This window comes from Clytia hemisphaerica, unplaced genomic scaffold (genome assembly GCF_902728285.1).
Source record: "Clytia hemisphaerica strain Z4C2 unplaced genomic scaffold, Clytia hemisphaerica genome assembly, whole genome shotgun sequence".
Classification (NCBI taxonomy): domain Eukaryota; kingdom Metazoa; phylum Cnidaria; class Hydrozoa; order Leptothecata; family Clytiidae; genus Clytia; species Clytia hemisphaerica.
The window spans coordinates 136,448-208,536 of record NW_027103359.1 but is presented as its reverse complement, the minus strand read 5'-3'; the positions used below and the strand labels follow the sequence as shown (position 1 = coordinate 208,536).

At 35.7% G+C, this 72,089-nt stretch overlaps 4 protein-coding genes across 5 annotated transcripts; 2 read left to right on the top strand and 2 right to left on the bottom strand.

Annotated features, from left to right (window-relative positions):
- The first annotated feature begins 13,178 nt into the window (after positions 1-13,178).
- On the top strand, positions 13,179-24,794 carry LOC136821910 (coiled-coil domain-containing protein 148-like). 2 transcript variants are annotated; one of them, XM_067078140.1, is made up of 10 exons: positions 13,179-13,291; positions 13,521-14,379; positions 14,651-14,795; positions 15,232-15,438; positions 15,786-15,926; positions 17,787-17,905; positions 18,161-18,278; positions 18,498-18,548; positions 18,691-18,780; positions 24,504-24,794. In XM_067078140.1, exons 1-10 carry the CDS (start codon positions 13,231-13,233, stop codon positions 24,651-24,653), a joined length of 1,941 nt encoding a protein of 646 aa, XP_066934241.1. In that variant the 5' UTR covers positions 13,179-13,230; the 3' UTR covers positions 24,654-24,794. The 2 variants fall into 2 exon arrangements, with proteins under 2 accessions (XP_066934241.1, XP_066934243.1); XM_067078142.1 differs by lacking the exon at positions 24,504-24,794 and adding an exon at positions 19,281-19,358.
- An 8,975-nt stretch (positions 24,795-33,769) lies between these two features.
- LOC136821894 (uncharacterized) lies at positions 33,770-38,498 on the bottom strand. The gene is made up of 6 exons (XM_067078139.1): positions 38,364-38,498; positions 37,780-37,890; positions 37,197-37,385; positions 36,475-36,744; positions 35,115-35,390; positions 33,770-34,088 (listed from the first exon to the last, which is right to left on the bottom strand). The coding sequence occupies exons 1-6, from the start codon at positions 38,419-38,421 to the stop codon at positions 33,841-33,843; spliced, it is 1,152 nt and encodes a 383-aa protein (XP_066934240.1). The 5' UTR covers positions 38,422-38,498; the 3' UTR covers positions 33,770-33,840.
- A 5,601-nt stretch (positions 38,499-44,099) lies between these two features.
- LOC136821572 (uncharacterized) lies at positions 44,100-44,582 on the top strand. Its single transcript, XM_067077801.1, has one exon. It carries the CDS (start codon positions 44,100-44,102, stop codon positions 44,580-44,582), a length of 483 nt encoding a protein of 160 aa, XP_066933902.1.
- A 1,075-nt stretch (positions 44,583-45,657) lies between these two features.
- LOC136821883 (peroxisomal carnitine O-octanoyltransferase-like) lies at positions 45,658-66,660 on the bottom strand. Its single transcript, XM_067078130.1, has 18 exons — positions 66,646-66,660; positions 62,439-62,539; positions 61,864-61,988; positions 61,077-61,255; positions 60,763-60,902; positions 60,433-60,553; positions 59,716-59,809; positions 57,740-57,853; positions 57,315-57,419; positions 57,002-57,085; positions 54,512-54,619; positions 54,002-54,132; positions 53,585-53,708; positions 52,792-52,870; positions 52,464-52,511; positions 52,005-52,050; positions 51,068-51,187; positions 45,658-46,674 (listed from the first exon to the last, which is right to left on the bottom strand). Exons 2-18 carry the CDS (start codon positions 62,524-62,526, stop codon positions 46,554-46,556), a joined length of 1,827 nt encoding a protein of 608 aa, XP_066934231.1. The 5' UTR covers positions 62,527-62,539; positions 66,646-66,660; the 3' UTR covers positions 45,658-46,553.
- Positions 66,661-72,089: the final 5,429 nt, after the last annotated feature.

Below are 72,089 nucleotides of genomic sequence, written 5' to 3'. Positions count from 1 at the left end.
GAATCAAGTAAACATTATTTCAAAAAACTCACCAGTCTCAATGCAATTCTTCTGAGAAAAACAATATATGTGAAAATGAGTTTTCCTCAAAAGAAGTCCTTTTACTGACTCAATTGTGTAACAGTAACTAACCAGTCATTATCAAATTTCCAATTGATCTTTTTATTTATTGCGTTTTTTACTTCGCGATTTGATACCCTAGGTACCAGGTCAAGTTTTCTTCAGAGAAAATATTGTTTTCAAAAGGGACTGAAAAATTTCTCTGACTGATCTGGCCCGTACGTACAGTTGCAAGGAAAATCTAGTTGAGTCAGCAAGCTTTTGCAAAGTTCCCTACTGACATAATCGTTCCATCTTTCATTTTCTCACGATTTGTCTGAAAAAGCAAATCAGACATGATTCGCAACCTCTTTTAGGCCAAACGCTGAAATATATCTACTTTGCGAGCGTTTTAATACTTTAAATCTTGTCTTCACAGGTCGATATTTGTTCCAGCTGTATTCATCCAAGTTCCCAACTTCGTTCCCTGTGTATTATCATCTGTTTTATGCTTACTGATAGCGCTAGATAACACCCTGGCATTATCATCAGAGCACCTGTCGTCAATCAGTAACGTAAATAAAGCCTGGGATACACGGGGACGAAGTTGCCAAGATCCTGCATATATGCCATGATAACTTTTGTTCTCGCTTAGTGCACGTTAATTAGAATCGGCATTTGTCGTCACACTTACTACTATGTGAGTTTTAACATGAGACTTAGGAGGAGCGTAGGATCTGGGGATCCAAATATTTGTGAATATGGTCCGACTAAGTTTATAATATATCCTCGAATGAAGGCCATTACAACCCTCCCAAATCGAAGTATTCCATCAGATAAAGTAAAGCCTTGAGAAAATGTTATTCTGGCCCGAACTTTAAATTCTGCAGATTGCTTAAATACCCAGAAATACTAACTAACATATTCTGACCATGGATGATGATTGTAGTCCTTCTTTTTTAGTTCTGGCGCTGTCCCGCGCCAGAGTGAAGGCTAAGGGTCCAACATAGACGATGTTATCATCCGTCACAGTGATAAAGCTAGTAAAGCAAGTTCATCTGGTACCAGATGTGGAAATATGCTACGACACGCTTTTGCTGTGTGAAGGTCAGGCATATTTTATATATATATTGGTCAGCGGTGACAAAAGTGGCGTGCGTCAGATCCCCATACCATCCTGAGACCATATCATATCACCCCGTTGTCGTCCTATCACGCACATACCACCCCCAGCCATCAGAAGTACTCGGAAGTACTGTGAGTATCACCATGGATGTATTATAAAGACTCTGGATAAGCATCTAATGAAACGGTGGAGAGCGAAGTTATTGTATTTCCATTGTTTCAGAAAACAATCGATGTACAGGCTTTGTCCGCAAAGAACAACTGTCATGGCGGCTCGAAGGACTTTGATTTTGAAAAATGATTAATACTCTTATTTCTAAAATGTTCTCTAACTTTATCTATTCGTACTTTTGCTGGCGAAAAGTTTGAGAATAAATACCAAGCGGATACATTTATGAAATCTGGTGTGAGAAAAACATCACCAGAAAAGTAAAATCAAACAAAATGCTTATAATGACACGAAATTTTCAATTGGGAATATCTTTCTTATATTTGTCCGAGAAAGAACTGAGATTGACATATATTAGACGTGAGTCTCATAGCTCCACTGTGGTACGAAAATCATTTGGTGGCACATGGTGGCACAGTGGTTATTTTAAGGTTGAACTGAAGTATAAAAATTTCTGGTGTCAATATTAAATTTCTTAAATACATAGCATGTTTTGCGTCTTTCTCGCAATATGAAACGTCATAACGGCATATCACTTGCAATTAACTAGCTGAGTTTGAATCTCGGAGAAAAGCTTAAAGTCTCTTTTGGGAATTAGATAAGTGCTCCATGATGAGGAAATGCAATAAAAATACTACGAAAAATCATTACCGAGTTTATGTATGTGTGTTTTTCAGCGACGGAGACGGTAAGGTTCTAATTTGACTAGATCATGACCAACTGAGGACGACGGTTAATCAGCACTTTTACTGTCCTCGATTTTGCGAGGCAGAATTGCGGGTTATTCCAAATCGCTTCAGTCACTTTACCGTCCTCAAAAGCGCAAATACATAAACTCGCTATTTAATGGTGGAAGGAGGGTGAACAATAATGTCATTACTGCATACAAGGCTTATACATGAGAAATTGGCAAAAATCAGCTAGTTGTTTTTCATCCAGTGTCTATGATAATTCCTTGGTATCACAGCTCGAACAAATATCGATATCAAATATCGTTAATATTTTCTTTTAAAAAACTTGGCGGCCTCTGATACTCAGGGCAACTCGGAACGGAAGAGCACAGAGATTTTTGCGCTAAGCGAGACCCAAGGGAATGGGCTCAAAGCTAAATTTCCCCCTTTTGTATGTCACTATTCTTTCCTGCAAACAGCCCTATAACAAAAGCTCTCTTTCTTGCATTGTCACACCTCTCAACTCGTTAAATAAGCCACTACCTCTATTTCTCTTACCAATCTCCACACTCTGTTTTGTTACATAACTCTTCTGCCACAACTCATCACCCCTGTTTCTTTTTCCAATCTCCACACTCTGATTTGCCACACATCTTTTCTGCCACAATCCACCACCTCTGTTTCTTTTACCAATCTCCACACTCTGATCTGCTACACAACTCTTCTGCCATAATTTACTATATCTGTCTCTTTTACCAATTTCCACACTCTGATTTTTCCTATATACAAAATTCCTATCTACAACTCTACTAATCTACAAGGTCTATCTTTTATGGTCACCTCCTAAAATTAGCTCTACAATCCTTCCAAAAGCTGTCCTAATCACAAACATCTGTGAACACATATCATGGCAAAATTCGCGTTGCCATGCGTGGCAATGGCAAAGCCGTTATACAATCAGTACCCGGGGGCGGGGGGGGTGTACTAGGGTTGGCGAATGAGGGGTATGTGCGGACAGGACCTCCGAAAACCTACCCTTAGTAGAGAGACTGATTTTTGCTGAAAAGGTTAACCTTAGTTAGAGAGACTTTTTGAATTTTTTTTTCGATTTTTGAAAAAAGTCATACCCTTACTTAAAAAGAGACTTTATTACAATTTTTTCTCTGGAAATCGAAAAATTTCCTAAAAATCCTGAATTTTCCGACCCTTAGAGAGACTAATTTAAAACTGTCTGATTTTTCCGACCCTTAAAGAGACTTTGAAAGGTGAAAAAACTGACCCTTACCCCGGGGGGGGGGGGGTACTAGGGCAAGATGGGTTACGGGGATGCTCCGCTGTCAGGGTACCTTTTTTAACCTCCACGAGTCCCAGGTAGGGTCGCAAAAACACCAAAATCAGTCCTATTTTTGGAAAATTAGGGAAAAAAGTAGAAAATTTTGGAATTTCAGTCAGTTCAAATTCAGACGTCAGTTGTGCTTCTTACGCGGGCGATCAGCCCCATTCAGGGTCACTTTTTTCGCAAATTTTTTGAATTTTGAGTTTTTCGAACCTCAGCGGAGCACCCCCGTCGGTCGACAAGAAGGGTAGTATCCCCCCCCCCGCGGGCCCTTACCGTCCGCACATACCCATCATCCATTTTTGCCTAAGTACCCCTGGAATCAGTATATAAAGGTGCTGCTCTGCATGGCATACAATAAAACTCTAAGCAAAAAAAAATAAAAAATAATAACGAACCGTAAAAAAATAAAAAGGGCGCGAAATATTGGAAAAAAAGCTGATTCAGTAAAAAAAAATTAAAATGGTAGAGTGAAGTAGTGCATATCAAAACAAAACAAACCAAGATGGCGGATGAAGATGCAAGAGAAGTGAACAAAAACAAAACAAAAAAAGTCTGATACAGAAAGTAAAAACATTGATAGAACGAAAGTGAAAGTGCTCGACATCTGTTACCATCGCTGTTCTTAACTTTGGAATCCTCATAATAATCCTACAACAGCTCAAGGATTTGTATTTTCTTGGTGGTGCGTGTGTGGTGTGATTCTTTTTTGTTTTTCACACTAGCTAGCTAGCTACAAATCTCATTCATCATTCAGGTTATACTAGCCGTATTGTATAAGTGTTGCGAAGCGATCCAGACTCCGCCTCAATTCGCAAGTTGCTAGCAAAATAGACCTTTTCGCCTTTCCATCCGCCATATTGAATTGTATGCAAAAATTATGGTGGCCGAATTGCCTTGGTGAAATTCCCTTAGTGCTTAGAAAGTATGCAAAACATATGCAAAAAGAAAGTATTAATATAAAACTTACATGCATAATTGGCATTATATTAAAGTGTAATCTTGTAGAAGAAAGATTAAATTTGCTTCTTTTGAAAACTAGAAATAATCAAATTCGCCCATCTGCATCTCTTAGTTTAGAACAAGCACTTCAAAAAACCATAACATACCGTAAACCCAGATGACTTCGGCCACCCTCTGTTAACTTCGGCCAACTTTGAAGGGCTGTAACTTTTTATAGAATGAATGAATCACATTCATTTTTTCTACACGTTTGGCCACAATAAAGGTCTTTCGGATGGTACAATAGAAAAAACAAGAATATTTATTCCTATCGAAAATGGGCAAAAAACGGAAATCTTTGACCGTCTTTTTTAAAACCATGATTATGAAAAATTGCGGAAAGATATCTGTAAAAATTTTACACAGCAGTGCTGCATATAGACCAATTGTAAAGTGTACGAAATCTTTTTGAAAAATTATGAATCTTTGACGAGCTATAACCCCTTAAAGTTGACCCTATTTTTTTGCTTATTTTGGATAATAAGCCTATGTTGACAACTTGAAATATTCATGTCAATCGATTAAGTTGTTAAACTGTTGCACGATCTAATTAGAATGACGTCACATTTTGCAGATTTCCTGCGAGAGTTACTTTATGAAGTTCATTGACATGCAAATGAGTTCAAGGATATTTTTAAGGGCCTCTTTATATCACGATCGATAAAAGTGTGCGGGATAAAAGTTTAAAAGCTGTATATTAAGGCAACGTAAAAAGGGGAAGGAAAGATACGAGAATTTCCAGAAGAAATATCATTTTATCAGATACGTATATCCCTGTATCATGCAAATGGCATTTTAGCTCTCCCCGCCCCTCTGGTTTCAACGAATGAAATACCATATTACATCCCTGTCCCGCGCGATTGTGTATGTGAGCTTTCCTATTTCCCTGTCTCGCAACGAAGGGAATATACACATTACACCCCTGTCTCACAACGAAGGGAATACACATTACACCCCTGTCTCACAACGAAGGGAATACACATTACACCCCTTTTGAAAACTAATTTGAAGATCAACTTCCCAAGAAAAAGATCTACGGGGGAGACGGAACCCACCTAGATCCGCGCACCGCCGGATAGGCTACTTCCCGGAAATTTTGCCGGACCTCAAACACTGACCCATTTACATGTGTAGAATTTTTTTTTACTTTACCGTAAACCCAGATGACTTCGGCCACCCTCTGTTAACTTCGGCCAACTTTGAAGGGCTGTAACTTTTTATAGAATGAATGAATCACATTCATTTTTTCTACACGTTTGGCCACAATAAAGGTCTTTCGGATGGTACAATAGAAAAAACAAGAGTATTTATTCCTAGCGAAAATGGGGCAAAAAACGGAAATCTTTGACCGTCTTTTTTAAAACCGTGATTATAAAAGATTGCCGAAAGATATCTGTAAAAATTTTACACAGCAGTGCTGCATATAGACCAATTGTAAAGTGTACGAAATCTTTTTGAAAAATGATGAATCTTTGACGAGCTATAACCCCTTAAAGTTGACCCTATTTTTTTGCTTATTTTGGATAATAAGTCTATGTTGACAACTTGAAATATACATGTCAATCGATTAAGTTGTTAAACTGTTGCACGATCTAATTAGAATGACGTCACATTTTGCAGATTTCCTGCGAGAGTTACTTTATGAAGTTCATTGACATGCAAGTGAGTTCAAGGATATTTTTAAGGGCCTCTTTATATCACGATCGATAAAAGTGAGCGGGATAAAAGTTTAAAAGCTTGCTCTTTCATGTTCTTTCACAAGCATTAATTCAAGATGTATATTAAGGCAACGTAAAAAGGGGAAGGAAAGATACGAGAATTTCCCGAAGAAATATCATTTTATCAGATACGTATATCCCTGTATCATGCAAATGGCATTTTAGCTCTCCCCGCCTCTCTGCTCTGGTTTCAACGAATGAAATACCATATTACATCCCTGTCCCGCGCGATTGTGTATGTGAGCTTTCCTATTTCCCTGTCTCGCAACGAAGGGAATATACACATTACACCCCTATCTCACAACGAAGGGAATACACATTACACCCCCTTCTCACAACGAAGGGAATACACATTACACCCCCTTCTCACAACGAAGGGAATACACATTACACCCCCTTCTCACAACGAAGGGAATACACATTATACTCCCTTCTCGCAACGAAGGGAATACACATTACATCCCTGTCTCACAACGAAGGAAATACGCACCAATTTCTTTAGTTTTAACGGATTTTCAATTTAGCAAGAACTAAGTTTCGCGAAAAGGGCGAAAATTCATGAAAATCAACCGATGAACCGATAATCGAGATCGTTCTCAGGTAGACATGACCCTTAATTGTCAACTTGACTAAAACACGGCAGGAAAATCATTTAATCACCATCGAAGCGCTAAGAATTATGCACCCGACTGTATCCACGGAGATTATTTATGCAAATATTTTTATTATACCCCTATATCAGTGACCCGGTCAGCTCCACTCGATGGATAACCCGGTGAAAGAAATTACATAGAACCCAAATCAAAGATCTTATTTATGGTCTTACCCCGGTCAACAATTTTTTTGAGAATTCTTGGAATATTACTTGAAAGTCAATTTTTTCCTACCCGACGAAGTTAAAAGTTATCACTTAGTGAGTTTTGGAGATCCTATAGTCAGACCCGGTGGGTTTCAAAACTTCACTGGGCCACTGAGAAAGGGGTGTTCTATTATATATGAAATATAAAAAATGTACGTCTATGGTGTGTCAGTAAATGTCCGGGACAGAATATATCATCCATTTATGTCCACATATACCAGCGGCTTTACAATAACCACAGAGTATCATCAATTTACACTTGCGTTTGATTCCCGGTTTATCCCGTCACAATTTTTCCCCGACTTAATTAAACCCCAAATGTTCTTCCCCTTTAAGATATTTTGCAACAGAAATTTACGATTGCAATTTCCCGTGTTAGGTCCCAACGGGTTCTGTGATACAAGTGTGTAGGGCAGATTATTATGTTCTTCTGTTGCTCGCTTTTCCTTTTGACATGTAATCGTTACAGCTTCGGTAAAACAACAAACGCAAAGCAAATGCTTGCAGAGTTTGTTTGTTCTTATAAACTTCGTTTCTTGATCCATCCTGATTCCAATCCAAAGAGGACAGGGCCTAAAAATGAAATCGGAAAAACAATTAATTAATAAGCACGTTGTTACTTAACACGATCCCACCAAACCGGTTTACTGCCTAGTAATCGTAAAAATATACATGAACAATTAACGAGCCGTAATTACTAACAGACAGATATATTTTCATATATTTGATTTTGAGGCTGGCCGAAGTTATCTTTTGCTACTTTTTGGGCTTCTTTGGGTTATTACTTTCGAAGGAATTACTTTCAGGTTGTGAAATTTTAACACATTAATTTGAGGGACTTCAAGATGATGTATAAGAAGTTTCATGCTCGTCCGATCAATATTTATTGCAAACAAAAATAAAAATGGTCAAAAGTGGCCAAAGTCATCTGGACTTACGGTAGCGTATAAACAAGGCCTTAAAACTCGAAGCGCTGTCTCGGGAATTGAATGACAAATTTTGGTTGGTTGATTTTGGCTGCTGCACCTTTTATTTTGTTTCAAACTTTCAAGTTTTAATTAATTGTCGTGCGAACTTGATTCAGGTAACTCTCGTCCTTGTTGTTGCAAATACATCCTGTAGATGACGGATGTTGTTTTTTCTGAAAGCTAGATTTCCTAGTGTGACTAACTGGATTTACAATGGAGGTTTTAGCTTAGGAGCCCCCTAAGGAAAATTTTCAATACTTATTTGATGGATTTGATTTTTTTATATTTTTATTTTTTTAATTTCATTTTAATATTTGATAACATAGGTTCCAAAAGGGCAGACATAGCTGATGTGGACCTACAACATTAAATTTAATAAATTAGAATAAAAATGAAAATATTTAAAAAACGAGTAGAATCCGAAAGATCCAACTTTGCACAGAAGCACACGAAAAAGCCGGATTTTTCGAAAAAAATAAAAAAACGCTTCAACTGCCACTCCAAAAAATACTTGTCCAAAACTATGAGTATGTTAGAAAGCATTTCTGTAAAAATCAGCTCGATAGGGTTTCCTTCGTCTGAAATATTGATAAAAAAGTTGATGCAATCAGTTTCAAAATTAGACGTCCAGTCTGCGACCGACAAAATCGAAAGTAAGAAAAAGAAGACTCTACATTGCGATCAAAACATTCCAGATGCTGAGAAAAAAAGAAGACTTTACATTGCAATCACAACATTCAAGGGGCATGCCCGCGGTCTTTAACTTGACAACTCCAATGCGAAGTTTCTAGCTCTGGATTGAAATAACAAAGGAAACCGGTATATCGAATCTCCGGGTAGACATGAAAAATTCCCGCGTTTTTATCAAATAGACCTTTTCGCCTTTGCGTCCGCCATATTGAATTGTATGCAAAAATACAGGAACGAAAATGCCGTGGTTGGATTTAGTTGGAATGTATGCAAAACATATGCAAGTTTACACAAAGATTAAAAAGACAACAAAGCATCTTATAAATAAATATTATAATCATTAGAACAATAAAAGATGGAATTTCTTAATCCAAAAGGAAATATTTACAGAACAACAAAAGCCTTTTAGGAATTTGTTCTTAAAGACATTGCATATTCTGTTTTCATGCCATTAAGAAATTCCACGAAGACGGAGTACACACATCAAACTTTCAAAACACGCAAACTGAAAGCAGTAATTATGACGTCACACTTTATCAATGTTTTGATTTGATCATTTGGCGGCTCTATTCCCAGGAGAATAATTTGCCGTCAGCCGAATAAGGATTGTTTTTTACCTTCGCGGGTGATTTTTCAGTTTGAGATTCTGTCTAATGTTATGGTCTTTTGAAGTGCTTGTTCTAAGAGATGAGTGAATATAATTGTTTTTAGTTTTCAAGAGAAGCAAATTTAATCTTTCTTCTACAAGATTACACTTTAATATAATGCCAATTATGCATGTAAGTTTTTATTTAATACTTTCTTTTTGCATATGTTTTGCATACTTTCTAAGGGAATTTCACCACGGCAATTCGGCAACCATAATTTTTGCATACAATTCAATATGGCGGACGCAAAGGCGAAAAGGTCTATTAAGACTCTCCAAAACAAAACAAAAACAAACTTTAGAAAAAAATGGCGACTTGAAGAAAAATTCTAAAAAAACATGCCGAAGGGAAATGTAAGTGAGCTATTTTAAAACAAAAGAACGAGTGCAAAGAGATTAAATACGGGAAAGCTTATGAGTTTTTTTATCATCCTGATCAATTCATATGACCTAACCTGCAAGTAGAGCACTGATTTTCTCTTTTTAGCGATCGGTCGCAGACTAATACGTCGGTCGGGAACTGGGCACTAGTACCGCTTGCTTTGAAAGTTTTTTATTCTAAGAAGATCGCCTCAAATAAAAAATCAAAACAAACACAAAGAGCATGTTAAGGATTTTCAAAAAAGTAAAAAGTAAGTGAGAAATTTGAATTAAAAAAAATTTTGGTCGCCAACTGGGCAGGGTACTCTATATGTTAAAAATCTTTAAAATCTAAAAAAGGTTCTGACATACTGGAGGTTTAATGAGCAAGGCAAGACTGAGAACAACCCACGGCATGGCCCGAACATGCTCGGGCCTCTTATAATATAATAAAGCTTTACAGGTTTGCAGGCCACCGTGAAGACACATGGATGGGCCTCTATAAACCGCTCATACTTTTTACAATGATCTTTTTGAAATAGAGTTTTTTTTGCGGGCTCCCCCGGACTTTCCATTTTGTGTTGTCTTCCTTGATTTTAGCTTTATCTTTAGGTTTAATGAGCAAGGCAAGACTGAGAACAACCCACGGCATGGCCCGAACATGCTCGGGCCTCTTATAATATAATAAAGCTTTACAGGTTTGCAGGCCACCGTGAAGACACATGGATGGGCCTCTATAAACCGCTCATACTTTTTACAATGATCTTTTTGAAATAGAGTTTTTTTTGCGGGCTCCCCCGGACTTTCCATTTTGTGTTGTCTTCCTTGATTTTAGCATTCATTTTTTCGGCTTCCTTACACCATTCTTTAATTATCTGTCTTTCATTTTTGGTCAAATCCTCTGTCACTCGGTAAGGAAAGCCTTTTTCTTTTGTTATTGCTTGTAACACTGTGTACTTGTCCTCTTCGTTCGTAAATGTGACTTTAATTGGTCGGTATCTCGCTTTATCTTCTCTTTCTTTCGTAAATTTCCCGATCCGCTGCGTCTCGGTAATCTTTATATTCCTCAGATGGAGCCGCTGACCAATAATTTTGTCATGGATAAATTCTTCGTCCTCGGTTTTTGTTTCTTCTTCAGTTTCATCTGTCGATTCATCAATCCCATGAAAAATTAGGTTGCGTGCTGTAGATCGAATCAGCTGCTCCTCCTGCTTTTCTTTTCGAATCGCATCTCCAATGTTTTTCTCGATGTGTTTGGATGTGATTTTAGCGTAGCTCATTGGTGGTCTTTTCTCTTCTTTCTTTTCGATGATGCTTTCAATCTTCTTTTCAAGCGTGGTTATTCTGGTGTCGATAGTTTCTTTCATTTCGTTGACCATAACATTGACATCTTGTGCTTTCAAATGGTTTATTTCTTCGTCCTGCCTTTTCATTATATTCTCACAGGCTTTGATTTCGTTTTTGAATCCTTCAATTTTTGATGTTTCATTTGAATTATACCTTTCCATTACCTGTGGTGCGATTTTGGTACTGTTTTGACACTGGAAACTTCTTGATTTGTATGACAAGCATATCTGGATCTGGTAAAGTGGCAGTTCTGTACAAAGATAATGGACTAAACGGTGGCACTTCCTGCATTGTAGGGTATCTTTTAGTGCGTTTTCTTCATTTATGATGCACTTTGACGGGCTACAAAAGTCGTTTATTGATGGTGATTTTTGATTATTTTCTTGAATTTTTTTCCGCCATCTTTGTGCATTTTTCAGACAACAACCGTTGATTAATACTTTTTAAAAATGGCCAGTTTCGGACCATGTTCAGGCCAGATTTTCGAAAACTTGCTACGATCGCGCGTGTAATTTCAGTCAGGACCCAATATTTATATTTTAAATTCCTTATTTTAGCAAACAAATTTAAAAATCTTCATCTTTATTCAAATATATATTGTTCAAATATAAAAGTTAATCATCTATTTTCCAATTAAGTTAGGAAAATTATTAAAAAGAATGATTTGAATCTTACATAATATGGTCTTCTTTTTATTCTTTATCCCCTTTCCCTTTTCGCGTGGTCTTCTCCTATTCGAAGCAAAATTTTTCTGGATCGTTTTTTGCACTGTTATACAACTTTGTGAATCAAACTGGTATTTGGAACTTTGAATTTGTCTAATGAAAATATTTAACAATGGATGATGATAAACCAGGAAAGGTAAATAAAATTAAATTCTACTATTCCTATGATGTAAATACATGGCCCGAACATGGTCTGAACAAAATGTTCGGACCAATTCAATAATACTTTTTTGTGGGCCGAGCATGGTCCGAACAGGCCCGAACATGTTCGGGCCATGCCGTGGGTCGTGACTGAGACTGAGATATAGAAATAAGTCAGAAGTGATAGTGTGATAAAACGAAGATTATGAGACTAAGGCGGCAATCACAAATATCTTCATTTCGCGTCCTCGTTGGGTCTAAAAAGTGAGTCGTTCGGTCAGTCGGTCGGTCGGTCGGTCGGTCGGTCGGTCGGTCGGTCGGTCGGTCGGTGGTCGGTCGGTCGGTCGGTCGGTCGGTCGGTCGGTCGGTCGGTCGGTCGGTCGGTCGGTCGGTCGGTCGGTCGGTCGGTCGGTCGGTCGGTCGGTCGGTCGGTCGGTCGGTCGGTCGGTCGGTCGGGTCGGTCGGTCGGTCGGTCGGTCGAATTGAATATGCAATTTGACAATGATGAGAGTCAAAGTCAATTTTTCTAAGTGGTCCCATTTTCCAACGTATTTGCAGATGTATTATATTTTATACTTATTTCACTAGATCTTACAATAAGAAAAAGCTGACTTCATAAATCACTTATAAATAAAAAAAGATGGCCGCTACTTCAGTTCCAACGTCTAATCCATCTCTTTTGTTGCCATTTGAACTCATCGACAAATGTATAGGATCTAAAATTCACATCATCATGAAAACAGACCGTGAAATTGTTGGCACTTTCCTTGGATTTGATGATTTTGTTAATGTTGTTTTGGAAAATGTCACAGAATTCGAGAACACTCCTGAGGGACGTCGTGTTACCAAACTGGACCAGATTTTGTTGAATGGAAATAATATTACAATGTTGGTTCCAGGAGGAGACGGACCAGAAGTTTGATTGGGATTTTGTATCAATAGTTGTAACATTTTCTTGGGTTATGCCATACATATGTTTTGTCTACAAGAAGACAGATTGGCGTATGACATGCTGATCAAAACTTACATATCACATTTAAGTGATCTCCATTGCTCATTTGAGAGATACACTTGGCTTTCTTACAGACAATTAAAATGACATCCCCAACATTCAGTTGTGTTTTTACATTAAAATTTTCTATTAAGCAAGATTTTTTATTGATATTTATGGAACAATATTGTTGCTAACATACAAGGAAAAAGAACAATTCTTGAATTATTAATCAATTTCATCTTTTCAATTTGTTTGATGTGAAAAACTGTTTCTAAATCTTTAAAAGCCTTGAGCAATTTTTAAAGTTTTGAATATCGATCGTTTGTGTGCTTGATAAGAGAATTCGAACATTGATTATTTTGCTTATGATGCTTTTAAAATGCACATTTTTATTTTTAGATAAAAAAACAGGTTAATACTAAACTAAAGAAGACAAAGCCATGAGTGGTAGAGATTTCAAGAACTTTCTTTCTGTCCACCAAAAGCAAATCGGACAGCAAGGTAAGTAAAGAAGTAGATTAAAGATATTCTGTTTTCAACAAAAATATAGATTAAAGTTCTTTCAGCTTCTTTAAAGAATTCTACATAAAATCAATAAATAGTTTAGCTTTTTCTAACTCAAATTTGTTCCTGGCATTAACTTATGGAAAAGTGTTTTGGTTATATTGGGGAGATTAGACATATAAGTTCATGGGTCGTGGTTATAGTCTTGCTCATTTTGTTATTTTAGATCCAAAACTTGTGCAAAGGTTCCTTGCAGGACACAAACCCAATTACAAACCTGTCGACTATGAGAAAGTTCAGCTACTCACACAAATTCGAAAATCCAGTGCAAATCGTGGCTTAAAGAGAGTTGAAAAGTTGGAACAAAATGTCAAGAAGAGTCGCGAGGAACAAATGATCCAAGAACACAGGCGTTTATGGGAAATCGAAATGCGTAAATTGAAAGAATCGGAAGAGAAAGTGTTGAGAGAGATAGAACTCCTTCATCCTTTAGCTCCTAATTTAAATGAAAAAACATCAGCTAAAGAAGAGCTATATGAGGAGATAACGGATTATGAGGATCACTTAAGATATGAACTCAAACGGTTCGTTAAAGGAACAGTTGACACTGTTCTGATGCTCCGCGAAGACCTGCTTTCTTGGTTGAAAACGAACCGACACAAACTAGCCATAGGACACCATGATAGTCAGCAAGAAGACGGAATTATAAAGACTATAGAATCAGTGAAACAGCAACAAAGCCACTTGATGGAAGACCTAGCAGACCAGAGACGGGAAATTGAAGAAGAGATATTCTCAATGGTATACGAACAAGATCTTCAACCAACAGACCATGGCTACGAAACAGACCGACCTAGTAGTTCATGTTCAGCTATGTCAGCTCACACAATAGCATCTACGAGTTGTTATTCGACTTTTGGTAAATTACCAAGAATCGAACTTGGTCCGCCATTGCATCTCAATGAGTTGTATTGCCCTGATGAACAACTTAGAGAAGATTGTCTCTTAGAATTTGACGTGCTTGATGAACGATATTCGATAGAGTTGGAGACTTTAGAAGAACAATACCATGATGTCATCTCAAAGTGAGTCGGCTTGCTTTTGAATCTTTCTCTACCATAATTTATATTCCTTGGTATTTTCCTTCTCATCCTGTCTCGTCTATGAAAAGCTAACTTGTGTATCACGTGAAAGGTTTTTTTGGGGATTTTAAAGTCACTGAACTAATTTTAACTTTTGAAGATTGCCTTCACTAACTTTTACCATGATTTAGATATAAGTGGGTTTGTTAGACTCTAAGAACGTCAGCTTATGCCCTCTAGTTGTTTCGTAAAGTTCGATTATGTATTTTTCTAGCATGCCAAACAATGGGTGGTCAGATGATGATTGTCTGCGTTTTCGACACACTATCAACCAATACAATTCCATTTCGAACAACAGACGGCAAATGTACCTGCATCGGTTAGCTATTGAATTCCCTGAGAAGACTTCCAGAGACATTGTGAGTGCTTTTTTTGTTTCAAACCAAAGGTATTTCTATGCTCATAATATGCGTACAATGTATTTAAAAATTGTTAATGAACTTTTAATTAAATTCAACGAAGTCTCATAATAATGCATATCAGACACTCCATAATTCGTAATACCAATGTGTTTGACTTTATACAGTGTTAAATGTTCTTCCGCCTTAGATGGGTTTCCGTCTCAGCGAAATATATAAAGAGGCTTTTCCAAGGCTGTTTCCTTTTGCTGCAGTTTGCTGCATAATTCACCAAAGTTTCAAAAATATGCCTTAATTTGCTGTGTAATAACCATTATCCATCCCAGACGAAAAACGCTTGCCGTGACCACTATTAACAAAGAAGGAATAAACTAATTCAAGTCTCGTTATTCTTATTTCCTTCTCCTTGATTTTGACATTATTAAACCTTTTTCAGAAAAATTTCGAGCAATTTGCTTTCCGGCACAAAAGTTTGCAGAGGCGTATGAAAGCACTCTTGTTGGCATGGCGACGTGATCGAGAGGACCTTATTCTTCGTGTGACGGCTATTTTCCATGAAGCAGCGCTCCAGTATAAAAAGAAACAAAAAGATGTGATTGAGCATACAAAACAAAAGTTCGTTTGTAACTATCTCAGAGAAAAGGTTAGTATGCACCCTTTATACTGCGCTGATTTTGGTAATCATGGTTTCCGTGTAAAGCTCAGTGGATAGATGTTTTGTAAAACTCCATCGTACGCTTGCAGGATCGATGTTGTACTTAAATTTTTATGTAAACGGGAAAATGATAAGCTATCGGTCTAAATTGATTGCTACTGGCACCATGCTAGGTGTTTTCTTCGCTTGTTTAGAATTGCTTTTCCTTTCAAATGTGTAATAAGGGTACATCTTACAGTACTACCGTGGGGCCCCTGTTTGGAGATGGGTAGAAGGTTGGTTTCGTATTTAACTGTATAGCTACTTTTTTTCACTTTTTTGTTTTTTTTTTTCAGTTGAACGATTACCGTGAAGAAAGGTTGGAACTCATGAAACTTGAAGCTGATGAGCAACGAATACGGGAAGAAGCTGAAACACGAAAACGAAAAGCCAAAGAAAAGAAAGAAAAATCCAAACGTGATAAAGAAAAACAAAAGGTTTGATTATCTTCACAAAAGAGTACTTAGACATTATGCAGTAATTTTGTAATGATGACATAGTTGACCCTGAATCGAAGAAACTTTGAAGGAAAGAAAATTTGGCGGATTCGGCCAGAATTGATTTCCGCCATCCGTCGATTCCCGCCAAAATTTCTTTCCTTAAGGTAGATAACAAAGATCCCGTTCTATTACTTATTTTAAGTTATTCCATTACTAGTACGAGTTACTTGACTTCGGATGAGCTGGATTTTTTACAAGCTGGGATGCGATTTTCTTTGTGTGTATTTTACGGAACAAGCACACCCGATATGTTATACCTCCAAAAAATTCTCTAACCCCAAGTTCCGAAGTCCCGAGTTGAACTGTAGCAACGCTCTCCAAAGTATCTACAACCCCAGGTCCCGAGGTTCCGAAGTCCCGAGTTGAACTGTGCCAACACTCTCCAAAGTATCTACAACCCCAGGTCCCGAGGTCCCGAAGTCCCGAGTTGAACTGTGCCAACACTCTCTAAAGTATCTACAACCCCAGGTCCCGAGGTCCCGAAGTCCCGAGTTGAACTGTGCCAACACTCTCCAAAGTATCTACTCCCCCAAGTCCCGAGGTCCCGAGTTGAGTTATGTATGTTCTCTTCACCCATAAAAACCCACACCCCCAGGTCCCGAGGACTTTGAAGGAGTGACAATTACGAGGGTTTTTAACACATCACACACAGTAGTCTGAATCGCAGACCTCTACAAAACCACAGGTAGTATAGGTCTGCTTAATGATCTACCAACCGCTTTCCGGTTCGCAAAGGAAATCTTGGCGAGTAATTTGATTGACATTGATGTGCGCGCAAAAACGATCGTTTCGAACGTTTTCAATGGAATGTTTACATTTGAAATTCGAATCCCAGACCAGAAAAACAAAACAGAAAAAAGATAAAAAACAATCTGATGCGCGCATTATGTACAGTCTGTAGATTTATTTTTGACTTTTGCTTTTATGAGATATCTGGTATGTAGATTTATCAAAACTTTTCCATCAGCTCTTCGGTCGAAGCTCAAAAAATACAAATATGAACACAAAAGTGAAAGAAAACAACCAGAAACACTTCAATCTCTTCAAAGAATTGAAGCTAAGTGCCTGAAAATATACAAAGGCCACACAGTATTAAAAAGTGAAATGCCAAAGCTGAAGAAAAGTTCTTTGTTTGTTTTAACATTTAAAGGCCCTTTGAAGGAACAACAACACTCCCTTTTGTAGAATCATAAAGAAGTAATGTCAGAAATATTCAATATGACCCCCAAAATGTACTGTATATACATAACTAGAATACCTTGAAATAATCTGCAACATATCTGTAGAACTGACAAAACAATTATCTGGAGCCAAAGTGATCAACGAATCCATTGTGGTAAAAAATTATACACTCATGCAAGTCCAAATTAAAGCATCAAAATGTAGTTTTGTGAAGCAAAATTTTGTTGGTGCACACAGAAGATACATCAGGGCACTTAAATTCAATAAATCTAATTTCTCATCTTTTACAAAATCTCCACATTAAACAAGAAAGGAGGAAGAAAAACAAGCAAACTTCCTTCCGCCTACTTTTTTTTCAAAATCCAAATATATTTTCCAATCTATGATTTGGTGCCTCACAGAAAATTTAAACATTACGTAATGTTATATTTGTAGACACTCGCCAGCTAAAAATGTCTTTAGCCGTATATCGGCTAAAGGCAGCAAATCTCTGGACAAAGGAAATATAGCTTATTAAGCATCCTCTATAAGGAGCACGAATCCGTTAGTGGATGCCAGCAGCCTACACACACACAGCAAATCCTACAATTTTCACTTCATGATTTCTTTTTTCAGATTCAAGAGTACAAGGAGAGACAAAACATACACACGGCTCAACTTGAGGAACTGGACCAATTACGTCTGATCGAATTGCAAGAAAGAAGAGCAATGCAAAGATGCCATGACATGGAAAGGTAAAAAACGCTTCGATGTTTCTTCTTGGATTTCGTTGATAGCGCTCTGATGTGTAGGATCAATTTGATAGAGAGCAAGCTTTAATTGAGACTTGAGAGAACTAGAAGAATTTGACCTCTTTAACCTTTAATGTAAAGTTAAGTTACTCCCATAAACTAACCTCGCTTATCTTGCTATAAAGTTATGTGACCCAAACACGTTTAGGCTTTTATCTTCAATTGACCAAATTTTAATATCGATGTTTGTTTATTCAGAGTGAAATATCGAGACGAAGTGCGCACGGAGAAATTGGAAGACCTTCGACAACAGAAATTCAACGAAGAAATGGAACAAGTTGAAAAAGAAAAACGGATGAAAAAGATCACAGAACAGGTCTGTGTTTTTAGGGAGGTATCCTCTGATTTAATCACTTTCTCAAAATGAATAACTTTTGGAAATTTCAAAAAAAGGATTTTGGGGCATGGATTTATTTAAAAAGCGAGGGGCATTTATTAGAAAAGTATTTTTTCGTTCAACCTTCATACCAAGAAGTGTTGTGTATTATAATTCTGCAGAAGTAGATTTTATTCAAGTGTTTAACTTCAAATTTAGATTAACTCAAATGTCAAGGAAGATGCAAATCGTATATATGAACCAACACAGGTATGGGCCATCAAAATTCTCGTTCTAATTCCCATTCTAAATCTTTTCTTACGTTCTACTTTTCTTCTTTAATTACAATTTTATCGTGTGCTATCAATCAATTTTTACAATGCTATCATTCATGTTCATTTTTTCTTTTTAGACGACATTAGCTCACACGCGTGTTGAAGATCATGTGGAACGTGACGCAAAAGCTCCCTTGTTCAATGTATATACGTACAACGTAAACCAGGTCAGTAATAAGTTGATTATCTCGAGTATAGTTGTGTATTCCGTGTTTCAATAGCGCTCCGCCCGGTACACGTCAGTTATTTTAACTCAAGTTTGTATGAGTTCCAAACCCATAGTTCATTTCAAAATGATTTAAAAACCGTGAAAGTTATTACCTTTCTTTTGATATTGTAAGTAATTAATGTGTGCGAGGAATTAACGCAAAGGGGCCGTCTACATAGTACGTACGCACTAAAATATCAAAAATCGAGTACCCCCTCCCCCCAGCACGCAAGCGTACGCAAATGGCTATACCCCCTGATAAGTACGTACTTTTTCATTCACCCCCCCCCCCTCTCGGTTGAAGAAAATTTCGAACTCAAATCGTTTGGTTCGGGTCTTTATTTCATACATGAAACTCAATGTTTATTAAGAAACTTTTTCTTTTCCTTGATGCGTATAAGAAGCGTAAAAATCATACGTACATTTTCCTTTGACCCCTCCCCTCCCCTCCCCCCTTAGTGCGTACGTACTACGTGGACGACCCCAAAGGAGGATGGGATTGCAAGTCGCACAAACAGATAAATTGGGCAGGTTTGTTCCTATTTTTAGATACACCGTGGTACGATATAGTACTAGCTAATAGCCAAGGCTATGATGCGCCCGTTGCAATGTTTTTCTGGGAAACTGACGTCGGTTAGTGATAACCAAGGAAACAAAAAGCAGGAGGCCCAAATAATTACAGTTTCTGTAAACCATTTCAATGACATGTTAAATGAGTCAGAAAGTTGCAATAAAATTTGCTTTTTTAAGTTTTATTTATAAGAACTGCAAGGAAAATGTGTAAAAACAAAACAATATATAGTTTTCTTAAAAATCACACAAGAAGTCTTCTTTGCCACTCCTTTTTGGTCCTTGTACAGGAAAAAATAAATTTAGCAGCTTCCAAGTGTAGAACACCTAAAATCAATATACAACAACAGAACAACAAAAATCAATATTTTTTTTTAAACATAATTCACTCCAAGTCATCTAGAAGAAATTTAGTTCAGTAAAACATAAATAAAATATTAAAAAAAGATAAAATTGATTGTGAATTAATTATCTATCGATTGTGTTAATGTATCAGTTAGTTATTAAGTCAGTAAAAATCAATAGGTAATCGATGTAATGTACTTAAATTGATACTGATCGACTGCAATCAATATTTAATCATAATTGATTATTTATCAATCATAATCAATAATCGCACCATCTGGATTTTTGTCCATAATTTGTTGAAAAATACTTTGGTCTTACTTAAATCAAATTCCAGTAACACTTTATCATAATAAATGATCTAAAAGTTCATCAAACCACCCATTGTCTTCAATAGCAAATCGCAGTGGTGAAAAACTCAAACCCATGCATCAATCGCAATCGCAATTAATAACCACAAGAACTGGATTTTGTCCATAATTTGTTGAAAAATGCTTTGGTCTTACTTAATCAAATTCCAGTAACACTTCATCATAATAAATGATCCAAAAGTTCATCAAATCATCCATCGTCTTCAATATCAAATCGCAGTTTGGTGAAAAACTCCAAGGCGACAATCAAAAATATGTTCCGTTCGCGTCAGCCGACTGACCAACTTGGCAGACAAAAATTCCTAGTCAGACGAGTCAGAAAATTGTCTGAATTTTTCATCAAGCGAACGAATAAATATTAAAAACTACCTTAAAGGAAGAAATTTTGGCGGGAATTTAATTTGGCAGATGGCCAAAAAAGTTTTTTCAGAGGGAATCAATCTAATTTGGCGGATGGACGAAAAAACTAAACTTGGCGGGAATTTAATTTGGCGGTCGCTTAAAAATTTAACCTTAAGATGGCGTCAAAACAGCGAAAAAATAGCAAAAACACCTTAAAAGAGATCATATTTTCAAAATGTTTAATTTGGCGGGAATTTAATTTGGCGGATTGCGAAAAAAGAAATTTTGGCGGTAACTTAATTTGGCGGATTTCAGTCAAATCCGCCAAATCCGCAAATTTTCTTTCCGCCAAAATTTCTTCCTTTAAGGTATATATACTTTGAAACCATTTTCCAAAAAACCCGACTAAATTTACTACCGACCGACCGACTCAATTTTAAGAAAATTTTTGACGCGAACGGAACATATTTTCGATTGCCGCCCAACCCATGCATCAATCAATCGCAATCACAATAATTAATAATCGCAACGTCTGGATTTTTGTCCATAATTTGTTGAAAGATACTTTCATCTTACTTAATGAAATTCCAGTATACGATCTAAAAGTTCATCAAATATTGTTCATCACGTTATCGTCTTCAATCGATTTGCAGTGAAAGCCGCCATAATTTGGTGAAAATTACTTCTCTCGTCTTCTTCATTACATTTACATAGGAAATGTATACGTTAGGATACTTCATCCAATAATCCATCCATAACTTTCTCCAAGCCCAACAGGAAAATATGTTTTTTATTGCAATCAACCATCGCATCATCATTCATTGAATGTCATGGAATCATAACAAACAACAAACCAAAACAAAGCAAAAAATAAGTCTCATTTTTGGTAAAAAATAGTTCATAAAAATCAACGAAAACTAGAGCAAATAAAGTCTTTACAATATAAAAGAAAGTCCGAAAATGTTCATTTTGACTTTTCAATACATGAAAAACAACAAAGTGAGTTTTTTTAAAATTACAATATTTCGTACTCAAAACTAGTACATCATTCAGGTAAAAGTTCTCTTACAAACGTGTCGATGAGTTTTATGTAAAAATCTTGCTAATTAAAACAATTAAAATTAGAAAATGTTCACTAGAGGATAAAACAATTAATCAATAAAATGTGGTGAATAGTAAACAATAGAAAAATATAAGACATGAGAACATAATTAGTCAAAATCCCAATGGAAAAAGAAAGGCTAAAACAAAGAGGCCTGAATAGGAGGCAAGACGATAGAAACGACTCAAGAGACAAAAATTAGACAAAACCTAGGAAAAAAGATATAAATCTCTTGAGGCTTTGAGGCCGTGGTTCAAAATAGGTGATTTTCTTTTAATGTATAATGCTTCTTTTATAAGAAGAATGTTCCAATTTGAGGCTGAATCAATGATCTTTGTATTGTTCTCTACGCAGTTTAGGTAGTAGTCTCTCGTTTCAGACTTTGTCAATTCACCAAGTCCATGATGTAGAAGATTGGTCATGTAACGCATTTCTTGGCAACTGGTCAGATGATCATAAATTGCAGTATTACTTGACTTATTCTTATTAGAGGTGGCATGCTCCACACAACGCTCGTGAAGATTTCTATCTGTTTTACCAATATAGTCGGCACTACATCCAGGACAAGTAAAGTGGTAGACGACACTTGATTTTAAAAGACTTGGTGTTTTATCTTTCATATTTGTAAAAAATGATAACTTGTTTGTAGAATATATCACTTTAAACTTTATTTTCTTGTCGGGCTGTACTGACCTTTTCAGCTTCTTTTCAAGTCTGTCAAGAAGTTGTTCACATTGGGTCCCATGATAGGTGGTCTTGATCCAAATGGTGGTTTCAGTTTCACGATATGTATCAGGTTTATTTGATACAGTGTTTTGGAGAGTTCGGAAAATCAAACTTTTGCACACGTGTTGTGGGAAACCATTCCAAGATGCGAACTTCTTAATTAGAGTAAGTTCGTGTGGAAGTTTATTATCAGAACATAAACGATTTGCCCTTGTGATTAAACTCCGTATCCATGAGGTTTTGTATCTCCATGGGGTGTGACTTTGAAAATTGATATACTGTCCAGTGTTTGTATCTTTTCGGTAGACAGACAGACCATCAGGAGAAATTTCGATATCAAGAAAATGTGGTGTTTCATTATCAAATCTATCAACAGTAAATTGAATGCTTTTATCGAAAGTGTTTAATTTTTGATGAATTCGATCGACGTCATTTGGTTTCACAAGGAGAAGCGTATCGTCTACATAGCGTCCGTAGAACTTAATTAATCCTTCATTTACAAGTGGCACAACAATAGACTTTTCAAGTTCGGTCATGATAATATTGGCAAGAAGAGGACCCATCGAACTGCCCATACTTACACCGTCAGTCTGCTCGTAGAGTTGACCATTACAGTACAGCCCGACAAGAAAATAAAGTTTAAAGTGATATATTCTACAAACAAGTTATCATTTTTTACAAATATGAAAGATAAAACACCAAGTCTTTTAAAATCAAGTGTCGTCTACCACTTTACTTGTCCTGGATGTAGTGCCGACTATATTGGTAAAACAGATAGAAATCTTCACGAGCGTTGTGTGGAGCATGCCACCTCTAATAAGAATAAGTCAAGTAATACTGCAATTTATGATCATCTGACCAGTTGCCAAGAAATGCGTTACATGACCAATCTTCTACATCATGGACTTGGTGAATTGACAAAGTCTGAAACGAGAGACTACTACCTAAACTGCGTAGAGAACAATACAAAGATCATTGATTCAGCCTCAAATTGGAACATTCTTCTTATAAAAGAAGCATTATACATTAAAAGAAAATCACCTATTTTGAACCACGGCCTCAAAGCCTCAAGAGATTTTATATCTTTTTTCCTAGGTTTTGTCTAATTTTTGTCTCTTGAGTCGTTTCTATCGTCTTGCCTCCTATTCAGGCCTCTTTGTTTTAGCCTTTCTTTTTCCATTGGGATTTTGACTAATTATGTTCTCATGTCTTATATTTTTCTATTGTTTACTATTCACCACATTTAATGATTAATTGTTTTATCCTCTAGTGAACATTTTCTAATTTTAATTGTTTTAATTAGCAAGATTTTTACATAAAACTCATCGACACGTTTGTAAGAGAACTTTTACCTGAATGATGTACTAGTTTTGAGTACGAAATATTGTAATTTTAAAAAAACTCACTTTGTTGTTTTTCATGTATTGAAAAGTCAAAATGAACATTTTCGGACTTTCTTTTATATTGTATTATTTGAAATTGTCAGCTGGATCTGGATTCTGGAAAAGTCTTTACACGATGCAAAAAGGCATGTCCCAAACACTATCGCTTCGGTAGCCATCTTGAATAACCTTTTAATGAATCCGATCGGAAGAAAGATAGGAAATCGGGGAAATACTACGAAAAGTAGTTTAATCGAGCAAGGCTCTTATCTTTGTTAACATTAACATGCGTGAAAAAAACACAAAATAAAAAATGAATGATCGAGAACAAACATGAATAATCGAGCCGGAAAACTGAATCGTGAGATTTTCCCTAGGTACTCCTCATTAAGGCGCCCTTGACGGGCGCAACTACAATCATTGCCAAAATATATTGACAATTTTGAGAATTTTAACGTTTTTCAGAATTTAAAGCTCTGGGCGGAAATTGCGATTTCAGTAATTCTACTTTGTTTCATTGGATTTCTCGATTTGGGAGGGGTTAAGTGGCTTTCAGGCTATATTCCAAGCCTTATTGGAATATTTTTGAGCTTTAAAATCATGAAGCCCTTTAAAACTCTACTTTCAAACCGTATTTTCACTTGCGATTTTAAAATTTTGAGGGAATTCATCTTTAGTGCCAAATATTAGGGCGGTGATTATACAAAAAACTTTTAAGTATGGCACTATATAGACCCATGAAACTTTATTACCGTTTTGAAACAGTATTTGGGTGATGGAGTTGAGCAAAATCTAACTGCGTCAAAAGATCAACCTTTTTCCTCAAACTCTACTTTAATTATAGGTGGCACAAGATAAGAGAGTCAAAATTGAAGCAGCGTTACGGAGGGCGAATCTCCATATGACTGATTATGGGCGGAACATGATAGCGAACGCCCAACCACCCTCGAAACCAAGACCTGACATGCAATCTACCGCTTTCAACAAAACGTGAGATTTAAAATTTTATTTTAAACTTGTACAATATTATAAAGAAATTAATAATTATTTTTTTGATTCGGCTGTAAATTTAAAATTATTTATGGATACGTTTTTTTTTATTTATTGGAAAAGATTTGTGAAATTAAATTCAAAAAATTGTCTCTTTGACTAATATCGTTACTGTACGTCTCCAGTCAAAATTTAGTGTTGATTGCATCAAGGATTTATTATACAGGGTGTCCCTAATTAAAGTATCGAGTTTGAACATGCGATTGAGTAGAAAGTTTTAAGTGTGCATTCACAAAATTGTATTTTAAGCTCTCCCTCTTTTCTTTGTCATTACGATTAATTTATACGTTGTAACTACCTTTTGTAATAAGCCTGTGTGATGGAGAACGTTCTTATATTTTAGCGATAACACACACAAACTTTTCTACTCAAGCGATAACACACACAAACTTTTCTACTCAATCGCATGTTCAAACTCGATACTTTAATTAGGGACACCCTGTACACTGGATATACAAGTAACAGATTTTTGCCGATTTCTCGTGTACTAGCTATGTCCGCAGTAATGATATTATTGTTCACTCTCCTTCCCTCATTAAATGATTTTTCGAAGCATTTTTATTGCATTTCTTATCGAAAATCACTCATCCAATTCCCAAAAGAGACCTAAAACTTTCCTGTGAGAGTCCTCAGATTCTTCCACTTAATTGCTAATTATAAGTCGTTATGACGTTTATAAGTCGTTATGACTTTCTCAAGCTGTGAGAAAGATGCAAAAGACGTGTGTGTATAAGAAATTTAATGTTGACACCGGAAATTTTCAAACTTCAACCTCAAAGAAACCACTTTGCCACCACGTGCCTCCAAAGGATTTTCATACCACAGTGGAGCCAAGACACTCAAATCTTATGTATGTTAATTTAGTCTCGTGTTTAAAGTGATATATTCTACAAACAAGTTATCATTTTTTACAAATATGAAAGATAAAACACCAAGTCTTTTAAAATCAAGTGTCGTCTACCACTTTACTTGTCCTGGATGTAGTGCCGACTATATTGGTAAAACAGATAGAAATCTTCACGAGCGTTGTGTGTGGAGCATGCCACCTCTAATAGAATAAGTCAAGTAATACTGCAATTTATGATCATCTGACCAGTTGCCAAGAAATGCGTTACATGACCAATCTTCTACATCATGGACTTGGTGAATTGACAAAGTCTGAAACGAGAGACTACTACCTAAACTGCGTAGAGAACAATACAAAGATCATTGATTCAGCCTCAAATTGGAACATTCTTCTTATAAAAGAAGCATTATACATTAAAAGAAAATCACCTATTTTGAACCACGGCCTCAAAGCCTCAAGAGATTTATATCTTTTTTCCTAGGTTTTGTCTAATTTTTGTCTCTTGAGTCGTTTCTATCGTCTTGCCTCCTATTCAGGCCTCTTTGTTTTAGCCTTTCTTTTTCCATTGGGATTTTGACTAATTATGTTCTCATGTCTTATATTTTTTCTATTGTTTACTATTCACCACATTTTATTGATTAATTGTTTTATCCTCTAGTGAACATTTTCTAATTTTAATTGTTTTAATTAGCAAGATTTTTACATAAAACTCATCGACACGTTTGTAAGAGAACTTTTACCTGAATGATGTACTAGTTTTGAGTACGAAATATTGTAATTTTAAAAAAACTCACTTTGTTGTTTTTCATGTATTGAAAAGTCAAAATGAACATTTTCGGACTTTCTTTTATATTGTATTATTTGAAATTGTCAGCTGGATCTGGATTCTGGAAAAGTCTTTACACGATGCAAAAAGGCATGTCCCAAACACTATCGCTTCGGTAGCCATCTTGAATAACCTTTTAATGAATCCGATCGGAAGAAAGATAGGAAATCGGGGAAATACTACGAAAAGTAGTTTAATCGAGCAAGGCTCTTATCTTTGTTAACATTAACATGCGTGAAAAAAACACAAAATAAAAAATGAATGATCGAGAACAAACATGAATAATCGAGCCGGAAAACTGAATCGTGAGATTTTCCCTAGGTACTCCTCATTAAGGCGCCCTTGACGGGCGCAACTACAATCATTGCCAAAATATATTGACAATTTTGAGAATTTTAACGTTTTTCAGAATTTAAAGCTCTGGGCGGAAATTGCGATTTCAGTAATTCTACTTTGTTTCATTGGATTTCTCGATTTGGGAGGGGTTAAGTGGCTTTCAGGCTATATTCCAAGCCTTATTGGAATATTTTTGAGCTTTAAAATCATGAAGCCCTTTAAAACTCTACTTTCAAACCGTATTTTCACTTGCGATTTTAAAATTTTGAGGGAATTCATCTTTAGTGCCAAAATATTAGGGCGGTGATTATACAAAAAACTTTTTAAGTATGGCACTATATAGACCCATGAAACTTTATTACCGTTTTGAAACAGTATTTGGGTGATGGAGTTGAGCAAAATCTAACTGCGTCAAAAGATCAACCTTTTTCCTCAAACTCTACTTTAATTATAGGTGGCACAAGATAAGAGAGTCAAAATTGAAGCAGCGTTACGGAGGGCGAATCTCCATATGACTGATTATGGGCGGAACATGATAGCGAACGCCCAACCACCCTCGAAACCAAGACCTGACATGCAATCTACCGCTTTCAACAAAACGTGAGATTTAAAATTTTATTTTAAACTTGTACAATATTATAAAGAAATTAATAATTATTTTTTTGATTCGGCTGTAAATTTAAAATTATTTATGGATACGTTTTTTTTTATTTATTGGAAAAGATTTGTGAAATTAAATTCAAAAAATTGTCTCTTTGACTAATATCGTTACTGTACGTCTCCAGTCAAAATTTAGTGTTGATTGCATCAAGGATTTATTATACAGGGTGTCCCTAATTAAAGTATCGAGTTTGAACATGCGATTGAGTAGAAAGTTTTAAGTGTGCATTCACAAAATTGTATTTTAAGCTCTCCCTCTTTTTTCTTTGTCATTACGATTAATTTATACGTTGTAACTACCTTTTGTAATAAGCCTGTGTGATGGAGAACGTTCTTATATTTTAGCGATAACACACACAAACTTTTCTACTCAAGCGATAACACACACAAACTTTTCTACTCAATCGCATGTTCAAACTCGATACTTTAATTAGGGACACCCTGTACACTGGATATACAAGTAACAGATTTTTGCCGATTTCTCGTGTACTAGCTATGTCCGCAGTAATGATATTATTGTTCACTCTCCTTCCCTCATTAAATGATTTTTCGAAGCATTTTTATTGCATTTCTTATCGAAAATCACTCATCCAATTCCCAAAAGAGACCTAAAACTTTCCTGTGAGAGTCCTCAGATTCTTCCACTTAATTGCTAATTATAAGTCGTTATGACGTTTATAAGTCGTTATGACTTTCTCAAGCTGTGAGAAAGATGCAAAAGACGTGTGTGTATAAGAAATTTAATGTTGACACCGGAAATTTTCAAACTTCAACCTCAAAGAAACCACTTTGCCACCACGTGCCTCCAAAGGATTTTCATACCACAGTGGAGCCAAGACACTCAAATCTTATGTATGTTAATTTAGTCTCGTGTTTAAAGTGATATATTCTACAAACAAGTTATCATTTTTTACAAATATGAAAGATAAAACACCAAGTCTTTTAAAATCAAGTGTCGTCTACCACTTTACTTGTCCTGGATGTAGTGCCGACTATATTGGTAAAACAGATAGAAATCTTCACGAGCGTTGTGTGGAGCATGCCACCTCTAATAAGAATAAGTCAAGTAATACTGCAATTTATGATCATCTGACCAGTTGCCAAGAAATGCGTTACATGACCAATCTTCTACATCATGGACTTGGTGAATTGACAAAGTCTGAAACGAGAGACTACTACCTAAACTGCGTAGAGAACAATACAAAGATCATTGATTCAGCCTCAAATTGGAACATTCTTCTTATAAAAGAAGCATTATACATTAAAAGAAAATCACCTATTTTGAACCACGGCCTCAAAGCCTCAAGAGATTTATATCTTTTTTTCCTAGGTTTTGTCTAATTTTTGTCTCTTGAGTCGTTTCTATCGTCTTGCCTCCTATTCAGGCCTCTTTGTTTTAGCCTTTCTTTTTCCATTGGGATTTTGACTAATTATGTTCTCATGTCTTATATTTTTCTATTGTTTACTATTCACCACATTTTATTGATTAATTGTTTTATCCTCTAGTGAACATTTTCTAATTTTAATTGTTTTAATTAGCAAGATTTTTACATAAAAACTCATCGACACGTTTGTAAGAGAACTTTTACCTGAATGATGTACTAGTTTTGAGTACGAAATATTGTAATTTTAAAAAAACTCACTTTGTTGTTTTTCATGTATTGAAAAGTCAAAATGAACATTTTCGGACTTTCTTTTATATTGTATTATTTGAAATTGTCAGCTGGATCTGGATTCTGGAAAAGTCTTTACACGATGCAAAAAGGCATGTCCCAAACACTATCGCTTCGGTAGCCATCTTGAATAACCTTTTAATGAATCCGATCGGAAGAAAGATAGGAAATCGGGGAAATACTACGAAAAGTAGTTTAATCGAGCAAGGCTCTTATCTTTGTTAACATTAACATGCGTGAAAAAAACACAAAATAAAAAATGAATGATCGAGAACAAACATGAATAATCGAGCCGGAAAACTGAATCGTGAGATTTTCCCTAGGTACTCCTCATTAAGGCGCCCTTGACGGGCGCAACTACAATCATTGCCAAAATATATTGACAATTTTGAGAATTTTAACGTTTTTCAGAATTTAAAGCTCTGGGCGGAAATTGCGATTTCAGTAATTCTACTTTGTTTCATTGGATTTCTCGATTTGGGAGGGGTTAAGTGGCTTTCAGGCTATATTCCAAGCCTTATTGGAATATTTTTGAGCTTTAAAATCATGAAGCCCTTTAAAACTCTACTTTCAAACCGTATTTTCACTTGCGATTTTAAAATTTTGAGGGAATTCATCTTTAGTGCCAAATATTAGGGCGGTGATTATACAAAAAACTTTTAAGTATGGCACTATATAGACCCATGAAACTTTATTACCGTTTTGAAACAGTATTTGGGTGATGGAGTTGAGCAAAATCTAACTGCGTCAAAAGATCAACCTTTTTCCTCAAACTCTACTTTAATTATAGGTGGCACAAGATAAGAGAGTCAAAATTGAAGCAGCGTTACGGAGGGCGAATCTCCATATGACTGATTATGGGCGGAACATGATAGCGAACGCCCAACCACCCTCGAAACCAAGACCTGACATGCAATCTACCGCTTTCAACAAAACGTGAGATTTAAAATTTTATTTTAAACTTGTACAATATTATAAAGAAATTAATAATTATTTTTTTGATTCGGCTGTAAATTTAAAATTATTTATGGATACGTTTTTTTTTATTTATTGGAAAAGATTTGTGAAATTAAATTCAAAAAATTGTCTCTTTGACTAATATCGTTACTGTACGTCTCCAGTCAAAATTTAGTGTTGATTGCATCAAGGATTTATTATACAGGGTGTCCCTAATTAAAGTATCGAGTTTGAACATGCGATTGAGTAGAAAGTTTTAAGTGTGCATTCACAAAATTGTATTTTAAGCTCTCCCTCTTTTTTCTTTGTCATTACGATTAATTTATACGTTGTAACTACCTTTTGTAATAAGCCTGTGTGATGGAGAACGTTCTTATATTTTAGCGATAACACACACAAACTTTTCTACTCAATCGCATGTTCAAACTCGATACTTTAATTAGGGACACCCTGTACACTGGATATACAAGTAACAGATTTTTGCCGATTTCTCGTGTACTAGCTATGTCCGCAGTAATGATATTATTGTTCACTCTCCTTCCCTCATTAAATGATTTTTCGAAGCATTTTTATTGCATTTCTTATCGAAAATCACTCATCCAATTCCCAAAAGAGACCTAAAACTTTCCTGTGAGAGTCCTCAGATTCTTCCACTTAATTGCTAATTATAAGTCGTTATGACGTTTATAAGTCGTTATGACTTTCTCAAGCTGTGAGAAAGATGCAAAAGACGTGTGTGTATAAGAAATTTAATGTTGACACCGGAAATTTTCAAACTTCAACCTCAAAGAAACCACTTTGCCACCACGTGCCTCCAAAGGATTTTCATACCACAGTGGAGCCAAGACACTCAAATCTTATGTATGTTAATTTAGTCTCTTCTGGGGACAGTCTTGGAAATATGTTTCCAATTGAAAATTTCGTGTCACTGTAAGCATTTTGCGTGAATTTCTTGTCTAATGATGTTTTTCTCACATTACATTTCACAAATGTATCCAGCTCGGAATGCTAGCCTTACTTTCAAACTTTTTTTCTGCAAATGTACAAAAAGAAAGAGCTAGAGAACTTTTTGAAAATAAGACTGATAAACATTTTTAAAAATTAGACATCTTCGAGCCGCCATGACAGTTGTCCTTTGCGGACAAAGCTAGAACATCAATTGTTTTCTGAAACAATGAAAATACAATGATCGCTCTCCATCGTTTTATGAGCCGTTTATCCAGTGTATAATAAATCTTTGATTGCATTAATAGATTTGAAAACGTCGATTTCAGCTTTTGGATGATATCTTGAGATCTTTCCGTAATCCGTTCCATGGTTTCTGCCCCCCCCCCTTAAAATAAGGGGGGAGCAAAAAAATTGTCTTTTAAAAAAGGGGGGATTTTTGTAATTTTTAGAAAATCAGGGGGACCCTTTATCAAGGGCTGCAAGAATCTATTAAAACAAGAACAAAGGGGGGACTAAAATTTGAAAACTGTTGATTGAATTTCAGATGTTATGTCTTTGGTTTTACTGATAATAATTTTCTTTATCTAATAATATCTTCTTTCCCACTTTCGTGCTCACAATTTCATGCCCACTTTTTTTGGGACAAGCTAGAGTTTTTACAAGCTCTTATTTGATTTGGTTGGTCGTTAAGATGTAATAAAAGAATCTCATCACTTTTTCTAAAGAACGCGTCATCTCTATCACTTTAAATGGCCAATTAGTGAAGTATCTTGTAAAAACTCCAAGGCATCTCCTTTTTTTGCAGACCATGCTAAATTGAAACTTATGTACAATGTAGATTTTTTTGCTCTAAAAGAGTTTAAAATTTGAAAAATGCACTGCGCCGCACATACCGTCAGTTGGTAAACCCACTGCCTACCCCCCGGGAGATTTTCTTTAAATAGTTGGTCGACATCAATGATCTTTGAAATTTGCAGCAGAGACAAGTTCTGTCACATCCAAAATTATTGTCATAAGGATGAAACCTTACTTGTGTTTTACTGCCCAAATTTTCTACTTGGTAAGACCTTTTGCTTGACCTAACTTAAACTAGGACTACAATCAGAAGACATTCCCAGGTGGAGGTCCTATAAATTAACCTGTGTTAGTCCGTTCGTTCGTCCGTTCGTTCGTCTGTTACCAACTTTTCTCAGGATTGAATCATAGGAATCTTTTGATTTTTGGTACAAAGGTGCAAAATGGTAGTGGCCAAAATGTGACGGAGCCTGATTTTCGAGAAGAAAAAAAATTTGGGCAACTTTGGGCCAAAATACGGGTTTTTTAGAATTTGTGAAAAATCGGATCATTAATTTTTTCTGATTTCTTGCATGAAAGTAGGCTAACATTATCGGTAAAAGATGGCTCAAGCAGATTTTTGCAAAAAAAAATTTGTTGGCTCAAAAAACGCATGTTTATCTATACTGTAAGAATCACTATTAATAAGCATACTTCAATGTTCTTAGTCAAATTACTCAATTTTTTTATGAGATAGATGTGTTTTTTTTGCTCATGAGGGCTTACTTTCGAAGAATATGTGTGTTTAGACATGAAATTTTGGTTGCTTGGCGTGTTTTTATAGAAAAACTGACCAAATTTGATATTTTTCTATAAGCACGCACATTAGCAATTACTTAGGTATTAGCTTTTCTCGAGATTGGCTCTTTCATTCTTTATGATTTTTTGCACAGATGCACATAACTATAAACCCTCGAATGTGACGGAGCTCAAAATATTTTGGGTAAATTCCGGGAATATTTCAGCTAAAAAACTGCTAAAAAAAGGGTTATTTTCCTGATTTTTTGCATGAAAGTAGGTAAAAGATGGCTCAAGCAGATTTTTTGTAAAAAAAGAATTTTTCAACTCAAAAAACGCATCTTTATCTATAAGAATCACTATTAAAAAGCATACATCAATTATCTTAGCCAAATTACTCAATTCTTTGATGAGATAGATGTTTTTTTTGCTCACAAAGTCTTGAAAATGAAAGAATATTTCAAGAGCATGAAATTTTGGTTTCTAAACGTTTCCAAACGACTGATTTTAATAGATCATCACTATTTGTGTTCTGAATTATTATTTAACGGTCATGCTCACCTAGATATCAATTATATATGTGTTAAATGCATAACCAGGTAGCTCCATGAAATTATCATTATCATCATGAAGATATCATTATGTACCCATTATAATGTTGATGGCATTGATATCAAACCAATCGTTGTACTTTGTTATTGTCAAACTCTGAAGATAAAAATCTGAGGGGGGACTCCTTTATTTTTTATTTGAAGGGAGGACATTCTAACAAGGGGTACTGTACTGGTAATCTTTGTTCGATTTAAGGGGGGGGAGTTTTCTTTAAGGGCAAAATTGCATTTTAAGGGGGGACTGAAAAAGTAGGCAGAAACCATGTCCGTTCCCTTTTCCAAAGTTTTTATAGCAAGGTTGATTTAAAAAAGTTAGTTAACATAATAGCTAACATAACAGTTTTTAGGGTTACCTTCATTTATAGAACATATATGTTGATATTCTTTTGAAAAAATAAAATGAGCAAAAACTAGATATTCATACTCTCCACGACCACGTAATAAGAAAAAAAGGTAAATTACTCACAATTCGCCAAATTAAACTCCTACGAAATACGATAAAATTGAACGAATGGAAGGACGGTAGTTCAAGGAACGTTCTTGAAGGCCTTGAAGGGTAAAATCTGTTACAGCCTTTTTTTGTCTCCACTGCAAATTATATCGAGACAGACTTTAATTGAAATTTCCAAATGAGATAAATACAAAGATTTGTTTCTTTAATATAAAAATTTGTACAATAAAAGATCACCTAAAAATATATTTTATAAAATTCGCTTATACAGTTTGCCATCATAGTCAATACCTTTGTGTGAAATACGAAGTTTATTTTTGCCTTCCACGAACAACGGGCATCCTTTATCAATGTTTAAGATTCGAAAGTCATTCGTTATATCTACAAAGCCAACTTCTTTACCCACTTTCACTTTATATCGATGGACAGAAGTATCGTATGAAATATGAACCGTTGTTTTTTCATGCACAAACTTGCCAATGTTCCACGGTTTGCACTCTACCAAAATTAAGAAAAAAGAAGATATTTGACCTTAATTTTGAACCAGTTGATGTCTTAAAAAAACCAGAAGCTTCTGCTAAGAAAATAGATTATTTTCTCAAACTCACTTTCTTTAGTTTTAGAAATTTTTAATTCTATGGATGGCCAACTATGCCCGAGGTTATGACCAATAGAAAACTAAAGACATTACAAATACGCCTATCAAACCTTAGCGGCGCGGCTCGGCGTACGGCATTTTTAGGCTGACTCTGAAAACAAACCAGGAAAATCTCTGCCAAAATTCATGTCATATGAAAGACATTGTCCCGGGCCTCTGTGGTGAAGTGCAAACTGATTTTAGCATATTCGAATACCTCAACTATATTGACGTTACTTTATCGCTTCAATGTAAAGATACCCTTACAATTTTCACAAAACTGCTCCTACGCATGTGTCTTCGATACTGTCGTCTAAAAGAATTTACCTTGTATTATTCGTTACCAGTCCCTGACTGCGCGGCTAAGGGTTGACAGGTGTACTCACTTGAACTTTGTTTGTGTTTAGATACCCCTGTCTCAACCATGAGTTTAACGTGTTGAAAACAACAACTCGTGCATTTTCAAAATAAATCATCGTCAAATCTTCAAAAAATAGGATATTAAACACCCCTGTATCACAGACCCACTGAGACCCCATCCCCACTGGAAAATTTGGCAAAAATTTAGTCCCCGGTTGGAAAATACCCTGGAATTTCAGCCCCACTGGAAAAATGACTTTGATTCACTCACTCGACAATCAATGTCTAAAAAAAAATTGCACTCCAAAACCATCCCCACTGGATTTTTGAACCTTGGAACAATAAAATTTCTATCCCCATTTAGATTTCGATTGGGATTTTTATCCCCACTGAAGAAAAAAGTTCCACCGGGGCTGTGAGACAGGGGTGTTCTTAAGATCGAGTCATAAAACTTTTTAATAACATTCAGATAAAGAAAGATAGGTGTTGTTTTGACTGAAAATAAAATAGGGGTCTTGCAAACTCACCAGACTTTGCGAAGAATTCCATTCCCGGTCCAAAGATACCGGTTCTACAAAACTCTGTTACTTCATAACCTTTTTTGAACGCCGGGCAATCCTCGCCAACCTTCAAGACATTGAAATTCTCAGTGGGGTACAAAGTCCATTCTTCTCCTGCACGATTAGTCCACGTGTAAGAATCATCATGTATGTTGTATGTAATAGTGACGTAATGTGTATCGTTTTTGCCGATCTGATCGTAAAAATGGTTTTGATATTCGCCTACCAGAAGTGGACTGCCACCTATGAGAAAAATTTATGGGACATTTAGATTCATAAGCTTAATAAGGTTTCTTCGCCCAAACCCATGTAAAAATAAGTCGAACTAAGATTCGGTGTAAGATACACGCTTTTTTTTTTATAAGAATACACTTTATAAGAATGTCCATGATGAAAATGGCCAAAAAATTTAGAATATGCTAAGAATATCACCATCATGGAATTTTGCTTTTCAAGCAAAGAATGTCAATTTTAGAGCATTTTAAATTATAAATTGCCAATTACCCCCAAGTACTAAGAATGCTGTAAGAATATTTTAGGATGATTTTCCCCAAAAAGTTAAGAATATCCATGATGAAATGGATTTACACCATTCTTATAAAAAAAAAAGCGTGTATAGGGTAACACACTCCCTTCTCGCAGACCCGGTAGGATTTTTTCAGCCGGTGGGGATAAAAATAACGGACTGAAACTCGATGGGGATTGGTATTTCAATATTTTATATGCCAGGGGATTTCAATCTTTTCAATTTTCAATGGGGATGAGAAATATAGCGTAATGTTTTGCAGTGAGGATTGATTTATTTGATTATTTTCATAGTGGAGACAAAAGTTGGAGGATAATTTTCGACCGGGAACGACTTTTCCAGTGGATCTGTGAGAAGGGGGTGTGGTAATCATGTTAGTACCTAGAAGTACCAAAGAATGGCACCGGCACCTTAATGAATGAAGACAAACAAGGTTAACACACTGAGTGGAATTTTCAAAAGGAATATATAGAATTGCTTTGAACACAGCGATTTTTCACATTTTCAAAATTGGTGTGATCCATGTAACAATATTAAAATTGTATACACGTTTTTTTATAAGAACAAACTATATAAGAACATAAGTCTTTGGTGGTCAAAATCTTAAGAACAAGTTAAGAACATTTTAAGGCTTTGTGGGCTCTAAAACACCTGTGTTCTTAGGAAAATGGAAAAAAATTCTCAAAAAATGATGAAAATAAATAAGAACAGTTTTTTAAGAACATTTTTAGGCTTCAAAAATTTTTGATGTTCTTATAAAAAAACGTGTAGCTCAACATTGCAAGAGAGATATCTACTCACATTTTCTGAAGTAAAGTTCATTTCCAGGTCCGTGTACACCTTTGGCTGTGTACTTAACATTATGATGTCCATCTTGGTAATATACACATTCTTCCCCGACTGCCATCTGATGGTCAATACCTTTAGGTGTTAGTGACCATTGGCAACCTGCTCTGTTCATCCATTTGTAGTTCGTATGTACAGGGTCCTCCACGATGGTGACGTAATGATAATCATTCTTGACCTCGTAGATTTGACACACAAAATCACCGGTATAAAGTGGTGTTACATCTATTGCAAAGATAAAGATTTAAACGTTACGTTGCTTATGATACAGGGATCCTTGAACCACATTAATTATACCCCATCATATCACAGTTTCTTCCACTAGGACACCCCTGATAATATTTCTTCCCATTTTAGAAAAAAGGATACTGATTTTTATTCCAACTTGGAACATGACGCTACTGTAAATTCTTGAGAATTTAAATAGGATTTGACAATCACAGCTCATGCATATAGGACGTTAGGACGTCAATTACCTTAAATTTCTCTTGATATAATATAATGAAAAATAACAAAATTAAACTAAAGATTTCACTTATAAGCCCCAAAAATGTGACCCATCGCACGACAATAACTTATGTTTTACTAGATTTCAACGAGACCTCATCACAAAAAACCAAACCGTTGTACACGTTACAGATGAATGTTTGACTGAACAAGTAGATGAATAAAATTACCTTTTCGATGGTACATTTCATCACCAGGACCATAAACACCTGAAAATGTAAATTTGGCAATCCAATGACCAGGTCCTCCTTGTGCGCATGCGTAGTAATCACAATCGGTACCAACAGTCAATTCATCTATTTGATCACTTGGGTAAAGTGTCCATGACTTCCCAGCTTTGTTTTTCCACGTGTACACACCTATTAGTATAAAAAGAAGAATGAAAAATCTTACGTCTAAAAAAGCGCTCACCCGTTGGCATTTTTTTAGAACTTTCTATATATTTTTAAACTTTCATCTATGTCACCTAAAACATAGGATGCTATTATTAATAGCGATGTAGTTTTAGAGATAGGAATAATAGTATGGTCAAAATCACTGTTAGACAAAATATTTTTTCCTCTTTAGTCGCTAAGCAAAGAAATATACAGTAGTTTCCATAAGCGATTCCGACCTTTCTACTATTCCTATCTCTCAAAAGGGGTGTCGGGATTAGAAGAGGGATGTCAACATTAGACCAAGTTACGGTAACTTTGAACATTAGAAATTAAAATGCCACCAGCACCAGTAAGGATAATAGAGTGAAATGGATACCTTTTGTTCGGTCGTATGTGATGGTGACGTAATTCCATTTGTTGTCCTTTGCACCATGTGCATCTTTTGCTCGATTCTCAAATTCACCAAGAAACAAGGGATTAGGTGCAGCTGAAAAAGTAAATGAAAATAAAATTCCCATTTACACACTAAGATTCTCGACACTTTCCTGGGATTTATCCGCTACTTTTTCCGGGATATATGTAACCGGCATGGGATTGGAAAGGGTTTTCTTCTAAGGTACGGAAAACTTACGATACTGCCTAACTTTCCAAAGCTCATTTCTCAACTACAGTACTCTAAGTTCTAGTTCTTTTACGGTTACTTTTAAGGTGGCAGAGGAGTCTTGGTGCGGGAAAAGAAACCTTATGCAAAACGACAGTATAAAGGAAATGTTTGTATCAGGATCAAAGAGAACAAAATGTCAACTCAATACCGTCGTTCGGGGTAAAATTCCACTGACTTTTCCGAAAAATTTCCGCTTTGTCTGTGTCGAGTGAAGCAAACAGTCCAACTTTCCGAGGCTCATTTTTCTACTACCCGAAGCTTTGGCCTTTTTCCGTTAGAAAAGTTATATAACTTACGGTTAAGTGAAATATCTGGCGCTACACTGCTTTTGCAACATCCCAGGAAGTTTGGCATCTTTCGAGCTCGTAGTTTGCAAGGCACGTGGTTAAGCCAGGCAGGAATTTGTTTTGAATTTCTTGAATTTTCAAAGATATTTTTGACGTTAGAAAGAAAACGTCAATGCAGGGTCTTCATGATTAAGTTTATTGACGTCATTCCCTTGTTTTCAAAACAAAAAATCTGAAAGAGATTTTAGTCAACATTTGGGTAACCTGAGATCAGATTGTGATTGTTTTCTGCCCACTTAGCTGAAGCTCTAAAGGGATGGGTGAAAACATACAATCTGACGAATATGCAATCTCGATATCGTAAGGACCGCGTTCGTCTAAAAGGACTGGGGATGACAACAAAGTTGCGTGATTGTGTTTATGAATAGGGTGCCGTATCAGTTTTTGACTTTCTGGCGCACAACAAGATTCTTGTTGTAAAATTTTCCGCGGGAGGACTATTTTCCTCAGATGTATAATTTTCAAGCGCCTTTAGAGGTTTACCGTGCGCGTGAGAAAATTATGAACAGCTGTTATCAGGTTACATTTAGGCTGCTGACATTATACTACCTGTGGTTTTTAAGAGGTCTGAAATTCAGACTACAGCCAACACTTTCGAAAGAACTTTTCCATGTCAGATCTAAAATAATAATTACGAGAACATTAAAAAAACGAGATAAAAAAAAGAAGATGTAGACAGACTGACAACAGACACACAAGGGCATAGACTGGCACACTCTTCTCATCTACATATCAAAATTGACCAAAACACTCCATGGCTATCACATTAGGGAATTATTTAATTATAATAATCATGTGTAAAAGGTCCTACTAAATACCGTAGTTTTCAACGAGAAAATATAACGTTTGATTTCCGTTCTCAGGGTAACCAGGGTAGTCTGAAAGATGTATTGTGTCCACTAGGTGCACTAAAACAGTTCAACTGACCTAAAATCCAACAGAAAGTCACAAGTTTTTAAACTACGCTAGTAAGGTCTGGGCTTTGAAACAAAGTTCTATCCAAAAGAAATTTATATTATAGAACTGGTTCAGGAAGGCTGATTTGAATTCTTAAATGGTTTAAATTTCAAAAGGCTAAAGGCTCGGGACACGAGAAGTTTTTTTTTGCTTTGGTGCAATTCAACATGCTTCATCGCACTAACCTGAATTTTTTGTCCTATGAAAGTAAAAAATAAACCATGGGATACGCACTTTTTTTCTTGTGTTGGTGGGATAGAGCATGTTGCATTGCACCAACGCGAAAAAAACTTCCCGTGTCCCAAAGCTATAAATGAGACACATTTCGGTGGTTATTGCTAAGTGGTTAAGCTCGAAAGTAAGCAGCAAAAATTGAAATAAGTGGAGTAAAAGTAGTGAAAACAGCAGTCAGAGGCGACTCGTAGGCTCCTTTTTCGAAGGCTATATCTGCACGAAGATAAGGGAGGGCGTCACTCTTTCTTTCGTCTACCCTTGATCAGTCACTTAAGTGCTGAGTATGAGCAGATAGACAATAAGTACCATTTTGTACCAAGTACAAAGCATATTTGGTATGAACCAGTCGGTATATTGAAGTGGAATGGTTTATGGGGGCTCTGATGGCTAGATCACAAGGTTTGGGTTTGAATGATTTTAGCTAAGCATTTTTTGCGAAATTTTGATGAGTCAGCATAACTGGTGCAGGGATGGCAGATTGAGGGAAAGAAGACTAAATGAGATATTTTGGTAATTTTGGAATTGAGAAAAAGCACGCCATGCTCGAAAAAGTTTGAAACCTCTTCGCTTCTAACAGAGCATCATTGGTTTTTGAAATGTACTAAATGATAAAACGGAAAACAATTTCTATGCAAACCTTAGGCCAGTGAATGTAAATTACTGAAAGGTTTTAAAGTTAGTTCCTGAACTTTAGATTGATGAATATCATTCAAAGCGGACCAATACACTTTTTTATCCAAAAGAATTTTTAAGGTTTTGTAGAAATTCTTTTGACGAGACGAGATATCATTTTGTCCACATTCCAAGCAGAGATTTAAAGGTGCTTAAAGAAATATTCCAGTAAAATATAAGCCGTTCGGTTTCTCATTAAGTCCTTCTTTGCAATGCGCTTTATTTTTTAAGATAACGAGACATCGATCAAATTTGTAGTTTAACTTATGACTGACTCATGGTTACTACCAGCAGGCTCCACAAAAGAGGCACCCAGCGGACCCTAAACCTACACATTCGCGATTTTTTCTCTCGAATTTTTCAACCGCTCGAAACATAGGCTACGTGCATCGAGACTTACCCCCGTCTTTGTGTTTTTAAGTGGGTACAATCTACCGAACAGGATAATGAATGTAAGCTCTCTGTGTGTCTTTACTCGAAAAACGAAGGAGAGTCATATTATTCTTAACAAATTTGTGTAGTAGTTATAAATTGAAACAGGTTACTCGGACGGGAGATTTATACACGATACGTATCTCTATATATCTGGAGAATAAAAAATCCAGGGTGTTTAGTAAAATGAGTGGAAGATCCAGGGTTGGTCAGTAAAACGAGGTTGAAGCTCAAGGGTGGTACACAAAATTAGAAAAAAAATCCAAGGGGTCACCTTTCCCAAAAAAGACCTCTTCAACATAGGGGGTACAAACTTTTTCTTGAAATAGCCTATTCTCTTGGGAAGGAAGCTTTTTAGTGCATTGGTTTGTTTATTTAGGGATGGTTGTGTTTAATAGTCTTAATTTCTTGATATCAATTTCCTATTGCCATGGCTACTTAGGGTCGAGACCAGTAGCATCACGTCATTATACTTAAATAGCAATTAAAAAATAGATAAAGACCCTTCAAGAACCCCTTAAAAAAGAGGCAGAATTAAGATTTAGAAAGCGATATCATTCGGTATGATATGGATCAACTTGAGAAATGAAAACGAATAAACCTTTTATCTCTGGAGAGAGATTTTATCATCCATGAAACAGATGTTGAATACGTGAGCATTTTATGATTATGGAAAAGGTTTCAATATTTCTGGTGGGTAAGTGATTCGGTGTGCACGTTGTACAAAGCAAGACGATTTCACTAGGTTTCTGCTCGTCCTCTAAGATTTTCTTATACTTAGAGGAAGTATATTTAAAGAGGTCGATTCAGACTAGGATTTCGCGGCAGATTTTTGTCTGAAACGTAAACCTTTTATACAAAACTACTAGACATTAGGAGCACGAATCCGTTAGAGGAACTTCAACATCCTAGGAGATTAATTCTCAAAGGTAACTCTATTGATATATAGGTATAGTGCCACAAGTTTAAAGATCGCATCTAGATGATCTGGTTTTAAAGCTTTTGGAACACCTTTTCGGTTACTCATAGTATTATAACACTCAAATTGAACAAAGGTGAGGTCTGGATTGAAAGGTTTTCCTTATGAAAGATCAAAACTGGCAGTGCGAAAGACGGTTCAAGAAAGTTATTATGAGTTTGCATGAACAAGTATGAAGGGCTGGAATATGATGCTGGAATAGCTGTAACAGGGGTTTTGCTTTGTTTTTGGGAGGCTGGTGAATGAAAAATTAACTCTGGCGATTTCTAGATTCTAGGCCGGCGAATTCTTATCAAGCACAGTGTATTGATTAGCGTAAATATGTACTTGAGGCGGCGAACCGAACTTTTTGAAGGGCGAATTGTTATTTTTCGTGCCTTGGTTCGCAGTTCGCCGGGCCTAAATAAGACCCCCTGAATATGGGTGTTTGATATAACTGAAGCTGTAAGAAATAACAAGGCTTCTTTTAGTTAATAAGCGAGCCCTCATTTTAAGCTTAGAAAGACTTATCATGGCTTAGAAGAGACTTGCTATGGCTGGCATTATATAAACCGTCATTAAGCTTTTCATTAAAGAACGACCGCCCAAGTTATAAAATATGATAAAATTAGATATTGGAGGCAAAATTTATACAACCCATTCATGTCAGAATTTTCATCCCAACGATTCATATCGTCTTTTTTAGAAAAGAATTTTAAATTTCTCAGTGATAAACCCCACAAGACATGCAGTTTTGCCCTCCTCCTTGGACAAGCTCTGGTCAACTCCCAGACAACCAGAATTATCCCCAGGACAAGGGAAACGTTGAGAATTTGTGTTATACACAGTGGCGTTGTGGCAGGGGGGGCCGGGGGGCCATGGCCCCCCCAGCGGAGCTTTTTTGAAGGGGCGCCGAAGAGCAAGGGGCGCCAAAAGAGATTTTTTTAAACGCCCCAATCTTAAAAATCATACTTTATGCGCCTTAAATTGCGCCCAGGACCAATTTTACTGAGATAATTTTAAAATACTTGCAATTTTTTTCGCTCGCTTCGCTCGCAATACAGTTAATTGGTAACTCTTTGATCTAGCTAATTACAAGTTTTTTTTGTGTACAATATAGCTTAAAAAGTAAAAATGCGTCCCAAGACCAACTGCTGAAACAAAATTGAAATCAAAACATCTATTTTTCGCTAGCTTCGCCGCATACACATTGTTCTTTAAGTTTCATTCCCTCTAGCAGTGTTTTGTCGATTTTATTTAGTGTTAGGGATTCTGGCAGTTTTTTTTAAAAAAATTTTCTAGTCGGCCACCAACCAGGGGGGCCTGTTTTCCCTTTCCATTCATCAAAGATAATTCTACTTTTCTCCACTAAATATTTCCTTCCTCATTATGCCTAGGCAAATGAATTTGGTAAAAGTTTAGAAAAGGATGGGTGGGGACACCACTTTGAAAAATTGGAGGGGGGGCGCCATTTAAAAAAAATTGACTTTGGCCCCTCCAGAAAAATTTTCCCACAACGCCACTGGTTATACATATTATGTATCTTGGGTACCTTTTGACAAAAATAGTCCAAATGATCATTGGTTTTGGCGATAGTTTAAATGTTATAGTAAATTTTTCTAAAAACTTGCATTCTGTGGGTACTTGCAATCTGTGGGCCAAAGACTGTATGTAAATTTTTTTTCTGAAAGAGGCTACAAATGGAAAAGGCTAGTATCAAATGGAAAGAAGATAATTTTTAAGGTCCTAAAGATTCGAATTTTGACACACTTTTTGTTATTAGAAAACGAGACAAATATAGACTGATGAGTTTCACTTGTTGTTTTGTCCGAAACTGAACTACCAGAACAAAGTGACGTAAAAATATCAAAAGCTAAACGACATCTCTACTAAAAAAAGTTAAAGATGCTTAAAATTTCAAAAGATATTATTGAGACAAACAAAATTTTTTTAAGATCATTACTTAGTTTTAAGAATAAAATTATTTCTTTGCTTTTAACAAATTTCAGTTTTAAGAGTTGGTCGGAAGCCAAGACAGGAAGCAAAAGATTTTGATATTTTGGTCATATGATGAATGATAGTGGAAAGAGTGCAAAACCTAGCCAAATAAAACAATTATAACTATCAAAGTTTTTGTTGGCATTGTAAGGATGGATAGGAAAGATAATATATCGAGACATGCCTTTCTCGGGTGATTTTGGATAAATAGCCCCTCGTCCCATTGAAACATTTTAAAGTATTTTTGGGGCAGTATGATTCCCACATCATCAAAGAAAAATATAGAGAGACTCAAACGCAAGTGACTTTGAGTGATATATCAACGAGTAGGATAAAATTTCGGGGCTCGGTTGAACTAATTTCTATCAATATTCAGTTTTAGAGGAGATACAACAAATTTAAAGAAAATTTACAGCCAGGAAAAAAGAAAAAAGATGCCAATCTCAGGAATCAAATGTGACAAAGAAGTAGTCGACAGTTTATTGGAGCTGAGAGATCACCGTAAACATCGTTTCATTTTCTATAAGATCCGTCGTAACGGGAAAGGAGTTTCCGTCAACTTTTGTCGAAAAGGGAAACGTGATGCAACATTCGCTGATTTCTTGAGAGAAGTGCCAAAAGAGGAGCCACGGTATATCATTTATGATTTCACTTATATGACGAAGGAGTGGGAAAAGCGCGATCGAATCCTATTCATTTTCTGGAGTCCTGATCGAGCGAGGTGCGAAGATAAAGTGCAGTATACTTCAACTAAATCAGCCATTTTGAAAGAAGTTCAAAAAGTGTTTGCCATGAAACATATCGAGGTTACTGATTTTAATGAGCTGAAAGAGAACGATTTGATTGAGTATGGTCAACCGTTGAGAGAACGAGAAAATTCGTTGGTGGGTGTTGAAGCAATCACTATCAATTGTTAATATGGTATATCTCAACAAGGAAACGAATGGAAACAACGCAACTATCTTGCCAACTAAAACGTAAAATGGACAAAGAATATAAAGGATTGTAAAAAATGTAAATACACCTGAATCTAAAATGTGAAGGGAAAATATTAGAAATAAAGACAGTTAGTAGCTGAAGAACAACGATTGATAAATGAACATTATTCTAAATTCTTGCGTTTTCTTTGTAATATCAGACTTTTTTTTGCTAGAATTAGACTATTGGAGATAAACCTAGAATATGCTTCAAATGTCAATTTAATGTTATCTCACTAATTGATCAATTTAATGTGGTCAAGGGGATTCCAGTGGGGGGGGATACTAGGGTTGCGAGCTGACGGGTATGTGCCGCCTGACTTTCGACGCTCGGAAAATAGAAAATTTTGCGATTTTTACGAGCCTTTTAGGGATTAATTTGACCAAATTTTGATCTTTCAAGGAGTAAAAAGTAGAAATGTTCCTATTTTCCCGACCCTTAGTGGGACTGAGATTTAATTTTTTTTCTGATTTTTCCAACCCTTATAGATATTGCCACGTTTTAAAAAGGCACCCTTAAGGGCAGCACATACCTGTATCCTTCACTTGCCTTAGTACCCCCACCCCCGGAGGTGGTTTAGGGTCTTACCAACCAATGGTTAAAATGAGTGTATATTCCAAAAAAGGTGAGCGTGAAGTCTATTCGAAAACGTAATGTATCTATGGTAATATCCATGGAAAGATAATCTCTGGATAAAGTTGCGAAGAAATAAGAATAGAGTGTTTCTCCTCACAATTTTGATGATAGGTATTTCTAAGAATTTTTAATACGGCATTGGTGCCTTGTTGAATTCAAAAATTATGTTCAATTATCTTCAAAATCTAATAAAATGTCCTGTTAGAAAAAATATGATCCAAAATTATTTACACAAAAAAAAAATTCTAAATCTTAAAATTTTTGAAAATGTTTTCAAAAAATTGAAAAAAATCCATAAAGTTTCTACAAAGGTTTTAAGAATGCAAGGTTTTTATCACATTATCCAAATAAAACACCAAAGATCACATTTGCTTCTTAAAAATTGATCGGTTAAACACAATATGGTTTGGTTTCATTACTTTATTCTAAAGATTTTGACTGGTTTATGCTATTATAGCTCTATTGGGTTTCCTCTGTATGATAATAATATCGTAATAATATGTGTAATAAAATATGCTTCCATTGATTATACATGTATTGGTTAGGAAGTACTAACTAATTATTGCATTTTAGCCTGAAAAAGTTACATAGTGTTGAATGTAGAGTACTCAAAGTGCAAAAGAGTCCAGCATTGTGCATCAAGGTTAGGATGAAATACTATAAAAATCACCAAAATTTCAACTTTGATACATACTCCATATTTGGACAAAAGAAAATTTACAAACGGTGAAAAATTCTCAACGGGTCATCAGTGAGACAGGGGTGTGATATAACTGAACATAGAACTGAATATGAATTTGAAAACGCATGCGTAGAAAGTTGTGATAAAATGAGTGAATTATGAACAATATAAACAGGTTAGTAAAAATATACGTAGTGCGCATGTGTGGAATAGTATTGATAAATGTTTGGAAGAAGATAAATGCATGGTTTATATAGTGGTAAGTTCAAAGAAGTGATTGAAGCAGAAAATGAAGAAAGTATGTCCTTGATGCATAATCATACTCTCAGGTGACTAATAAAAGGGGGACCAAATTGTAAAATATCAAGGCCCGAGGGTTAAAATAAATTGAAAAATTAATAAGCGGGTGGACGGGAGGGGCGTTTATTAGGCACCCAAGAGTAACTAGTTCTAATCATTAATCATTGATTATGAGCTATCTTAATTAGTGTTCAATGATAATTTACAATATTAAAACTAAAAATCTTCATACCAATACTGACCAGTATTGATGCTAGCCCAAAAAGGACGTTCTACCATCGCTAAAAGCATTCTACATTTTGGAGAGTTGACAGAGCTCTTTGATCTTGTCCAATGATGAGACAATAGCATCGTACATTTTCAAGTGATCAGTCTTCTGTGAAGTTTTCCATGAAGATAAAACAACCTGAGTTCTAGAATAAAAAGAAAAGATACTTTAAAGGTTTTGTTTTTAAATAAGAGTGATGTCGTTTGATTACTCGTTAATTTTAATTTACAAGCTTTTTGACATTGGATTGATATGGATGTGGAGCAAGATTGGTCGAGGAAAAGAAAAACATTTTTATGCTTATATCATCTTAATGTAACAATAGGCAGGCACTATCCTGATATGAAAAATGTGTCTGATATGAAACGGGAACACTTACTCTTAGGTTCCAAATAAACGGGGGGGTTGGAAAATTTTCTAGATTTTAATAAACGGGGGGGGGGACCTAATTGCCAGGGGGACCTAATTGCCGGGGGGGTTGGAAATTGTACTGCTGAAACCCAAAAATAAGTTAAAAATAGGCTAAAATCAGGCTATTTAGAGCAAAATAAGGGGCCTTCTCTTTGACAGCTGAAAATATTCTTAGAGATTAATAATCGGGGGGTCCTAATAAGGTCCGGGGGGTTGGAAAATTTTCAAAAAATTAACAAGCGGGGGGGGCCGTTTATTTGGAACCTAGGAGTATGTAAAAATAAAATCTTTAAACAACCGAAAACATTACAGACTGTTTCACGCCTTGTAGATGATCATCGGATTAGCCCGGAAACCTGGTGACGAAATCTCGATCTTTCCGTCTGATGGCAATGGCTTCAGCAACCAGTTTGGTCGCCAGAGGGGGGGAGCTAGCATAGTTTTCTATGTACTATTTTGATTGGTTTAGAATTTTGAAAAGCAATAATTCTACGCTTATTGACTTTGGGGAATTCGCTATTTTACGTCTAAAGACAATGGATGTTTTAGAGATAAAAAAAACAAACATTTTTCGACAAAAATTCTCATAGTTGCGTCATAGTTAAGTAACAAACGTTATGAGAAAGGGTAACTTTATCACAAACCTAAATTCAAATGCAAAAGCAAATTTATTTTCTGAAAGGATTGAAAATTACGAAAATCTATAATTCCTTCTCTCAAAGGGTCAAGATTTTCAGAAAATTTGGACCAGAAGTAAAGATCTCATTAGGGAGGGGAGTAAAGTGTCAATTTTTCACTTTCTAACACAGCGATTTTCGACGCATGCACGTCATCTCGGCAATCTAGTAGTCCCAGAGTGTTGAAAAATTTTCAAACATTTAAGGTCCACATGGTACAATATTAATATTTATTTACTATAGAGGTTTTTTTCAGTTTGGATACGTTAAGTAACTTACGCCATCATGAAAGCAAGTGAAGTATTTAATTGGCATTAAAGCAATAGCTTCTACCGATTTGAACATCTATTCAATATTTAAATTCAAATTTTTCTATTCGGTTTTCTAACTTGATGAATAGAGCCGTATATCGCTAGTATTATCATTCTTGGTATTATGAATACATAATCATTGAATCAAAAATCATCATGGTTCTTCAAGAAAAAGTATCAATATTTTATACTTTTTCAGTTGGTTTGAAACATGTTTGAGGTATGACCTTTTAAACGGAGAAAAGATTTGCATAGATTTTTTATTTAGCGGTGGTTAGAGGGAACACGGAGTTTTTTATCAACTAGTTTTCAACAAGAAACCACGACAATAAAATGAATGTCTCCTTTTTTATTGTTTGTATCGTGGTTTTTGGTATTTCCTCTATCGGAGCTTTATTTTTGAATTTGATTGAGATCGTCTTGATCGTCAAACGGAGCAAAAAAGATGGATGGCAGAAATCAAACATTTATCTTCTTAACCTATCACTGTCCGATTTACTTGTAGGAGTAGGCGGCTCGTTTTTTTTGATAATGGGCTTTACATGGTGGATCGATAGCGACACCTTGTGGGAGATTAATTATATTGTAGCGTTTCGCATTTCATTGCTACTCTCAGTTCTAAATCTCGTTGCATTAACAGTAGATCGCTTTCTTGCTACCGCGGCACCGTTTAAACACAGAACCATGAAAAATATACACGCAATCATTGTATGTTTTATTATATGGGTTCCTACAATAATCATTTGTGTTGTTATAACAAAGGACAACATGCACATAATGTCGCTAAGGAACGCAACCGTATAACTCTACCAAAAACATTTTCCTTCGGACAACTTATTCACGCCATTTAAAAAGATGTAAGATGATGGAAAATGGAACCATGCAATTCACATTCGAGAACTCGGTCAAGTGGATGAGCGCAGATGAGCTTCAAAGATTAAATTACTTGAAAATTGATGTTAAAGAATTAGAAAACAACAAGAGTAATCAAAAATATATCAGCCAGCGTTTACATGTATCCTGTAAATCAAACAAATATCCATTTCGGTCTGACAAGGTTGGTGACATAGAGTATATCGTGATACCGATTCTGATATACTCAACGATTATTTTATTATGCTTCTCCTATATTTTTATTTGGCGCCGTCTGCGACAGAGCAAAAAGAAGTTTGCCAATGGCCCTGGGTCCTATAACAGGACGACGTCGGATGATGCTCGCGACAGAAAAGAAAAACGTCTGCTCAAACTGGCAATTGCCATCAACGTTTGCTTCCTGGTGTGTTGGCTTCCGTTTGCTATATTTGCAACGATCTATAGTATTACAGGCAAATTACCGGACCCTGAAGAATCTGAATTCACTGACGAGATGGTGATGCTTACACCTACATTTTTGAACTCTCTATTGAACCCGTTTTTGTATTTCAAAATTATGACGAAGTTTACGATTTGCAAAAAATGTTAATAAAAGTGCCAAGTAAAAGTTAAAATATGAGCAACTTACCAGGGAAACAAGGGAAAACATTTCAAGTATCAAATATTTCTCATTTATTATTTCTATATGTAGATTTTATTAAAAATAATGTTTAATTTTTCTCTTTAGAATTTAGAATTTTGACAGACCTCTTTTGTACAGTAGTAAGGACGTACTCGAAGATTTTGTATATATCTTTATCATTCAAAAATATACAGTAATTTGTATCACGTTAAGTGCAAGTTTAATACTTTGTGACCATTGTTCCCTATAGAAATTCAAATTATGTATTGCTATTTACCTTAAAAATATTCACTCTTCGAGAGAACGTGCAAACTCCATTGTCATTGAGGCATTATTACAAATTCTTTAGGACTACGCTCTTTTTTATATAAGAAAAATGCTATAAGAATAATAGGCCAAACATTGCCAAAAGATATGGACAGTTCAAGAACGATCCTCAGTCTGGAAAAGCTGAATTTTACCTTGAAATCAAGAACAGAATAAGAACAGTTTGAGGCTTAAAGCGCTGAAAAAAAATGAGAACAGTCGAGTCTTGACAAAGTTTACTGATTCTTACAACAAAAAATATTTTACTACTTTTTACGCTATGTTTTGATTTCTCTTGTATATGTTTTACATAACAGAGATTGGTCAAAAATTCTTTATCCATATCTGATAATCGTCTATAAGGCGTGAATTGGCAAGCTGAGCAAAAAATCAGGCGTAAATTAATCGAGAAGCAAAGTTGATTTCCATGCGGGGTAAATCTACCTTTCATTCCGATTAGCCTGCAGAAAAGTGTTTATGAAAGAATTCGAAGTGAAAATCTCGAAATTCAGTCTGTTTAGGGGTTTGTTTGTATCGATGATATAATTCACTTTAAACGTCCATTTTGTTTTGAAAAACTCTTGAAGAGACTGTTTGACAAATTTCTCGAAAGTTGTATCCAAGGTTGATTTGTATCCCTTACAAAAACATAATAGAAGGATGTCGATAGCCTATATAAATCTATGAAGCTTTTGGTCCGTATACTTTAATGTCAAAAAAGATTTAGATTAGGGAATTTTGCGAGACTCTCCTTTTCCAAAGTTTTTATAGCAAGGAAATTGGTATTTTTGATGATTCATTTAAAAAAAGTGACTCAAATAGCTAACATAATAGTTTTAAGATTACTTTCATTTATAGGACACACGTCTTAATGTTCTCTTGAAAAGGTAAAACGAGAAAAAAATAAAAACTTTCACCCTCCAATTTCTAAGAAAAGCCAGCAATGCTTTACATCATCGTCATAATTCGCGAAATTGGATTTCAGCAAAATACGAAAAATTTCACCAATGGCCCTGAAAATGTCTAATATTAAAGTCAACGGGGTGTCTGGAGATTGAAACATGTACGGAAGCTAGATAAGTTTAGAGCCGTAAATTACAAGTTTGGCCATTTTTTCATCGAAAAATTTGAAAAATCCCTAGAAAATGAAATAATTGTGTCCAAAATAGGGCAAAACCGGGAAAATTAATTCCCGCAAAATTCGATATTTTTCGAATTTTTTATGAGCCGAGAAAATTAGTTCCCGCCAAAATTAGTTCCCACCAAAATTAGTTTCCCTAAGGTAGAAAAGACAGGCAGAATAAAATGATTTTTCTATTCATTTGGGTTGACTTATACCTGTCTTTATTAATGGAGTAGAAGATTCCATAACCATCTTCCACCATTGGCGCCATACCACCATGCAACACTGTGAAACCTGTCAAACTGGATGAAATCACAAAGTTCCCATCGCCACCACTAGAATAGAAAACAAAAATATGGTGGTTGTAAATTATATGAAAATTGGGCCTTATTTTTTCAGAGTCAAAGTGTTCACCATTCATATAGACCATTTCAGCAAAATTCAGTTAGGCACTATCTTCAAGCAAACCTCAAGCAATTTGCCTGTTCCTAACTGACATAAATTTCACCCCGAAACAAAAAACTATGTGCAGGTCCAAACGGGAAATATTAAAAGACTTTGAGTTATCAAGTTGTTTCTAAACCATCCTGTACATAATCTTTCTACCATTTCTATTAAAAAATGACTGATCGTGGGTGAAAATGCCGTCACATGGAATCGGTTTCGTGTAAATTAAGACATCGTTCGTAACCGATCACATAAGCCCGATCGTATAATAAGTAGCGCCATTCGATTTTATATCCATACATGGGGTGGACGAACATTTCCAGAGGGTTATGCGGTCTTTTCATATTTCAAGGGGGTAAAAAGTTATTCCAAAATTTCCATGGGGTAAAAGACTGATTTCAGTTCGTGCACCCTCACTTTAAGGTATGAAAAGAATCTTTCCAAGGGTACTTATGCAAATTTCGCCATTTTCCAGGGGGTATCGACACATTTTCAATAATTTTTTTGACTTGAAAAGGTTCGTCCACCCCCCCCCCCATGTATGGTTTTTTAATGGAACAGCCCATTACAAACTTAATTTTGATCTACCCATTAAAAGCACAAAGACTTAATTGTAAAGCCAAAATAATCTACAAGATGAGTTCATTCTAAAGACATGGTCTAGTATTCACGAGTTAACATTCATTTATACTAACTACAAAGTACCTTGCTTTGTATGCTTTGTCAATGTAGATATCTGGAAGCGGTATCCCTGAAATGAAAGCAATAGAAGGTGGAATATTTTCTTGGTTTTCAGTACCTTTGCATTGAAAGTTCATAGATCAAAAGTAATTGAGCCTACCATATCCATGTCCGGCGTTACCGTTTAATTTACATTTATGGCTACATAAGAACTGTTCTTAAAAAAGTATGAGAGGAAAAAGAATTCAATCCAAAACCAAAGAATCCAAGTGATGGACTCTCTAAGGAAGGACTTTAGTATAATCGATTGCCGTTAAAAGTGCAGACTAGATTTACATTGATGACGAGGGGATCCTTTTCTAGGTGTCTTAATGTTTTGCTGGCGTCAGCATAGGCTTCAGTTAATTCCAAAGAAATGCCATCAAGTTCGGGACTTCCTATTTAGAATTCGTGTTCCCCTTTGAGAACATGATACACTAATACCTTCTTCTTCGCTGATCTTCTTCAAGAGGAACAAATGTCTGTCGATACCTGATAGGAAAAAAAGAAAAAGTAGTAGCTTTCTTTACTTCAGTAGCAGAAGCAGTCACTTTAAAAAAAAGGTCTCTCTCAAACTGGGCAATTTGGAAGGTGATTTATTGAAAGCAACCCTCAATACATTCGGGCTAATTGGAAATATTTCTAAATAAGTACGGCTATTATCATATAGATATAATGAAAATTACAAAATTTGAAACTGAGGGGATATTAATACCAGATGTTATAACGAGTTCTCACAAGATGGTTTTGTCTCATTGGCTTAAGCACCTACCTTTGCCCTGGCATGCATCCAACATCAAAGTATCGTGCTTCTGCACCGCCTTTCTGAATAATTCCAAGCGTTCTGGTCCCTTTAAAAGCATGAAAATCTTACTTGAAAGCTTTAATGAAACGCTTCTTCGTACAATCCTAAATTTTAAGTCCTAGAGTTTTTTCCAAGTTGAAATAAAGGATTTGAGAAACATTTCTCCAAAACGATATCATTTGGCTGTTAGCACTGAGGTTACTCGTTTGGAAATTTCACATACTATTTAATAGGTTGTCATTAAGACAATTAATTGCCTAGAATAATGTTTAAGTCAATGTACGTGGTTGTATTCCCATTTCAGATTCAGTTTGAACCTTATCTGGCACCCAGATGCAGAAATTTTCATCCGACACGCTAAAGCTCTGACGGTCAGGAAAACTTTCAACATCTGCAAGGTTTACATTATGGAATTTCGCAAGACAGCGTGAAATTTTGCAGCGGGATGCCTGGACCTCCGCCCTCGTCTTTGGGGATTCGCGGGTCCAACAGAAATATTTTCAAGTTTACGCACAGGTTAGTTGAACCCGACTAGGGATGCGGCACATTAAAGGCCGACTATCGTCACCCAGTGTATCCAAGGTTATAATATAAGTGCAACTCAAGCAATCGAATATATAAATAGTAATGAAAATACATGACAAAATTTAAAAGTGAAAACCACAAGTGAAAACCACAAGTGAAAACCACAAGTAAAATTACCTAGCTAAGAAGCTTAAATTTACTCTTTCGAAAGATTTTTTTTCCTCTTTGCACTTACCGTCTTTTGGTTATTGAACATAGCCTCACACCATTCTTTAGACTCTACAGTGCATGACCGGTTTGTTTCCGTTCGTCCGTGGTAAAACATACGGGTAGTTCCTGATTCGTAAGTCGGACAAACGCTAAAATAAGATATAAACAAAAAAAAGCACTCATTTTTGTTTTCTTTGGGTTTCGATAGTTTACTGTTATCAAGACTAAAATGATATACCTAAATCAGGCAAGCAGGTTGAAGTCTACTCATAAATCTGATTGGTTTGATATAAATGAAAATTATAGGAGAGGTACTATGAAATTTAAAGAGGACTTGAAAGGCTCTAAAAACAATTTTTAAAAGTAGAGGTGTTGAATCCAGGAAAAGTTTTCTGATCCAGTTTCAACCAAAGAATCATAACATACGCAAAAGATGACATACCTTTTATTGAGAGAGTAGTAAGCCAGTTGCATGGCCATTTGAAAGACCGTATCTGGGTTTATACGAACAGTCTTTGCGAAAGCTTTTCCGTAATGTTCGATCGGTTTGTCAATCAATCCAAGAGATGAAGACTAGAAAGAAAACAAAAGGTGCGAAAAACAATACTCTTAATTGAGATAAAAAAACAAATAAACAAGTGCAAGTGTCAAAAGCTGTGAAGAAATTATTTTGTGTTTTTTTTTTCATTGATAGCACAGAAATTAAATTATTAGAACAAAACTTTATCAACCGTAATAGATCATAGGAAATACAGGCCTTTCCATAAAAACCAGTTTTTTGTGTGTAATATTTTGATCCTTGTTTGATTTTTAGGCTTAAGATGCTCCTAAAAAGTTCTCAAAGAGCTTTAAATTTATTGATTTATTTGTCAAAAAGGCCTTTAAATCAGCATTAATTTGCTCTAAGATTGTGGCAAAAGTCGAGACTGATATTCCTATAAAGAGAACATACGATGAGGCCGTGTAGATGGACAGCTTCTTTGATGTAATCACGAATGGTATCATCCACAGTGAAGACTATCTCTACTGGTTCTTCGCCTTGTTGCGGTTCGTACCCAGGCTAAAAAATATATATAATAAATGCGTGTTTTCATTTACTATGATTTATTTTATGCAGAAATATGTTTTAAAGATCGCGTTGAGTAGATGGATTAGTATTTTCATTGAAGATCTGATTTGTATGGTGGCCTAGGAGTGCAATAGTGTAAAATATAAAAAAAACATTTGAAAAAGAATTTAAAACCAAAATTAAATTGAAATTAATATCAAAATCAAAATCAAAATCAAAATCAAAATCAAAATCAAAATCAAAATCAAAATCAAAATCAAAATCAAAATCAAAAGTGAAATCAGATTTTTTTTGCGTACGTGGCCGAGGAGTGCAATAAGGACAAAAATGTAACCTCTCATGGCCGGGGAGTGCAATAGTCAAAATATTCCAAATCAAATTGATTTTTTTGCGTACGTGGCCGAGGAGTGCAGTAAGGACAAAAATACAACCCCTCATGGCCTAGGAGTGCAATAGTGCATGGAGGTTGTAAATGAAAAAGTGAGCATACCAGCAGGACTTGCCGGTTATGGTGAATCTGCAGCAGGAGTTGGTGGTACTGGTGAATCTGCAGCAGGAGTTGGTGGTACTGGTGAATCTGCAGTAGGAGTTGGTGGTACTGGTGAATCTGCAGCAGGAGTTGGTGGTTCTGGTGAATCTGCAGCAGGAGTTGGTGGTACTGGTGAATCTACAGCAGGAGTTGGTAGTTCTGGTGAATCTGCAGCAGGAGTTGGATGTTCTGGTGAATCTGCAGCAGGAGTTGGTGGTTCTGGTGAATCTGCAACAGGCCTTGGTGGTTCTGGTGAATCTGCAGCTGGAGTTGGTGGTTATGGTGATCCTGCAACAGGACAAATATTCTCCAATATTTTTTGCAATTTTTTTTTAATTTTGTAGTAAAAAAAAATTTAAAACAATTTTGAAAATAAAAAAAAAATTAAAAAAAAAATTAAAAAAAAAAATTGGAAAATATTTGTCCTGTTGCAGAATCACCATATTGCTATCACCACCAACACCTTCTGCAGATTAACCAGTACCACCAAGTTCTGCTGCAGATTCACCATAACCGCCAACTCCTGCTGTAGATTCACCAGTACCACCAACTCATGCTGCAGATTCACCAGTACCACCAACTCCTGCTGCAGATTCACCATAACCGCCAACTCCTGCTGTAGATTCACCAGTACCACCAACTCATGCTGTAGATTCACCAGTACCACCAACTCCTGCTGCAGATTCACCAGTACCACCAAGTCCTGCTGCAGATTCACCATAACCGCCAAGTCCTGCTGCAGATTAACCATAACCGCCAACTCCTGCTGCAGATTCACCATAACCGCCAAGTCCTGCTGGCATGCTCACTTTTTCATTTACAACCTCCATGCACTATTGCACTCCTAGGCCATGAGGGGTTGTATTTTTGTCCTTATTGCACTCCTCGGCCACGTACGCAAAAAAATCTGATTTCACTTTGATTTCAATTTCACTTTGGTTTTATTTTGATTTCAATTTTATTTCATTTTGATTTTTATTTTAATTTGATTTTGATTTTGATTTTAATTTAATTTTGATTTTAATCTTATTTCATTTTGATTTTGATTTTGATTTTATTTCTATTTTTATTTTTATTTTTATTTTTATTTTTTTTTTTTTTTATCTTTATTTTTATTATTTTTATTTCATTCTAATTTTGACTTCAATTTTATTTCATTTTGATTTCAATTTTATTTCATTTTTAATTTGATTTTGATTTTAATTTAATTTAATTTTAATTTTAATTTTGATTTCAATTTTATTTTGATTTTGATATTGACTTTGATATTAATTTCAATTTAATTTTGGTTTTAAATTCATTTTCAAATGTTTTTTCTATATTTTTCACTGTTGCACTCCTAGGCCACCATAGATTTGTAAGCTTTATTAATTTCACGGTTTTGATTTCTCGGATTATATTAGCTCAGCAAAAAAGAATATTCACAAAAATATAGAGTAAACAAACCGGTAAAATCATCCAAAAAGTAAGAAAAGTACCGGGTGCACCAGAAAAAAAGCTTCTCTCTTTCAAGTGAATTTTCTCGAAATCTAGAAATTTTAAAATAACGAATTCTTTTCTATTGAAAAGAAGAAAGATAAACTTAAAGGTCTATTTTCAACGTTTTCGAGCGCTTTTTGAAAGCAAATTTTTTATTCAATAGAGTATAACTTTTATTCTAATGAACCAAATTTAATGAATGAACCACCCCTCAAAAAGTTTATCCTTCTTCTTTTCAATGTAAAAAAATTCGTTCTTGTATAATTTGTAGAACTCGAGAAAACCAAGCTAGAAGAGAGAAACTTTTTTGACACGCACCCGGTATTTTGCGATGTAAAAATACAAAAGCCTCACAAACTACGAACCTGTATATCAAATTTGTGTTCTGTCAAATAATCAGCACAATCTTGAAGGATCTGACATCCAACGTTCCCATCGAAATGGACATGCTGAAAAGGTTAGAAAGCTAAAGTGAATCTGAATTTTAACATTTTCCTCAAGAAGGGATGATTTTGAAGAAGTTTCCAGAGTACTACTGAAAAGCTTGTCGAATATGCTGGGTAATGCTGGGTCGACAGCACTCAGCAATCCTTGTCTTTGAACTATAAAGGACATCTCAATTTTAACATCCCTTCGCAGAAGTTTTCCCAAAATCTTTCCCACTTAAAAGCCGCTTACATCTTCAGTGGTAATAACAACACCAGTTGTGCCGATGACTGCTTGGCAAGACTTATCAAACCACCGGTTTTTCGACAGACCACCAAGTATCCCATGCTCTGTTGCCTGAAAAGTGAAAAGATAATAAAGTATCATTCTAATTCTAGTTTGGCTAGTTTAGAATGCATTAAATTAGATAGTAAAAAAGTTATCAAAACTAGGTCTCATTAAAAGCGAAACAATTGAATTCACATGTCAAATGCAAACTATTCGTTGTTCTTTATCTCAACAAAAAATAGGCACAATTATTAGTAATGTAGGGCGTTTATTAAATTTTTTTTTTTTTAGGACGGTTGTTTATTCAAGAGGGCGTTTAAAAGAAGGGGGTTTTTATTCGAAGTAATTAAGATATGGTATGAAGAATTAAACCGTCTTTAATCACTTACCTCTTGTAAGTTATGAGTTTCAACATCTTCAAAAGCAAATGCAAAGATGGATTGGTTGATCAAGTTGATGTTGGTTTTATTTTGACGATCCAATATACACAAATGTTTGTAAGCCTGTAAAAACAAGAAGTACTATATTGTAGAGGTAATAAGGTATAGGTAACTGACTCAATAGTTGGAATTTACTACATGTTTTCTCTGAACCAAAATAAATTTAACTAATGAAGATAATTGCTATGTAATTAATAAATGGTTTGTATTAATAAAAAATCTGAATAGTTAATTTAGGACACATTATAAGTGATCCTTATTTTATCAAAGAAACTGGAAAGGGGATGTTAACGTTCTTAACATAGAACTTCAAGGCGATTAAGTCTTTTTAGGAAAAATTGACCTTGTTTGCTCACATTATTACCACAGCTATCTTATATAAAACACTATATATTGGACGATGAAAAGGATCTGATATATGGTGTTGTTTTTGTATACTTCTTAAAATTATAGTTGCTTGTATAAGTTGTTATTTGTCGATGTTGTTAGTTGATGTTGTGTTGCTTCCAAGGATAAACCAATGGGCGCGGTAAGCGTTTTTACGTGAGGGAACTACCACTGTCAACCTCGTGTGTTGTCTGTCTGATGGTGTTTTTGCAACTGGTGTTCTTTCTTTGAAAATTCGATTTTTATAGAGTTTTGTTTTGTGATACAAAACACTAGATAGAGCTAATCCGTCTCTTTTTGAATCAAATTATCCACCATCTTTGATAAGTAGACCATAGTTCGGCGACGGCAATTTGATCGATTAAGCCTATTTTAGATTTTTTTTGCTTTGGTTGAATAAATTGTACCGAACTGTGACCTACTTTCACCAAAGATGGCACATGTTTTTGTTTCACCTGCCGTTGCTTGGGAAATACAGAGTAGCTCTATCTAGTGTTTTAAATTATAACATTATTGTATTATTAAAGCATTAGTGTTTTACTAGACGGTTCCCGTCGTCGCAAGCGCCAGTTTAACTTCTGCATCAAAAGTCCTTAGGATGATAAAGATGGTATTGTTGATGCTCTCTAACTTTATTTTTAAGGGGAATTCGAATTAGTTTTCATCAACCACAGGAGTACATCGAGTAGTTGGAAGATTTCTCGTAAATACCTTTTTATGCTTCAAATTGAATGAGAGAATGTTACTTGAAATCTTCACCATAAAATTAGCTTAGTGAACAATAAACTGTCAATTATGAGAGTTTTTTCAGGAAGTTTGAAGGCGATTTTAGTTTAATCGAAAACGGGAGCTTATTGAGCAGTAAAACGCCAAATTGAGAGCGTCAAATGTATCATCAGTGTATAAGAATAGAAAAGATATAAAAAATGTAGCTGTATTTGCGAATTTGAGGTCGAAATGGCGCACTTCAAAAACAAAATAATAGATACTTTGATTTCAAAACAATTGTGGGCATATCCGAACTTACAGGACAACATTTTTATATCCACTTCTCGCGCGGAAGACCTCCGTTTTTTATCTGCGTACTAAATATTTAAAAACTTTACCAATTAATCAAAAAGATTTACCAACTTTTTCGTAGAAAGTGCCACGCCTTCTAAAATTCGAAAATTTACGTCACATGATTTTTCGAATAATTGACGTTAGAATTATTTTCGTTAAAAAGTCACTGTATGTAGGGGCTTCTTCGATTCGAACCATAAATCCTTTTAATTGGAATGGGGTTTTATCGGAAGGTAGTGCTAATTTTTGCGCTCAATCATAGATGAAAATGAAATAAAAACCACTACGTATCATCAACTCCTTATTCGAAAGACAATAAGATTTTTTTGTCTCAAAACTGCACGAATCCCTCTTTCATACTCGAATCACCCCCTAACAAACCATTCGAAATTGCAGCTTTGCTACCATCTTGTATTACACACATTTTTCATAAACCCATTTAGTATAGTAAGATATAAGATATGTATGATTATTACCTTGTACCACTTATCTCTGGTGCCCATTGTTAGTGCTGCTACACCTTCTCCTTCCTCCAAATCTTTGCAAATTTCATGAATCCTTTCTAGTTGCCTATAAATAAAAGAAAGTCAGCTAAAAGAGTTTACAACTAGGATATTTATCAGAAAAGAAAAAGAGTTCAAATATAAAATATAGAAACCCAAATACTAGGTACCAAAAAATGTGCCTAAACATTGACAGGTGAAGACCATATGCTGAAATTTTCATTGATAAAGATAAAGCTTGATAAAGCTAATCTATAGTTTTGAAAATATGATGGTTTTCTGCTTGGAAATATGACAAACTCAACTCGACTTTTCACAAATATATTCATCTGTGATCACCTATTCTTTTAGAAGCGTTTTTTTCAACAATTCATAACTTCATTCCGATGTATGTAAGAATACTTCTACCTTTTGAATTCTTAAAACTACAGTGATACATTATCATAGAACCAAAGGTTATTGCTAATATCACGAGGCAAAAGAAAAATTCACATCGATTCTTTTAAAACATGTCATACATGTATAAATTGATAATAATACTGATGAAACAATCAGGAAACACCCATATCTTTAACTTTATTATTTGGTTACAATACACCTTTAGAACATTGCCATGAATAGAAAACTTGATGTCAAAATTTCATCATGGTAAACACTGAGAAGAAAAAATGCTTAGGAAAAAAAGTAAACCTTTGAATGCTTTTCGGATGAAGAATAACATTGTTATCATCAATAACTTTGACATGAAAGATGTGAGCATTCTTCATTACCACAATGTGTTTGCTTGGTGCTACTACGTGCATACTGCCATCTAAAGTGTAAAAGAAAATTTCAAATTGTATTAGTTCATCAGGCTGGTGTTAAAAAATGTTGGTTTGTCGTCATTCGATCGACCCTACTATACCTTGAAACCTGCCGACCCAAAAGTTTTGAAGTAGTTTTTTTATTTTTTTGTATTAACAAAGTATGTAGCATTGATAAAAGAAATAATTTCATCATATAAAGATATGAATCGAATACCTGGCTGGGGTAGTAAATGAATATTGTGCATCAGGGTGTCTCTCTTTTCACCAGGAAGTCTACTTCCACAGAAAAAGTTAGCATACTGTGACATATCCATTGGGAATTGACGTCCAAGCTTTTGCACTGGAACCTCTTGTCTATAGGAATGATATAATTATATTATCTGACTTCCATAAGCCAGTACCAGGGATGTTCTTTGTAATTATTCCTTCTAGCTTTTCCCCCTAACTTTTCCCTTGTCTTTATCCTTATCACTTATTTAGTAATGCTTTTCTGTCATAAAAAAAATTTTCTTAAAAAAAATATCTTACTTAACCACTCTTTGATAGATAGTCGTCATTGAGTGAATCCAATTGGCAGCACGCTCTATAACAAGGCCATGACAGGGCTGATCAAAATCAAATCTTGATTCATATCCACCTGAGATATTACTCATCATTGGGTTGGAACCTCTGTAATCAAAATAACTATCATACCATCTGTCTTGAGCCTAAAAATGTATAAAAACAACATAGTTTAGAATTAAAAGCAGCTTTAATTAATTACAATAAGAAGCCAACTTTTCATGTTCAAAGTATTCATATTAATCAACAACTCTTGTAAGTTTAAGAAAGGCATTTACGAAGAAAACAGAAAGGTAGAATTGAAAACTTCGATGAAGAATCTTGAGTGGGATAGCAAGGATTGGGGTTTGGCATTTTTCTAGCTAATATTTTTCCCCTCCTCAAGGGGGGTACAAATTTTCATGAAGGGCTTTATAGGGAGGGATGGGACTTTTTTATTTAAATGGGGGATTTGAGCTTTTAGACTAGACTAGAGAAAAATGAGATTTTACCTTGCATTACTTTTTTTGTTATTTTTTATTTTTCTCTAGTATATATTATGTAAAAAAATTGAAGAAAAAAACAGAAACCCCCACCTGAAAAATGTCACCCTTAATAGGATTACCCCCACCCATACTTTCTCATCAACCCAAACCCAGCCTATTTAAAAAAAATTAAAAATCCTCAACCCCCCTCAGAATCCAGTGGGGTTCACGTTATGAGCACTGTATTTTATTGAAAAATAAACATATCAGAACAAATACGATTTTCATACCCAATTTTTAGAATGTTTTGCTAATTGCATCAACTTGTTGTGAAGCTCTTTTCCGATTCCATTTTGGAAGAGCTCAACTTTAAATCCTGTTTCCATAAATTCATCTTTTGTCAAAAAAGGTTTCACTATAAAAAGAAATAGAAGGATTTATTTAACCAGCAATGCTTTTCACTTTGCACACACATAAAGACACCCTAGAATGCAACTGGCTGCTAGCATCCCCTCTGATATGTTTTGACGATGCTAATCGTGTATAAAATTCCTATCCAAGAGTTACCTCAAATTTTGGATAACCTGTTTCTATTTCCTTAAAAAGGTTTAGAAATCCAATGTACTTTTAACCTCTAGCCATTCAAATTTTTAATTCAAATAAACTAACTCTTGGAAGCAAATTTTATACAAGATGAGCATGTTTCAAACGAGTCTTGTGCAAATCAATGTAAGGAGCACTCTGACATCACGATTATTGATATGAAGGCAATTTTATTGTACATTCTTTGATTATTTAGTAGGAAAAAGTGACAAATAAAATATTAGAGACCAACAACCGAGAGAATGAATGAAATGTACCTTACCTGAATCAAGATATTTATTGCAAGTATCTTGAAGTGTAGGAAGAGGTAAGGGTGGTAACTGGGATTGTAAATCGAATGTTTTCGACATAATTTCATCAATACTATGAGAAAAGCCATGGACAAAAATTTAGTGTTTTCACAGTTACAGAAAGTTTAAGAATCGGGAAAGTATGGATAAGTCTATAATCGCATATAAATTGGGCCGGCCATAAATTGGATTGAACACAAAGAGGTGTGGAATTTTGGTAAAATTTTCAATCAATTCAAATTCATTACACCACCAACATTATTGAACAATAATACCAATATAAGAGTCACCATTTTATGGATTCTGTCTTTTTTTCAAGATACATATCTTGAAACCTAACTGAAACCATGGAATTATTATAGAGACAAAAACAGTGGAGATCGAAGTATTGTCTTTCCATTGTTTCAGAAAAGAATTGATTTACAGGTTTTTCCTGCAAAAGACAACTTTTACATAGGGTTATTTTGCATCTTTCTTGCAACTTAAAACGTCATAACGACATATCATTAGCAATTAACTAGCTGAGTTTGATTCTTGAAGGAAAGCTTAGTCTCAATTGGAAACTGGATAAGTGCGTTTTGATGAGAAATGAAATTAAAATGCTACGAAAAGTCAATGAACAATAATGCCATTAATGGACAAGGTTTCAGCATGAGAAAGTGATAAAAATCATTGAATCATTGTTTTTACAGTGTCTATAATGATTCCATGCTTAAACTGATAATTTGAAAACAGGTTCAGGTCCAAAACTACTTACTCTTACTACTATTGACTAGTTAAGTTGTGAAGTTTGTATTCAATATATAATGTTGTACTATGAAATGAAAGAAAAAGTTAATTTCAATCATTTTTGAGATATTTGACATTTTGACCTGCCCATTCAGCTATTTTCTTGACACAAGCCAAACGATTTTTTTAATGGGCAGGGCCTTTGAAAAAGTAGGCTAGGCATACTGACCAAAAATGGATGGGGTACAGCTGACTTCCTCCCCTGAGCTTCAATCTTCCTTAATTTTTTAAATTAACTTTATTCATACTCGAGGGGGATTGTTTCTGTTCGGGGACGAAACTAATGTTTTAAATAGCTCCTGAAATAATAGAGTTTTTGGCATGAACTTTTTTGTAAATTCTAACTTTTAGCTTCAAAATAAATAAAAAATTGAAACCTAAAAATTTTCACACCTTGAGCATGATGACATTACTGACAGTAAGTTGTGACAAAAATTGTCACATTTCCACTACAAAGTCATTTTTTATGTCAAATATATCGTTTAAACTATAATTTATTGAATATTTAGGATAAAATAAGCATTTTAGACTCAGGGAAAGTTCTTTTTTCTAAAGCCTTTGTTAGAATACAATAGCTCTTTATAAAACAAAGGAAATTTTTGGTTTTTACTCACTTTGGGCATGATGAGTGTCATCAAAAAAAATTTGGTGAAAAGTTACCTTACATTCCACAAGAATCTGTGGCAAATTTCATCCAAAAAGACACACTAGATCAAAAGTTAAATGGGTGGTACAGGAACAGCCTCCCCCCCTAGTGTTAAGCCGCCCCTAAAAGCCTAGAATAGGGTTGAATAAATCCTCCTTTAATAATGCATTAAAAACAGAAGGATAAACAGAATTAATGATTGTGAAACTTTTAAATCAAGCCTGTAGTTGACTTTTTTGTGCAGAGTGGCCAGAGAGGGTTTATATTATTTTATATCCAATTTCTAGACACGATACCATTTTGGCTCTATGAATTAGCGGTGAAAAACACTATGTGATGACTGTTTCTTACATACACAAACAAACTATATCAGTACAAAAGGCTTTGATGTTCAAAATATTTTTAAAAATAAGTTAAGACCGTGATCACAACAAATAACTTGTGTTCACATAATTTTAGGTCAAACAAATGAGTCAGTCGGTCGATTGGCAAATAAAACGTCGGAAAGAAGAATTTTCAAACTATGAGTCAGGCAAAAATCAAATCTATTGGAAATTGAAAATAAACGGCCCACTGTTTTGCCGTGTTAATGTAGATGGTCCGTGACAGCGATCCTTGGCAGTCTAGACTTAAACTCCTATATCAGGATTAGAAACTAGGCTAGTCTGACCTCTTTTATCTTTCCCATTGCAATAATACAATGCTGACAAGTTGACACAACACATTAATAAGTTATCCCTGTGAGAAATTTATATTGAAATCTGCAACAAAAACGAAAGTGGTCTCTTCTACTGATTGCTTCGCAGCGCTCCTTTGCAGACTGTTTAATAAATTTCCACCAATGAGGTTGCCATATTTCATATGCCATATGACCCTTCTTTTTGGCACCAATGGCAGTTAGTGGAAGTACCTCGATTTTAAGCATATTCAAAGTTCACAATAACGACTTTTTTTTCATTACGGAAACCAATCGAGTGAGAACAAGGACCATAAAACTAAAAGTCAGCGCTCCGTGGTTGTGACGTAGTTTATACGAAATTGTTAAGATAAAATGACATACTTTTGTACTAAAGTTCCTTCGGCTATACCTTTACTGATCGTATCTAGCGCCCTTCTAACGCCCAACTGCGCCTTCCACGCTCCACTGGGCAGCAACTTAGCAATTGCTGTCCAGCCCTCCTAAACTTCAGTGTTGTTTCGGCAGCAATCGGCGACGGACCTGCTCAGGACATAGGTTTGTAAGTATCCTTTTCATATTTGTAGCACGATTGTAGAGCGTTGCCATTATTAAATATTAGTTTTATTGTAACTGCATAGTCTCCCTTACTTGTCTACAATAGGATTAGGTTCTACTCCCCTAGGTTCCTTTAGCCCGCCCCTTTCGTAGTCTAGACTCACTCACCCACTGTGTCTTATTCGTCTGCTAGGCAAGCACCCGGATAAGGCTCCAGTACACTTTTTCACAACTTTTTTCTATGTCATTTTTTTGAAGCCTCTTCGTAGGAGAATGTGTCTTTCTATAAGGAATTTTATAACACTTCATGGCAGATTAAAAAGAAGATCAGAAAACGAAACTTTCTTTGTTTTTTATTTTTGCATTTATGGGGAAGAATGAAATTTTCAGAAGATGCTTTATTCGATATGAGGATTCCCATTTCCGTAAAATTACAATCCCCCATGGTTGCAAAATGGTGGCTATGGGTAATTACTTTATTCTTTTGCTATTTTCTTTTGTTCTATGTGACGTAAAGACACTTCACAAATCGAAGTACTTCCAATAACTGCATGGCCTCTCAGTGCCTTGTACCACGGCGGTTATAAAATCTCACCCTTCATAACACCTTTGAAAATATTTGTTTCGATCCGTTATCCTATGGTGTACACTATTCCTAATGTTCAATTCTCTGAAGAAGGTGGAAATTCGATGCAAGAGTTAGATCGCCAACAAAGTGCCGTAAAAAATCATTGAATAAAAGAAGAACTTAAAATCTTAAATATTTTCATTTTGAAGAATTGGTGCAAAAAAGTGAAATATAGAGAAGTTTTATCTTTTACAGTCAACTGCTCTAACTTGGGACTATCCAGGACTATCTGACAAAACATGGGACGGTAATTCGGCCACCATTTCACCGAACCTCCAAAGTTTTTTTGATTTGAGTTAAGGATTGGTGTATTAAAAAATACACGATTTCTCTTTCGATTTTACAGTAAGTGAAAATACAGACCATATATGCAACAGTCCCATGTTTCGACCAATCGTCCCAAGTTAGAGCAGTTGACGGTATTGGTTTCATCGAAATGGGTGATTAGGAAAATTTTCTATGTTTGCCTGTTGCTAAGATGCTGACTTGAAATCCAAAATGAAACCACTGAAAATGAAAGTAATAATCGGCCTGCACTCCAATTTCCATAATCTTGATATAGGAGATTTAGTAGACGCTTTCAATTAGCGCCCCATCAGCACACCCCACCCAGGACTACCCAATTCCCCTCACATGGCATGGGTTGACCCGGGCGAAGGTTCATTCACTTGCCAAGTGAACCGCTGCAAGTGGGAATCGAACCTCAGTCACCTGTGCAGCAACCAAGGTCCAGGCCTGGCCATGAGTAAAACAGTGCGTGTGCTACGATCGCATGCCTAAAATCTTAACTTATATTATGACGTGCAATATAGCACGCCTAAAACTTTTATGGCGTGCTATTAATATTTACTAATTAGGATAAGAAATTGATCAGATGTATACCTCAGAAGGGGTCTACTCGTGGTATGAAGTCTCTCAGGCTAATGCTGACTAACAACTTATTCTCTTTATTATAACGATTGAACAATTTTCAGCTAGCACACAACGTTATATCAACGTCCATCTAACGTTCATAACGTCCATAGAACATTAGATGAACGTTAAAACAACGCTGGGACCGAATCACTGAGACAGGGATGTTATAAATATAAAAACGAGTTCATGTAAAAATAGTCTCCAACCACTCTTTAACTAATTTATTATGCAAAGCTTGTGTAAACACAAAGTAAAATATTTTTCTTTCTTGTATACACAAAGAAAGATCAGACATAATCTGTATAAAAGACTATGACGTCAGAAGTAAAAGAAAAACCATCAAATAAAAGAGAAAAGAGAAGCCTTTCACGAATCTGTATGATAAAAACCTATGACGTCAAAACTGAAAAAAAAACTTTCAAATGAAAGAGAAGAGAGATTTGTAGAAAGTCTGGGGCATTAAAAAGGGAATCACAAGAGAGAAGCAAATATAAGCTATTTATAGTTTACCTGCTTTGTTGAGAATAATTTTTACTACGCACGTGCTATTATTTTCAAAGAGTGTTTTAGGCGTGCTTAAATCGCACGCCTTGGACTTTTTTTAACCTTTTTAGGCGTGTTATTTTCGCACTCGTAAATCATTTTACGCGTGTGCCAGCGCGTGCGCGTGCTTTCGCACGCCATTCATGGCCAAGTCTGAAGGTCAATGACCACTATCAGTCACGGAAATCCTTGCATTTGCACAGGGTGTGCATTTGCAACAGTTTCAAAGATTTTTTCCGACCCTGTGCAAATGAGCTAGAACGTGTTAGCCAAAATGCGCGACAATTAACGAATCTCAACTTTAAAATGAAAATGGCATAAATAAAAAGAAGACGAATGGCATTTTCATTTTTCTTTAGAAGATTCTTTAGCCTTTTTAGAAAATTTTTGTCTAGGGGTTAAAATTTTGATCTGTGCATTTTTTAATTAGACATTTTTCACTCTGTGTAAATGCAAGGGGTCGCAGTGATTGAGTGTATATATTTGCACAGGGTTTTTTCGTCACTATCGTTTTCGACCCGTTCCATTTGCCGAAAACTGTGCAAATGGGTCCAAATGCAAGGATTTCTGTGACTGACAACCGTCAACTGCTCCAACTTGGGGACGAGTGTACGCAACATGGGACTTGTTGATATCTGGCCTGTATTTTCACTTACTTTCTCATCAACAACAAATTTGTTTTCATAACTCCACCAAGTTTATCAATCATACTTTCTGTCATAACATGTCTAGATAACATATACTGATAGCGCGCCTTTTTTAACTTTTGTTTTCATTCAAAATGACCAGACGCCGAATGGAGAATTAGAGAACGCCTGACGCCTAACCGCCTACTGCCCAATGGGATTAACAAATAGCGAGTGTGTAACTTGCCGCGTGAGTGACGTCAAACACTCCATCGTTTGCCACTAATTTGGTCTTCTTCGTTCCGGACACTCGCGCGTGTTCCACTACGGACTTCTTTCATATTTCAATTTAAAAGCCTACTCGATACGAAAGAGAAATTGTGTATTTTTTAATACGCGGTTCATTAAACTCAAATCAAATGACTTTGGAGGTTCGGTGAAATGGTGGTGGGATGGCCGTCCCATGTTGCGTAAGATAGTCCCAAGTTGGAGCAGTTGACGGTATTATACCACAGCGCCTATAATTTTAGTCAGTTAGGTGGCAATCACAAATATCTTCATTTCGCGTCCTCGTTGGGTCTAAAAAGTGAGTTGGTCGGTCGGTCAGTCAGTCGGTCGTAAAAATTTTCAGTTTTCCATTTTTCCATCCATTTTTAGAGTGCATTCTTGGAGAAAACTGCCAGCCAGCCAGCCGCCAAAACAATCGGGTGTAATGGGTGGTTTAAAATTATGTCCTTTGAACACTGTGACCTCTGACCCCAAAATGGCGCATGTAATGATAAAAAGTCAAATGCTGCGAATGCGCTAGAAATTGCTCGCAAAAATTCGGCAATAATAAAATTTTTGAACGAAGGGAAGGTCATTGACAGAAAGATTCCGACAAATTTACCGACTCACCGACTCAATTTTACTCAATTTTCGAGAGTTGGTCGGGCAACGCGAAACAAAGATATTTGTGATTGCCGCCTTAAGGACCCTGTCGACGCACCAGACTTAACGAACACCGGACACGCGAAAGTCCGGTGTAAAATGAGAATTTTTTTACCACCGGACAATCTCTACACCAGTCTTAAGGAAGTTGGATGTCGGAGAAGGAAATTTTTTTCCACCGGACATGACAAGTCAGGTGCGTCCTTTGTTTCTTAATTTTTTGTTTCATATAAATGTCCGGCGTCCAAAATTCCCTGTATGCAGCACCGGACTGACACCGGACTTATTGCGTCCGGTGTAGCGAAAGGATACTTTTTGCCACTTGACAAATACACCGGACAGTCCGGTGCGTCGGCAGGGTCCTCCGCCTTATAGTCACAATTAGCGTTGTCACACATCCCGTGGAAATGCATATATAAAAAATTTATGCTGTGGAAAGCGCTATATATATCTTTTACCTACTTGACTCACAAAACAAAGCAAAATTTGCGCTGCAAAACTTCTAAAGCAAAGGGGGGATGATATCCATCATGAAAATATAAACTGGTGCTTTTTTTAATGAAATTAAAATTTTCAAAAACTATGAAAAATTAGCTGGCCTAAAATTCCAGTCTGGAAATTGCGGCTTGAGCGCAGGATATCTCCGGCATAGATTTGAGGTTTGAGATCTGCTGCCTTCAAGCAACTACTACAAAACTTTCCCAGTTAAGTTGCCGCTGCTCATCCTCCTGTGTAACATCAGAAGCAGCCACTGACCTAAAATTTGCAAATATATGTTCTTATCAGTGCGTCACAAACAGCGATATTTCGATCGCACGGAAACGCTTCAAAACACCAGCTTTTTTGGAGTTTTGTCTCGTTTACCCAAACGCTTCAATCTCGCGCAGGTTTAGGGGTCAAGACTAGAACCGACCGAAAAAAAATCATCATCATCAATTTTGTTAATTGTCAGAATCGTTTACTCACTGGAAATACGCAACTTTCTGAAGTTTCGTTTTTTTTCGGTTGTGCTACATTTTTAAAATAACGAAGATGAAAAGTTACCATCAATCCCGCGAGTAAAAGAAAGTATTCCAACTAGTCATAGTGCGGAAAGGGGTCTGATCCCCCCCTTCTTAAATGATCCCCCCCTTCTTGGCATCCCCCCCAACCTTTAAAAATACCTATCCCCCAAGGATTTCGGGCTAAATTTTTTATGGTAAAAAGGGAAGGGAAACAGTAAAGAAAAATTAAGTCTGGCAAATATATACTACTTTTTAGTGAAAATAAAGAACTTCCTTTCATGTAGACCAAATTTCATAAAAGTGCTGGAAAATTCCTTCTTAAACGATCCCCACCTCCTTGCTATCCCCCCCCCCTTTTTAGTGAAAATTTCTGATCCCCCCCCTTCTTCACTTTTTTGGAAGGTGTCATCCCCCCCTCTTAAGAAAGGGGAGGGGTTCGAACTATGCTAGTCTATGAAAAGTGCGCTCGCGCGGCGAATAAAATATCTGGCAAATTAATATATGCATAAAACTGACGAAATCCGTTTTGGCTGAAACTCGTCCCCAGCCCCAAAATCAAAATTTCCAAAAAAGGAAAAAAACAAAGTATAAGAGTGGCCGAAAAGTGTGCCACATTCGCCAAAATCCGACCTGGTTTGAAGTGTCCAGGGGCCATCGTTTTTGAAAACTCGTCCGGAAAAACAAAATTTTCAAAAATGAAAAAAACACCCCAGAATATTCACCCAAGGTCATGGCCAATTTCAGCGAAATCCCGACCTTTTGACCAGCTGCAGCCTCGTTTTATAAAAACCAGGCCCCAAAAAAAAATGTTTCAAAAAAACACCCCCATATCACCATGAACAAGTGTGCCAAATTTAAGCTTTTTGAAGTTCCAGCTGCCCCAAAGTTTTAGCCTCGTTTTGCGAAACACCCCCAAGGCCCAAAAATCAAAATTTCAAAAATGAAAAAAACCCCCCCCAGATTTCACCCAAGGAACGGGGCCATTTCAGCAAATCCGACTTTTTTGAAGGGTCCAGCCTGCCCCAAAGTTTTCTGTTCAGATGTTATAAAACATTGTGTAACTGAAGTTTAAAGTTCCTGAAAAATTATTTAATGGAAATGTACAAATATGGTTTAGAAGACTTAAACGACAAATAAAAACCCCAAAAATTGACAACAAATGACACTTAAATTATGTAAATAATGATGTTATCTCAAAGTATGAGGTTTTGTACACCAATTAACAATAAAATATTTTTCATGCGTAATAGGATGCAACGCTGCAAGTGGATATAGATTGACGGTTTTGGAACAAAAATACTCAATATGTTTTAGAGAGATGAAAGTGACGTCATTTTATCAAAAATACGAAGCAGGGGATAAAAATATTAAAACATTTATAAAATATAATCCCATTGACGCTATTTTCATCAATTCTTGTTATACCCAAGGTGATACATGTCTCAAACGAAATTGCAATCACCTAAATTATTGTGGAAGTGAACGCTTTAGACGAATGTTTGGGAAATCAAAAAGACAACTTTTTGTTTATATGGCTGTTTGTGACGCACTGCTTATTTGCCAGCTGGAAGGATTTCCCCGAAGTTAAGAACAGTTCCTTGTTTTCCAGGAGAGAAATTTTTACTTCAGAACAGATATATTTTTCCAGCTAGGAGGTAAAAAAACTTTCAGAACAGGTACGAATTTACCAGGCGATTGATTTTATGCGAGTTAACTGTTCTTATCTACCAGGGCTGATAAAATCTTATAAGAACAGATCGCTAAATTCCAGCGCGACATTGAAGGACTTTTAAGAACAGAAACTTAATTTCCAGCTAACAGTTTAACTTTAAATATCTGTGCGAACAGATTGACAATTTTCAGATGTTTTGTAGAACAGATAGAGAATTTTCAGCTGGCACTCCAGGCAACCACATTCAGAAGGAAAAGAACAGATCTCAAAGACTCTTTGACTTTTTTGAAATTCCCTCAGAACAGATAGGAAATTCTTAGACATCTTATTTTTTGGATATCAAACTATTTTTTTGTAAGAACAGATCATATTTTTCCAGCTGGTCCCAATCTTCAGTAGAATAGACAACTGTTTTCCAGCAGACTTTTTTCTTTAGTTTGCTAAGAACAGACCGCCATTTCCAGCTGGAACGTGCCTTTAGAACGGATATTTTGAAGTCCCCTTCGGTGGAGGCTTTCGGATATACAATAGACTAGACTCTGACAGAGCTTTGCTTTTTGATAATGTTTTTTTGATGAAGCTGAGTACAGTTTTTAGGTTGAAGGGAGACCTTTGAACAAAAATATACCTCTAAGA

Bases quoted from the DNA above. Each gene is read 5' to 3' on its own strand.
- LOC136821883 (XM_067078130.1), bottom strand. From the start codon at position 62,526: ATGTCGAAAACATTCGATTTACAATCCCAGTTACCACCCTTACCTCTT. The intron at 57,420-57,739 runs GTAAGTGATTAA...TTCACTTTTCAG, and splicing joins AAACTCATAACTTACAAGAG to GCAACAGAGCATGGGATACT. The intron at 57,086-57,314 runs GTAAGCGGCTTT...TAACCTTTTCAG, and splicing joins TTGTTATTACCACTGAAGAT to CATGTCCATTTCGATGGGAA.
- LOC136821894 (XM_067078139.1), bottom strand. From the start codon at position 38,421: ATGCCAAACTTCCTGGGATGTTGCAAAAGCAGTGTAGCGCCAGATATT. The intron at 37,891-38,363 runs GTAAGTTATATA...TTACTTTTTCAG, and splicing joins GCCAGATATTTCACTTAACC to CTGCACCTAATCCCTTGTTT. The intron at 36,745-37,196 runs GTAATTTTATTC...TCTTTGCAATAG, and splicing joins TGAAATGTACCATCGAAAAG to ATGTAACACCACTTTATACC.
- LOC136821910 (XM_067078140.1), top strand. From the start codon at position 13,231: ATGAGTGGTAGAGATTTCAAGAACTTTCTTTCTGTCCACCAAAAGCAA. The intron at 17,906-18,160 runs GTAAAAAACGCT...TTGTTTATTCAG, and splicing joins AGATGCCATGACATGGAAAG to AGTGAAATATCGAGACGAAG. The intron at 18,549-18,690 runs GTATGGGCCATC...TTTTCTTTTTAG, and splicing joins GTATATATGAACCAACACAG to ACGACATTAGCTCACACGCG.
- LOC136821572 (XM_067077801.1), top strand. From the start codon at position 44,100: ATGCCAATCTCAGGAATCAAATGTGACAAAGAAGTAGTCGACAGTTTA.